This window comes from Nuphar pumila, chromosome 1 (genome assembly GCF_984573655.1).
Source record: "Nuphar pumila chromosome 1, dmNupPumi1.hap1.1, whole genome shotgun sequence".
Classification (NCBI taxonomy): domain Eukaryota; kingdom Viridiplantae; phylum Streptophyta; class Magnoliopsida; order Nymphaeales; family Nymphaeaceae; genus Nuphar; species Nuphar pumila.
This window is the reverse complement of record NC_143249.1, coordinates 17,169,308-17,241,396: the sequence shown is the minus strand read 5'-3', so window position 1 is coordinate 17,241,396 and position 72,089 is coordinate 17,169,308. Positions and strand designations below refer to the sequence as shown.

General features: G+C 36.3%; 2 protein-coding genes and 1 pseudogene across 2 annotated transcripts; all 3 read left to right on the top strand.

Annotated features, from left to right (window-relative positions):
• The first annotated feature begins 17,471 nt into the window (after nucleotides 1-17,471).
• Nucleotides 17,472-20,758, top strand: LOC149848170 (uncharacterized). The gene is made up of 2 exons (XM_090003538.1): nucleotides 17,472-17,843; nucleotides 20,588-20,758. Exons 1-2 carry the CDS (start codon nucleotides 17,472-17,474, stop codon nucleotides 20,756-20,758), a joined length of 543 nt encoding a protein of 180 aa, XP_089859664.1.
• Nucleotides 20,759-27,745: 6,987 nt separating this feature from the next.
• LOC149848169 (uncharacterized) lies at nucleotides 27,746-28,763 on the top strand. Its single transcript, XM_090010612.1, has 2 exons — nucleotides 27,746-28,186; nucleotides 28,415-28,763. The coding sequence occupies exons 1-2, from the start codon at nucleotides 27,758-27,760 to the stop codon at nucleotides 28,583-28,585; spliced, it is 600 nt and encodes a 199-aa protein (XP_089866738.1). The 5' UTR covers nucleotides 27,746-27,757; the 3' UTR covers nucleotides 28,586-28,763.
• A 2,918-nt stretch (nucleotides 28,764-31,681) lies between these two features.
• On the top strand, nucleotides 31,682-62,257 carry LOC149848168 (E3 ubiquitin-protein ligase COP1-like; annotated as a pseudogene).
• The last annotated feature ends 9,832 nt before the right edge of the window (nucleotides 62,258-72,089 follow it).

The window sequence follows — 72,089 nt, the reverse complement described above, 5'->3', positions numbered from 1 at the left end:
ATATGACTATGTATGGACGCATGCTATTAATCATATTAAATGCCTATCAATGAATGCATAAGTGAAAGTGAATGTGTTACAATTATCATACATGACATGAAAGCATTGTTGGCAGTGAATCATGCATCTATGTGCCTAAATTGGAGGCACAAATCTTAATGATACATTCATTATGTATATGTACATAAAAGCAATAGATTTAATGTAAATGAAAGATTATATTACGAACATTAATTCTATTGAGGCTTAAAATGAGAGAGTAAGCGATATTCCAGACTCCATGAAACTAAGCTTTTGAGCACGAAAGGTTGCTCATTCCCAACAACGAAGATAGGGGAAGCCTCCACATTAGTTGCGAGATAGTAGGTTAAAGAACTCATGAGTGAGGTCTGATACATCAGGATGGAGGTATTGGGAGAACTCTCTCTCGATTAGGTCGTCCATCACCCAAGACTGGTGAAAGGTGTTTGCCTAGAGTTAAGCAACAACTTGTTTGACTATATCCCTCCTGAATTGTGGTCCTGATCTAGGTTAATTCTATATAGTACTCACGGGGCTAAGAAGTGAAACCTTAAATGTTTGTGCATTTATTTAATCATAGCATGCATAACGTAAAAAAAAAAACTTAAATAAAGGCAATTAAAGTCAGTCATACATGAAAGATCTCTTATTCTACAATGTTAAGTGCATGCATTATCTATCTGCTTATGCATAAAGTTGGTATTTGTCAATGAGCTGATCTATGCTATGCAACTATGATCATGCATCAATTTAGAGTTCATTTATGAATCAATTCAAGATATGTAATAGGTATTGAAAGCATGTGTAAAATGATTTTTTGCTTAAATGATTAGTTGTAAAGCGAATAAAGCATATTCATGTATATTTATTTGGTTTACCTGTATTGGTATTTTCTATCAGGCTTTCATGAGTCTGATCTATTTTATGGGTTTTCAAGTGAAGTATGATGTATAGCTGCAGAGTGGATGCAGGATGCTGGGTGTCGTCAAGAGCCAGTCTTTTCCTTTCTCAGGGATAGTTTTGGAAAAAAGATCTATTGTTATTTTATACTGAAAATATTCTGATATGATCTTTAAATTATTGAGACTGAATTAAATTTTAATAGCGAATGCTATTTGCATTTTAATTCAGTTATGATGATTGTTCATTTTGTAACCCACCTAGAATATTTAACCCCAAGAAAAAAGTTGTTTCGGTTGATTTTAAAAGAAAAAAAATTATAATTTTTTTTATTTAAAATTTTGGGGTGTTACAATGAGTATCAGAGCGGGATAAAAATATTGGCTTATGACATGTCCAATAGTCTGGCATCGCTCGATGAATAAGTTTAAATTTATTTATTTGATTTAATTATGGTGTTTTTGTTTTAATAGAAAATTTTATTTGCATATTTGAAAACCTAAAAAAATGTTAGGGACATCAAATGACTGACTTGACTTTAGAGCCTAAGAATTTATATAATTTTTTTTTATCTTTGAGGTTAAATTAATTGATTAATCTACATAGTAGAAGTGTGATGATCTATTTCTTTTGTAATTATCAGGTTCAATGATTTGATATCGAATTTTGAGGATAATTTTTTTGGGAGAGAAATAATGTAATAACCATAATTATTTTCAATTATTAAACAAATAAAGAATAAAAGCAATATATACCCAGAATTTATTCAATAAGTAACCCTAGTTAAATTCCATAGACAAAATTTTTCTTTGAAGGGAAGGATGTAAAACCAGTGAATTTTGATATTTTTATGAGGAATAAAGGAAAATTTAATGTTAAAATATTATTTGAACTTAAGATGAGATTTAATTATAATTTAAGCTATAATGTAGATTTGAAATGAATCTCAAACTGAGAATTTATTTTGAATTGAGTTTTAATTTTTAATCAGATTTAATTTGGATTTAAGTTGGACTTAAATAGAATTTAATTTGAGTTTCAATTTAGTCAAGATTTAAATTGAGTGTATATTAGAAATCAGAGTGTTATTTGGATTTTAATTTGAAATTTTCAATTCAGGTTCAAATTTGATTCAAATTTTCATCTAAATTAGGATTTAATGGAATATCAATTTGTATTTGAATTAGACGTTAATATGAATCTTATTTAAATTTGAAATAGAACTTGAATTTAAATTTGAATTTAATACCTATAATTTTTATAATAAATAATTAATTATTTAAAAATAAATTTTTAATATTTAATTTGAGTAAAATCAGGATTTTATTTAATGTTGATCTAAAATATATTTTTATGTTAAATTAAATTATTTGCGAATTTGGGTTTAAAATTCAATTTATATTCAAAATTTATTCTGGCATTAGATTACACTTAAAATTTTTAAATATAATTTAGCGTTAATTTGAAGTTTGGATAGTTATGGGATTGATCCGAGGTTTCTTAAATGTGTTTGGATCCTAGTTGGATTTGAAACCCAAGAGAGAAATCCATATGAAAATTCATTCTAAATTAATTTATGGAATAAAAAAGTTAGAATTAACTATAAATTATAAAATTGTAAAGGTTCAGTAGGTTGAACTTTCTCTATGTGGGCCCAACCTAATGGATATCCTATATTGTTAAAATTAATAATAAAATCTGAAAATTTTATTATGTAACCTCTCTAAAACCTAAAGTCAATGAATTTAAAAGTTTCGTATTTGGAACTTAGGAAAAACTATCCATATCATCAAGACTTAGATATTTTTTCTAAGTTTTATATTTTTAGGAAGTGAGCCCTCTTTATGTGGCTGGAGCTCCAACAAGAAAGTAAGATAAACAAAGTAAAAAAAAACTAAATCTCTAAATAAAAATCAAAGAGCTACCTTGTTTCCTAATGTAGAACATAGGTTAATTATGAACATGGAAAGTGAAGTTTAATCAACTAAGGGAAAGAGGCTCCATGAGTGGCACGTCTCCTCCATGTAGGCCTTCCTTGATGGTTGGACCCTTAACATGAGGCAAGCCAATGCTAAATCAAGGATTTTCCTAAAACTTTTAACAAGGACTTTCAGCTAGTAAAGTGAAATTTCCTAAATCCACTAAAAAAATAAGTAAATTTAGGATTTTAGGAAAGTGTAGAAGGAAAGTTTGGGCTGAAAAAGATTTAAGAAAAGAAAGTTCTTAAAATCTTATTTAAAAGAATCTATAAAATAGGAGAGGGCTCACACGCCCTCCCTATTTGGCTTTCTTATTCTTCTCTCTTCCTTGTTATTCTCTCTCTCTCTCTCTCTCTCTCTCTCTCTCTCTCTCTCTCTCTCTCTCTCTCTATCTATCTATATATATATATATCTATATATATATATATATATATATATATATATATATATATATATATATATCCTTTCTTCCTCCACACATTTTTGGAGGATCAGTTTGAAGGAGGTGACGTTGTGTATGTAGCTCGGTGTTCGTAGTTTTCAGTTCTGATTTCTTTTTCGGTGTTTGCAAGGTAGGGTTTCTAATCTAATGCATGTCAACTAAGATCTGTATTCTTGAGCATACTTGGAGTGCAAATTAGTTTAAACTCGTATATCAGTCTTATTATAGCTGAGACTGATATCGGTTCAAATTTGTTGAGCCCCGAAATCAGTTTTGAGAAAAATCATGATTTCAGTGCAAAAACGAGTTTTTTCCAAAAACAGTTTGGGTAAAATCAATATCAGACTTAATCCAGTTCAGCCAAGAATTAGCTTGGTCTGCAAAACAAAAATATTTTAGCTTTTTGTATGTTTAATTGGGTATGAATGTGTTGCTACATACGCGTGCAAAACCGCTTTGAGGCACTGATCCACACGTGGATTAGTGTTGGTCGAAATTTGAAGTGACCCATCTTTTTTTTAGTCTAAAAATCAGAGTCCAACCCGACCCAGCTTGATTCAGGTCTAAATCTGCATGTGACGGAACTGATAGACCCCCTATGCATTAACGGGTTAAACTATAAGCATGTGAATAGAACCATCTTTTTTGTGAGGACTAAACTTTAGACCCAAACCAAATCAATCTGATTTAGCTTTAGGTTTGGGTATGACTGAGAGTGTAGTCCCTACTGGTTAATGGGTCAGGTATAAACGATGCTGGGTATTAAATGTGAAAAGATCAAACGTTATCCTTTAGTAGGATTATATAGTAACAAACTCTACTATAAACATTTGTAGACCTTTTAGTAGGATTATAAATAAACTATATCGTGCCCTTTTAATTGTGTCTTTGTGATGTAGGTTAGAGCTATATCAAACTATTAATAATAAAACCACAAAAAAAAAAAAGAGAGAAGGTTTCTTATGAAGCCCAGCATCATCACCTGATTCAACAAGAAGTTTCGTGCATCTAACAAATACTAAATCCTAGCCCACAAGGGCTTCACTCATCCGGTAGGGGCGACTTGTGAATGTTACCAAATTGACGGGATGTCACAAGTTTGAAACCCATGGTTTGGTTGGTATCCCTTGCAGCAAGGTCATCAAAGCTGGGACTGATCGTTCACAGTAGAATTTAAAAAAAATATATAACCAATCTCAAATAGGAGAGTTACGGGTACAGGAACCGGGTATGAGCAATAGTTGGTTTCTTGAACTTGGTTTTTAGAGGAATCAAAGAACTAATCCACTAGTGTAATCCGTTCTAAACATGCTTAGAAATGAACCAGACCAGCCTTTTGTGGGCTGGGTCTGTTCAGTTCCAAGAAAAAAAAAACACTTAAACTAAGCCCAAGTCTAAATTTCAGCTTATAAAGGACTTGGTATGCTCGTTCAGTGGTATCTGGCACTGAATGTATACATTTTATATACCTAATACAAAAGAAAAAGAAAAAGGGGGTACACTGGATAATCTGTGTGGCTTACAATCAGTATGGATCCATGCATGTTTAAATTGTTCAAGCTAGCTCTTCTTGGCTTTGTGTCGGCCTTGGAATTAGTTATGTACCCCATAAGAGGGTGGTGTTCTCTCCAGTATGACTTTGTTGATTTCATGTCATCCAGAGGAGTCGATTTGACCTATTTTTTGTTGATTTCATTTTATAATCCAGTGTCTTGGATAGAATGCCCATGTTTCTGTTATTCCAACCTTGTGAAAAATGGATTTCAGAAAAAAGATTTCAAGCTTAGAGGCACGTTCTTAAGATCGCTACTTTTAGAACTTCAATCGCCCCACTCCGAGAATTTAAAAGATGCGAAAAAGGGTTTTGTTACGACTGAGTTCCCAGGATACAACTAAGGTTGAACCTCAAGAGAGTCACTGCTTCACAAGAACATATGACATCTGATCATGCATATATTTTAGGGATTTTTCATATAAAAATATGCATGATTTCATGAGAAAATGATTTAAAAACCCAATTTTATGTTAGTTTCGAGTAAATGTGCTAAAATGATTTAAAAATAGAAAATGCATGAAAAATAGTTTTATTGTACATTTTAATGCCTATTTTAGTGTTTGACATAATTGTAGTAGTTTAGTTTTTGAAAATCATAAAAAAAAATTAGAGTTAAAATAGACTTAGTTTTGTATTTTCTAAAACATAGTCATTTTGAAGTATTTTGTAAATAACTTTTTGAAGAGAGGTTTTTGAAATGAAATTTTACAAAGAAAAGGGACTTATGGAGAAAAGTTCAAAATTATAAATATGATACGTAGGGGGAAGAGAGGCTTGTCTTCTCTCTTTTGCCTAAGCCCTCTCTTCTTCCCCTTCCTCTCCACCTCTTCTTACCTATTCTTCTTCTTTTCCCTATTTTCCCCTCTTTTTCTCATCCTCTTTCCGGTGGAGAATTCCGGCAATGGCTGAAGCAAGATAGAGGATTCCAACCTCTCTTCTAACCCTTCAAGTTCGGTAAGTGCTTCTTCTTCTTCTTCTTTTTCTTCTTCTTCATCTTCTTCTTCTTCTTCTTCTTCTCCTTTTCCTCTGATTTTCTTCTTCTTTTTCTGTTTTTTGTTATCTGAATTTTTGTAATGAGTAGATGTAATGTTTGATTTCAACTCCATTATGCATTTTGAATTCATCGTATTAGCATTAGCATCTGAATTTTTCTGCAAACTTTCTTTTCAATTCAAATTGTGTTTTCAATTTCATTTCAATAGCTATATAGTTTCATAGATTCAGTTTATACGTAGGTTCTGTTTCATTTCTATTTGATTTTCTGTATTTCGATTTTTTTTTTACAAAATAAAATAATAAAAATAAAGAAAACAAAACATTGCCGCTGTGCTTGTACAAAAGAAAACTTAGAAATCCGGTAGCCGTGAAATCTGTTTCCGGTTTGCTTGGATCTGAAGTTCTGAAAAAAAAAATTAGATTTGAATCATCAAATTTGTTTGTGCAATCGTTGGATTTCAATAATTCTACAGGAACTTGATCTGAAATCTATCACCGGATTTCAACACATTTCTACAGAATTTGATCGATCATTTGGATCGATTTCCATTAATTTTTTTTTCCGGCGATTATTATTTTTCAAAGATTATTTCTGGTACCGATCAGAGCTCTGGATTGCCTTAAAGAACCTGCTGGAATGAGGATACAATGCTCAGTCACCTGAAATCTTTGGATCTGTTGGAGATGCTGATCGGAATCCCTGCTTTAGCCGGAATAACTTCACGATTATCGTGAAGATGTGAATCCGGTGGTTTCATTCTTAATCCACCGTGAAATTCATTTCACGATTGTTATTTTCAATTGATGCTATTGATAATTCTGCTAAATATCAGTTGATTCCCAATCGATTCAAGCTTGCATGAGTATCTTGATCGAATGAAATTGATGAGTTTTGTGTCCAATCTTTGATCACCGGAATAATTTTTCATCACCGTGAAATTTTGTTTCACGGTGAAGGGCATTTGTTACTGTTGAAACTCCGGTGATTGTCTGATTGTTGATTTCTTGTGAGAATTAACACTGATCAAAGTTCTGAATTGATCTTATTTTACCAGAATTCTGTTGATCATCTACCTCTGTTCTCCAACGAGTATTTGGTTCAAAACTAATAGAGAAGATTTTTTTTATCAGATTTTTGAACCAAAGTCGATATATCAAAGTCATGTAATATTTTGAGATGATTAAAGATCTGATCTTCGAGTATTAGAACCGGATAACCTTTGATGGATCATCCAGTTACTAAGCTTTTACAGTTGCTGCCAAAATTTTCAGTAATTACTGATTAAATGATCTCAAGATTTTTAAGGGTAGATGCATGAACTGTTTGATGTTTAAATTCTGGATCCGGTTTGAGTAATATCAGACTTCTGAACACTATCCGGTTTCTGATAATTGGATGTTATCTTCTGTTTTTTTTTTTTTTTTAGCTAGAAGGTAGTTACTTCATTTTCTAGTTTTAGTTACTTCCTGTTTTACATGTGTTGTATTTTTCCTGTCTTAGTTACTTCATTTTCTAGTTTTTTTGGAAATCGATTTCCTGTTTTCACTTCCTGTTTTGTATTTTCTTGTGTTTGTTTTTAATCATTCCATTTCTTGTTTTGAAAATTCCTTGTTTTGTTTCTGTTTTTCAATTAAGTAATTTCCAGCTCTTTGTGCAATTCTAAGTTCTTGTTTACTTTTACATTACGGTTTGTTCATGTGTTAAACTTCTTGTTTTTTTTTTCATTTAGTGATTGCATGTATTTTTCAGTCTTTGTCCTTCATTGATTTTCTGTTTTGCTTGCACATGCTTTCATAATTAGCATTTAGCTAGCTTAGTATAATTTTCATTTCTATCTCTTGTACTGCTCGTGTTCCTTTGAATTGTGCAGGATAGCATAGGAGCGGAAACGATTACGTGACACGAAGCACATAAAGATAGAAGATTTCTTTTCTTTTCTTTTCTTTTAGAATGTAGGCAATTTAATTGGGTTTGTAAATATTGCACTTTACGCCCTCTGCGAAGGGTATTCATTTGTTGTAATAGTTAGTTGTTTTTAATTTTCTCGTACATTTTACATTTCAAATAATTCAGCAATAAAGAATAGTTTAGATTTGTGTGCTTGAATACAAAATATTCCCGTTCCCTGAGTTCGACCCGGTCTCATCCACTAGTGAGAACCGGTTTTTATTATTTGATGTCTGGTTTTCACATGTTTTTCATATAAAAATCTTTTCAAAATTTACAACGATTACAAAAAGACATCAAATTTTTGGCGTCGTTGCCGGGGAACGGCGTAATATTAGTATTCACTTTATTGCCTAGTGTTTGTGTGCATTTAGGTTTAGAACCACGTATGTGCATATCTTAGAGACGAGCTTACTTTTCTGCACAGCCCACCTATTAGGATCCCCTTAGAGTTGACTGTGTACGATTGGTACCGTACACATAGATTTTATATTTCTGTGCATAATCTCTTTTATGTGTAACTGCGTGGTGTTTGTTTAGTTTTTGTTGTTTTTAGTTCACTCGCTTTGTGGTTTGCGTGGTTTGGCCGCTTAGTGCGTTAGTTAGGTAGAAAACCCAAAGTTAGGCCGTGTGCTACACCGGTCTACTCCAAGGTGTACGCAATGGCTGACGATCATCAATTAATCCGTCCTTTGAGGGAGTACTTCATGCCAAATACGTATACTCCCACCTCTTGCATCACGAGACCTGATGTAGGAGCGAGCCATTTTGAGATTAAGGCCAATGTGATTCAAATGTTACCTTCGTTTTATGGCCTTAGCAATGAAGACCCATATCATCATCTCGACGAATTCTTTGAGATCTGCTCGACTGTGCGAATCAATAATTTTGGAGACGACGCTATGAAGTTAACTTTGTTTCCGTTCTCTCTCAAAGATAAAGCCAAGCACTGGTTAAAATCTCTTGAGACGGTTCGTATTACTACTTGGGAAGGAATGCAAAAAGAATTTTTAAAAAAATATTTCCCAATTAGTAAAACGAATCAGTTTCGTAAAGCTATAAACAGTTTTTCTCAAATTGAGGGAGAACAATTTCACGAGTCTTGGGAGAGATTGAAAGATCTTCTCTGTAAGTGTCCCCATCACCAGGTGCCTCGTTGGCAGTTGGTGCAATATTTTTATGACGGGCTTACTGAAAAGCACTGTCAAATGGTTGATTCGTCTTGTGGGGGCACTTTTATGCTCAAAAGTGAGGACGAGGCGTGGTCTCTACTCGAGACCTTGAGTGAAAACACGATGCATCATAACTTGTCTTTACGGCTCGATAGGACTACATCTCTGTCTAGTGGTCCTAGGAAGGTTGGGATTTCTGAAGTTGGGTCCGAATTAGAATTGCGTACCAAGGTTGACCAATTGACTAGGAAGTTAGATCAATTCCTAGCCAATTCTTCGAGAGATCCAGTAGAAAGAGTGTGCGAGCTATGTGCTAGCCCTGCACACTGTGTTTCAGATTGTCCGGCAACACCATTATATCCTGAATTCGTTCAAGAGCAGGTGAATGCTGCCCAAGGTTTCGCTAAACCCATGCCCGATTCATTTTGGCGAAACCAGTCTATTTTTCCATCCCATCAGCCCTCCCAGACACAATATAGACCCAGTAACCCTTCACAAGGTTACTCGCATCCTATTTTTCCACAGGTTCATCCCCCAGCCCAACATGCTTATACTCAATCCCATCCTCATGAGCCTTCATTTAGTCAATCCTTCCAAGATAGGATATTACAAGTTTTGAGCTCCCATACGCAGTCAATAGCCAAGCTAGAGACTCAAATGGGACAATTGGTTCAGACTTTCAGTAGGCAAAGCGAGGGGAACCCATCTAGTCATTCTGTTGTCACATCCAAGGGAGAGGATTCCATGTCATTTGACTTGCAACCCACTGCTTCACATCATGAGCAAGTCAAATCTATTACACCCCTTCAGTATGGGAAGGCGTGTCACTCCACTCAGGAATCGACTCATGAACCTCATATCATTTCTACTGACGAGTCGATCTCCATGATACCTCAGCAGAAGGGGCCTTACTCACAGCATACATGTTCATCATATAAAGCCCCATTTTCTCAGCCTTTAGGATCACCAATCGTTTTGAGTAAGCAAGAGGTGCAAATGCAGAAGGTGCTTGACCAAGTCAAGCCTGATCATATTCACCACTTGTCTGAAGTAGCATTCATTGATACTCGGTCGGTCCTAGACTCTCGATTCTTGACCAGTCTCTCAGATGAGACTAATCTTTGTTCTTCATGTCAAAAGAGTCATGGTACTACATTTGGAGGTAGAAGGGATGGAAACACAGTGCGTAGTGTCACAGATGACACTCTTTTCTTCATAGAGCCCGGTTGAGTCTGACTTCATGTCCATTGATCTCATGGACGATGAAGGTTTTTTCCAGGGATCCGTCTGGCTGGGGACGTGAAACTTAGCGCTTTATGGGAGGCAACCCATATCTTGTATATTATTAGATTTGCTTAGAATTTATAGATTTTATTTTGCTTGAACTTTTTCATGAGTTTTTCATGTTCTTTTTGTTTCTTTCATGAGTTTTGTGTTTTGTCATGTATACATTGCATTTATTACATTCATAGAACGTGCATTTTTAATTCATGTCAGGTCATTCTACTCTTTTCCCTCATTTATTTCTCTCATGTGCATTCACTTAGTTTCATTCAAGCATGGGGGAGTGCCACTGGGACAGTGTCATTCAAGCATGGGGGCGGGTGTAGAATGCACACCTTGATATTTCTGTTTACGTTCTTGCACATGTTTACACATCTCTCATGAAAAGTAGATTTTTAAAGAAAGAGTTTGAACTTATATGAATGTTATTTCAAATCTAATGTTTTTAGAGGATTTTTAAGCCCCACGAAATTTTTTTTCTGACATAGATCTAAAAATTATGGTTGTTTATGCGGATTTCAAAGAAATGATGATAGATACATGTTAGAATTTATTTTGAATCATAAATATGAATATGCACAGTTCTATTTTTGAAAAACTAAGCAAATGAACAAAAGTGTAAAAAATGAGCTCAAAAGAAAAAAATATAGCATGTGTTAGGTTGTTTGGATAATTCCACAATCCTGAGTAGATGGAAATTAGATGTAAGTTGAAACTTTTAATTCCATTTCGGAAAAGGAGAGTGGAAAACTTTGTGATCCTACGTAACTGAGAACAGATACAAGTTGAAATATTTGACTCTCAAGTTATAAAGGTGAATGAAGGAAGTCACTTTTATGTCTTAGTTGATATCTTTTGATATATATTGAAAAAGTATAGAAGATATTGACATTGCACAAGGCATAAAAGCAGACCACACGCAAGCTACATGAGAAAAATAAGTGCGCAAAAAGAAAAAAACGTGAAAAGAAAAAAAAGAGGAAAGAGCTTAAAAAGAAAGAAAAGTTTAATGCTTAGAAGTATGATTGAGAAAACCTGTGTAGAAAACATATGAGTGAGGATAAGTAAATAATAATATGTTTTTATTGGATTTTCTAAGAATAAAACATAAATAACTGTGATATTTAGAAAAGTGAAAGAAATTCTTTTTCTGTGGTAGTGCATAAAAGACTCTAATTATATTTCAATTTTGAAATAATAGGAAATATTTGTGAAAACAAAGTCTTTAATTACTTACTAATTGTGAGGATGTGTAATATTATGCATACATGACAGAGATGTTTGTGGGTAGCATCACTGCAAACCCTCACGAGACCTTACTCGTCCACTGGGGTAACCCAGGGGTTGAAAGGGCCTGTTGCATGAGCTAAATGCAACTGTGATTCCTACGAAAGTGAGTTAGGTGATAGTTTGATTTCTTGCATTTTTCTAGTTTGCTCGAGGACTAGCAAAACATAAGCATGGGGGTATTTGATCATGCATATATTTTAGGGATTTTTCATATAAAAATATGCATGATTTCATGAGAAAATGATTTAAAAACCCAATTTTATGTTAGTTTCGAGTAAATGTGCTAAAATGATTTAAAAATAGAAAATGCATGAAAAATAGTTTTATTGTACATTTTAATGCCTATTTTAGTGTTTGACATAATTGTAGTAGTTTAGTTTTTGAAAATCATAAAAAAAAATTAGAGTTAAAATAGACTTAGTTTTGTATTTTCTAAAACATAGTCATTTTGAAGTATTTTGTAAATAACTTTTTGAAGAGAGGTTTTTGAAATGAAATTTTACAAAGAAAAGGGACTTATGGAGAAAAGTTCAAAATTATAAATATGATACGTAGGGGGAAGAGAGGCTTGTCTTCTCTCTTTTGCCTAAGCCCTCTCTTCTTCCCCTTCCTCTCCACCTCTTCTTACCTATTCTTCTTCTTCTCCCTATTTTCCCCTCTTTTTCTCATCCTCTTTCCGGTGGAGAATTCCGGCAATGGCTGAAGCAAGATAGAGGATTCCAACCTCTCTTCTAACCCTTCAAGTTCGGTAAGTGCTTCTTCTTCTTTTTCTTCTTCTTCATCTTCTTCTTCTTCGTCTTCTTCTCCTTTTCCTCTGATTTTCTTCTTCTTTTTCTGTTTTTTGTTATCTGAATTTTTGTAATGAGTAGATGTAATGTTTGATTTCAACTCCATTATGCATTTTGAATTCATCGTATTAGCATTAGCATCTGAATTTTTCTGCAAACTTTCTTTTCAATTCAAATTGTGTTTTCAATTTCATTTCAATAGCTATATAGTTTCATAGATTCAGTTTATACGTAGGTTCTGTTTCATTTCTATTTGATTTTCTGTATTTCGATTTTTTTTTTACAAAAAAAAATAATAAAAATAAAGAAAACAAAACATTGCCGCTGTGCTTGTACAAAAGAAAACTTAGAAATCCGGTAGCCGTGAAATCTGTTTCCGGTTTGCTTGGATCTAAAGTTCTGAAAAAAAAAATTAGATTCGAATCATCAAATTTGTTTGTGCAATCGTTGGATTTCAATAATTCTACAGGAACTTGATCTGAAATCTGTCACCGGATTTCAACACATTTCTACAGAATTTGATCGATCATTTGGATCGATTTCCATTAATTTTTTTTTCCGGCGATTATTATTTTTCAAAGCTTATTTCTGGTACCGATCAGAGCTCTGGATTGCCTTAAAGAACCTGCTGGAATGAGGATACAATGCTCAGTCACCTGAAATCTCTGGATCTGTTGGAGATGCTGATCGGAATCCCTGCTTTAGCCGGAATAACTTCACGATTATCGTGAAGATGTGAATCCGGTGGTTTCATTCTTGATCCACCGTGAAATTCATTTCACGATTGTTATTTTCAATTGATGCTATTGATAATTCTGCTAAATATCAGTTGATTCCCAATCGATTCAAGCTTGCATGAGTATCTTGATCGAATGAAATTGATGAGTTTTGTGTCCAATCTTTGATCACCGGAATAATTTTTCATCACCGTGAAATTCTGTTTCACGGTGAAGGGCATTTGTTACTGTTGAAACTCCGGTGATTGTCTGATTGTTGATTTCTTGTGAGAATTAACACTGATCAAAGTTCTGAATTGATCTTATTTTACCAGAATTCTATTGATCATCTACCTCTGTTCTCCAACGAGTATTTGGTTCAAAACTAATAGAGAAGATTTTTTTTTATCAGATTTTTGAACCAAAGTCGATATATCAAAGTCATGTAATATTTTGAGATGATTAAAGATCTGATCTTCGAGTATTAGAACCGGATAACCTTTGATGGATCATCCAGTTACTAAGCTTTTACAGTTGCTGCCAAAATTTCCAGTAATTACTGATTAAATGATCTCAAGATTTTTAAGGGTAGATGCATGAACTGTTTGATGTTTAAATTCTGGATCCGGTTTGAGTAATATCAGACTTCTGAACACTATCCGGTTTCTGATAATTGGATGTTATCTTCTGTTTTTTTTTTATTTTAGCTAGAAGGTAGTTACTTCATTTTCTAGTTTTAGTTACTTCCTGTTTTACATGTGCTGTATTTTTCCTGTCTTAGTTACTTCATTTTCTAGTTTTTTTGGAAATCGATTTCCTGTTTTCACTTCCTGTTTTGTATTTTCTTGTGTTTGTTTTTAATCATTCCATTTCTTGTTTTGAAAATTCCTTGTTTTGTTTCTGTTTTTCAATTAAGTAATTTCCAGCTCTTTGTGCAATTCTAAGTTCTTGTTTACTTTTACATTACGGTTTGTTCATGTGTTAAACTTCTTGTTTTTTTTTTCATTTAGTGATTGCATGTATTTTTCAGTCTTTGTCCTTCATTGATTTTCTGTTTTGCTTGCACATGCTTTCATAATTAGCATTTAGCTAGCTTAGTATAATTTTCATTTCTATCTCTTGTACTGCTCGTGTTCCTTTGAATTGTGCAGGATAGCATAGGAGCGGAAGCGATTACGTGACACGAAGCACATAAAGATAGAAGATTTCTTTTCTTTTCTTTTCTTTTAGAATGTAGGCAATTTAATTGGGTTTGTAAATATTGCACTTTACGCCCTCTGCGAAGGGTATTCATTTGTTGTAATAGTTAGTTGTTTTTAATTTTCTCGTACATTTTACATTTCAAATAATTCGGCAATAAAGAACAGTTTAGATTTGTGTGCTTGAATACAAAATATTCCCGTTCCCTGAGTTCGACCCGGTCTCATCCACTAGTGAGAACCGTTTTTTATTATTTGATGTCTGGTTTTCACATGTTTTTCATATAAAAATCTTTTCAAAATTTACAACGATTACAAAAAGACATCAACATCTCCCACACATGAACTCTGCAAGCCAAACCGAGAAGAAAGAAAGGAGAAAACTGGAGAGTCAGAAATTCTAATGATTCAAAAGACGGAAAAAGAAGAGATTTATAGACTTGTGAGAAAGGCCAAAACGTTTTGAGATAAATGAGATTAATGGCCATAATTCAGACTGTTTGAAAATAGGATGAAAAGGTCCTTGAATGGTCACCCACATTTGACTGTCAATCAAAGGCCTTCAAAACCGTCCAACAGTCACAATGCAACATACACTCAATATAAATGCTATTAAAACCTTTCAAATGACCAAATATCTCAAAACCAAAAATCCAAAACGGACATTTGCACCTCACACCGCTACGAGCGTGCGAAGTGCAAAGTGCGCCATCAAAACGCCACATTGCGCCTCAAGTGCCCCTGCGCGCGCACGTGCCCGTGTACGTGTGCGCGAACGATAAATCCGTTGTCCGCAATCCACCTAAAAACTCAAGGCTTACCAAAGTAAAGAATAGATAACAAACTCTCTATTTAAACCTCTTGAAAAACTTTTCTCTCTTAGATATGAGACTAAACTTTTTCAAAACACTTTTGGTAGTAAACAAAATCATCAAGATTTAATATTTTTTAAACTTTTTTAACAATCCCCCACTAGTTTTAAAATATATTTGGCTTGCATAAAAACTTATGCATCAGTGAGAGTGTCTGCATGACTTGAACCCCCACTATTTGAAAGAAAACCTAAATTAACCAAGGTGCTAAGTGAACTTACCTTGAACTTAGCTCTTTATATTGTTAACGGAGTTTTCAATCATACATAGGTTTCCAAAAGTTCGATTGTGATGATTTCATGTTGTCACATTTAGAGCCTTGTGCTTTCCTGGATTCAGGAGTGCTCTAGAGAATTGCCAATTCTCATAAGAAACAACACATATTTCTACACTCATATAGGTGAGTTTGTCTATGTGTACTGTGACACACACCCTAGCCTTAAGGCCTACAAACTCATTAAGAGCTATTAGCTCAACCCTCATATTAGTTACAACTCATGAGCACACATCAGTAATGGGCTTACATAAATATGCTCAATATCTGTCATTCACCAATTCATTTCCCATTCAACCTATGCATGTGGGATATATTCATAAAATATATCATGATGGTCTAAGATACAGGTAAACTTGCATAATCACATTGGATTGTTTTACAAATAATCTCGAAAGAAAGTAAAAAAAAAAAAACAAAATCATAGGAGAATGGAAAAGAATGATTGACCGTTATGTTTTTAGAGTCTGTTTGTTGATCCCAAGGCATTCTTGGGTGTAGGAACTTTTCCATGTCCCAATATTAATTGGTTTGCCCTGTTCATTTAGTGTTCCTCAAGTGAAGTTGATGGCTATGATTGCAATTGATTATAATTGTGAAATCTGATTTTTGTATTCTTAGTTGGAGATTGTTGTTTATTCATTACTTATGCTTGTTTTCCTTTTGATTTATACACGAATTGGACCTGGAGCTAGTTCTTGCTTATGATAGTACTAGATGGTTTTGGAGGGCAAGCCTTGCCCTTTGTCTCTTTATTGATGATATTGCAGCTTGTTTTGTAAATGCAATTGCGGCTTGGATTACGCACACCAAGGCTTGATGGATTTCTATGGCAAAGGATTGTACTATTCATTGTAAACCTCATGCTGATACCATTAGCCTTCAATTTTTTGAAGGCCTCATTACCACAACAAATGTCATTCAAATTTAGTTTTTTAGAGAAATTTAATATCTGCCTCAACAACTTCAAAAGAAAATAATGTCATTTTTATTTACTTCCGAGTGTAAGCTCTGAAAATGGAGGTCATGTGCACTAAGGGCTCCCACCGTAGATAATTCTATATGGTTGGAGAGTCAAAAGAACTTTTTAGTCCTTGTTGCATCAAGTTTCAATAATGAGGTAAATGTTTGCCATCCTAGCTTGTGTTATTATAGTAGAGCCTCTGATGACGATATGTGATAAGGGTTCATTTTCAATCTTTTATAAACTGTTAAAACATTTATGTTATGGGCATCAAGTTGGAAAATATGTTAATTTTCTCTTTCATAGCAATAAGTGCTCCTTCCATTTGTGAAATAATTCTTACTAACGTTGGTTCCTTGCTCATGTTCCTTCTTCTGCACCTCATTATTATGTGGTGTTTTCAGTTGATTTCTCCATATTTTCTTGGTTGTTTTTTCCTTAAAAATATATCTCAAGTATTATAAGTAGTACTAGGTTCTGATTAAGAACTGGAACTGGACTTGGTATAGAATTTTGGCATCCAAATTCTGGATTAAATATGTGTAGAATGACAAATTTTACGCTAGATGGAACTATAGACTTGGTTCTAGCTGTTTCAATCCACTCTGGATCTGATTCGGTCGGATATGGTAATGTCTAGATCAGACCCGAATCTGACTTGTTCACATTCTAAATTTTTGGTATAAAAAATATAAATCTGAGCCTGTTTGCACTCGGCCATTGTTATGCCTACTGAACAATTTTATGTAAATTTTATCTAAATTAATCTGATTTTGAACCCAGTTTATATACCCAAACTTATCTTATACCGAGCTGGAACTTAGATCTGTCCAAGCCCAAACGAAACCATAATCGAAGCCGATCCAAATCCGAGTTGTGGCACCCAGCTTCAACTTTGTAGCAAAGGGGGCCACCTATGGGTTTTCAACTCGGACTTAGACCTATCCAAGCCCAAGCCTTTACTAGCCCAGGACCCATCTTAGACTCGGATCCGAACACGAAGCCAAGAAAATTATACTCCATATTTGTGTGAGTCTACGGGGGCTTTGACAGACGGACAAAGGTGCAAGGATGGTTGCTGCTGCGTTTCGTTCCCTAACCCCTGTAACTCAAGCTCGGTGGTGGAGCTTGAGGGTGGTCGGCCTCCGTCATCGGCATAATATAGTGGAGCAACATGAGCAGAAGCATGAGTTCTCGGAGGCGTTCGCGTACTTAGGCAGTTGGAAGGCGATGCTCGAGGAGGCAGAGGCGAAGTTGGGCCTCCTCCGCCGCGACTACGCGAAGAAGGTGAAGAAGCAGTATGGAGGCGCAACGGTAGGAGCAGGTGCGCAAGGAGGAGGAGTGGCGGGAGAGCGTCCGCCGCGCCTCGCCGCCAAGGCCAAGATCGTCGAGGGCCACGCCGCCGAGCGCAAGCTCATCGATCAGGAGTTCTGCGAAACCCTGGTACCTCTGCTCCTTTCCCTCTTCTTTTGCAATTGTTTTGAATGCTCTAGAACGAATTATGCGCTGCTGGATTTGTATTTTTAGGGCTTTCACTTTCATCCCCCAATGTTTTCGTTGTTCTCTTTCAACGCTACCGATACAAACCGAGAGGCTAAATCTGACGAGTGGAATTGCTTCCTCTTGTTGAGAATGATCCCTTACTCTTTCATTTTTTTATCTATGTGTGTGTGGATGCGCTTTTTGAGAAACTTGTTCAATTAGGCAAACATGTCACAAAAAATCCCTTAGAAGAACATGGATCGACTTGGCTTTGTTTTTTTTCTTTTTCTTTCTTTGAGGTCATTTAAATAACATAGCTAGGGCTTAATTTCGACAGTTCAAAACCGCATCTTTGTCATACTCTGTTTGATCTTGCTAGGCTTCCAGTTTATCCTTTCGATTCTCTTTTGTCGAATACGTATCGGTTGATTTTGTAATCTTCATCTTGTGCATGAGTTGTACTATGCAGGCGGAAATTGAATGAGACCCTTCAGAAAGCCGGTTTGATCTGCAGTTTTTCCTTAGGATTCAGGAATGAGCCGCTCAATGTTCGGTGTTGATTCATGAGATTCAAAGCTTGAGTCATTGATAGGAATAGAGGAATAAAAGATCGTTGCGATCTGTTTCCGTTATATGGGAAGAACCGATCTGCTTTGGTAGTCATATTAATTTAGCAGTCAGTCAATTGTTTGCTGCTTTTTATTGTTAGCATGTGTGATACCTTACCGATTCAAAACGTGAACAAGATCAGCTTGGCAACAAGCAGACTGTACTCCCTAACTCATCTAATTCGTAGTTGAATCAGGGTTGTTGGCCTTAACTACTTAATCAGAACTGCAACTGGATGAGGCTCAACTTAGGCAGTGGACTTCTCAACCCTGGAGGGAGCTGGAGGTTCATCCATGCCTCTGCCCATATCCGCCCCTAAACACAATGTGGGGTTGGGCAAGCGGCAAACAAAACATTCTTGGTGAATGGTAGACGCCAAGAGAGCACCAGTCCACTGGTACATGGAACAGGTTTTTCTCTTCCCATTTTACTCTCCGCTTTCTCACGGCAAACCTCAAAAAGTTTGAACTCAAAGCCAATGACCACAAAGGAAAACCTGATTTATTGTTCCCTTGGTAATGCACTTGGTGGTTTGGGAAACTAAGTGCATTTGATATCTCAGTATTTCTAATTAGCATCTTAACAAGCCATTGGGGGGCTCTCTTCTGTCCAAATATTGGTGAAGAAAAATGACATGAAAATTACCAGTGTGAAGATGATATTCATAAAATATATCATGATGTCTAAGATATATGTAAACTTGCATAATCACATTGGATTGTTTTACAAATAATCTCGAAAGAAAGTAAAAAAGAAAAAAACAAAATCATAGAAGAATGGAAAAGAATGACTGACCGTTATGTTTCTAGAGTTTGTTTGTTGATCCGAAGGCATTCTTGGGTGTAGCAACTTTTCCATGTCTCAATATTAATTGGTTTGCCTTGTTCATTTAGTGTTCTTCAAGTGAAGTTGGTGGCTATGATTGTGAAATCTGATTTATGTATTCTTAGTTGGAGATTGTTGTTTATTCATTACTTATGCTTGTTTTCCTTTTGATTTATACACGAATTGGACCTGGAGCTAGTTTTTGCTTATGATAGTACTAGATGGTTCTGGAGGGCAAGCCTTGCCCTTTATCTCTTTGTTGGTGATATTGCAGCTTGTTATGTAAATGCAATTGCGGCTTGGATTGCGCACACCAAGGCTTGATGGATTTCTATGGCAAGGGATAGTACTATTCATTGTAAACCTCATGCAGATACCATTAGCCTTCAATTTTTTGAAGGCCTCATTACCATAACAAATGTCATTCAAATTTAGTTTTTTAGAGAAATTTAATATCTGCCTCAACAACTTCAAAAGAAAACAATGTCATTTTTATTTACTTCCGAGTGTAAGCTCTGAAAATGGAGGTCATGTGCACTAAGGGCTCCCATCGTAGATAATTCTATATGGTTGGAGAGTCAAAAGAACTTGTTAGTCCTTGTTGCATCAAGTTTCAATAATGAGGTAAATGTTTCGCATCCTAGCTTGTGTCATTATAGTAGAGCCTTTGATGACGATATGTGATAAGGGTTCATTTTCAATCTTTTATAATATGTTGAAACATTTATGTTATGGGCATCAAGTTGGAAAATATGTCAAATTTCGCTTTCATAGCAATAAGTGGTCCTTCCATTTATGAGATAATTCTTACTAACGTTGGTTCTTTCCTCATGTTCCTTCTTCTGCACCTCATTTTTATGTGGTGTTTTCAGTTGATTTCTCCATATTTTCTTGGTTGTTTTTTCCTGAAAAATATATCTCAAGTATTATAAGTAAGAGTACATTGAAAAGTATGGACTGTAGGTTTCTCACTATTAAAACTTTTTGTTTTTTTATTAATCCACCAGTAGCTTGTGTGGAACAATGATTCTAAGATTGGACGACACACACACACACACATATATATATAGCATAAAGTTGTTCTGTGTTAACTTAAATCAAGCCTTTGATGATAGAACACCGTGACTTGTGTGTATATATCTGCCTTATGGGATTGTTTGATTTGTTGTTTAATGCAAAATGTTGTGTATTGTACGTTGATCAACATTATTTTGTTCTGTTCAAATTCATTCTCATGAAATTTTCTCATTTTCCATCAAATGTGATTACAGTTGAAGGAGAGAGCAGAGAAATTAGAATTATGGAGGACTAGAGAACGACAGAGAGGGGACAGGAATCATGAAAAGCAGGAACTCCTTAGGCGGCAAAGCTCTGTTTGGGTTGATGAAAGTGAACTAGACAAGAAAATATTGGAAGCTATTGTTGATACCACCCCCTTGTAGTGAAAATACTGATGTGCAGAGGACACCATGCATCAGTTCAGTTCAACACCCAGTGTGTTCTGTTGGGGTGTAAAATTCCTTGTTTTAGCTTTTTCTGGAACTCAAAGATGTCCCTTGATGTGCTTTCCACGGATTCTTGTATGCATTTTAATGCAGAATGTTTTTCTTTTATGCCGTATCTTGTGTGGTCTGAAGTGTAGAATTTAGTTGTAGAAATGGCCTGTTTTGAGATCAGTTGAACCAGGTTTAGGCCTTGATTTTGATATGTACTAGAGAAAGTATGATCTTGCTTCTTTCTTTCTTCTGTGGTAGTCTAAGTACTCATGTTGCTGAAATAATTCCAACCAGTGCTGGGATTGTTGTCCTTGCCTATGAAGCAAGATCAGACCATTCTTTCTGAATATAAAATTCAGAGGGGCACCAGTGGGAAGGAAGTATTTTGTTTAACCTTTTGTTTTGGGGTCTGGTGTGTTGGTGCCATCCATAGATCACTGTAGCATCACTGCATTCGAATGTCGACTTTTTGTTAACGATTTCCAAATTACATGAATATAGGAGAGTAATGGGTAAGCTCCAGACCATTTATCTTCCATACTATTTTGGATCCTTTTAAAAAACATATTTACATGTGTTTTTACTTAATCTAAATGGATAGATGTGATCTTTATGTCTTATTTAGTATAAAACATGCATTGGTTTAACCATTTTTTCATGTTTAGATGTATTTTTAGCTAAACAAAAAAATCCAATGGTTCATGTTAAACCAAAAACTTGTTTAACTAAAAATGAATTTTTTTTGTTAAATTGTTTTGATTCAAAATATGGTTCTTAGTGAATAAATAATAACCACATCTACAGGTTTGGATTAATCATTAAAAACATGCAAGGATGTTTTTTAATCAGAAAATGATTGTACTGTAAGATAAAAATGACATGTTTTTCAAAACAACTTACAATTTTTCAAAATTCACTCAATGACCAAAACAACAAATGTTGGGCGTTAAAATGACCGTTTAACCTTCTCATGTGCGGACCTTATGAGGATATGCAAATTTCTTCTACGACAGACTTTACTACTAATTTTTTATCCAAAAATTTAAGGATTTCAGAGAAATACATAAAGTAACAAAGAAACTAGATAAAAATGCATTGTCAAAAACATCTGAATCATCAGAAAACGATGAACGGACGTTGAGATATAACCCTAACAATGTTTCAAAATAAGGAGATAAGGAAACGAACCATCACATTTGTGCCTAGCTTGATTATTTTATGTTGTTTTTAGGTCACTTATGTCAAAAATTAAGAAAACTAATAAAAATGACAGTTAGATCGGTGTGTTAGCTTTTCAACGTCACTAAGATCGCTTTGATTTGATGAGCCATTTAGGAGAAATGTCTTTGAAAAAATAACTTTTTGGATGAATCATACTTTCTTGCTAAAAAGTAGATGCACATGATAGTTTTTTGTTAACCTCACAAAGTTTTCAAAAAATATAAGTGAAAAATGACTAATATTTATGAGGACGAGGAAGTTCCGTAAAATATAGACGATGATGAGAAAGTTTGCATAAAATATAGGCAGTAATGAGAAAATTCACATATATTATAGGCAGTGATGAAGAAGTTCATATATATTTTATACAGACTTCATGATGTTTACTTCATCCTCGCAAAAAATGTGGACTTTCTTGTCCTTGTAAAAAATATATGTAGACTTATTTATCCTCACATAAAATATATGTAGGCTTCTTCATCCTTATACAAAATATATGCAAACGTCCTCATCCTCGTACAAAATATATACAATTTTTTTCATTCTTACCTATATTTTATGCGAACTTCGTGAGGTCGGCAAAAAAAATCATGTGATTTTTTTTTTTAGTTAGAGGGTGAAATACATCCGAAAAATCTATATTCAAAGGATGTTTCTCTTAAATTGCTCATCATATCAATGTACTCGTGATGGCATTGAAAAGTTAACATGCCGATCTCTTTTTTATTGTTTTCCCTAATTTTCTATCATCAAAAGTGGTTTACCCTTTTTTGGAGGGTGGGGTGGAGATGAAGGAATTGGGTTCGGATCAGGTTATCTAGCCAGCTGGATGGACCTGTCCTGTAAACAAGTGGTCACCCAAACATACATGGACATTATTTTAATATTTTTAATAATGCTTAGTACATTTTAAAAATATTTGAGTAAAGATGTATATTTATACATTCAATTATAAAAAAAAAGTTTTTATTAGTTAAAAATTTAAAAATCTAAATCCCTTCCAAACAGGTGTTTCCACTATATAAGAAAACAATGAAACTTGAATGTTGTTGTGGGTTTACACCGTCGGGACAACGACCGAAAGTATAGAAGGCTTAGCCCATGTGATTAGGTCTCTGATTTTGAGGGTGGTTTTCTTATCCTTCATGAAAAAAAACTTAACTCGTATGTCAAACTTGAGATGTGTGCTTGGGTATAATGTATTGTTGTGACCATGGTTGCTAGAACGACAATCCAAAACAGGAAGGGGGTATGGGAATCAAATTTGAGAAGCAATCAATCCAAATTTTTGGATGATTCATAAAGTAGTAAGCAAAATAGAAAGCATTAGGAAGAATAGTTCAAGAAGCGATATAAGAAATTATGAGAAATAATGATAAAATAATTTATGTAAGAAAACAACTTTTAAAGATTGTTTTTTGAACAAAAAAAAATATATAAAAATGAATAATTAATAAATGATATCTACCATTCACAATTATATCATCTTATTAGAAAAACTACTTAAAGGATCAATCAATATGATAACTAAATAACACATACAATTAATGACAATACCAATCCTTTAAAAACTGCATATTCATAAGTTTGAATACAAAACATTGATATAATAAAAAATTTGTGGAGCAATTGACGTGCAATTCATCATACATAATTCTAGGAAACTTCAACTAAGCCTAACAATATAATTAACTATTATATGGCACCTTTAAACAACAAGAAATGAATAAGAGTGCACAATCTTATATATATATATGTGTGTGTGTGTGTGTGTGTGTGTGTTAACAAAATGAATATCTAACATTTAACTAATTATGTATTACTAATGATTTCATATGTGCAAAAAGTAATACAAATTAGGTTGATGGGCTATTTATCCTCTGTTCCAAAATTCACCAATTTGAATTTTTGAACATATTTAGCTACATTATGAAACAAAGAATAAACAATTGAAATTAAGAAAGAGAACGACAGTCTAACATGTACATAGAAAAACATATCAAACTAGATATGGTAATTCAAAAAAATAAAAGAAACTTTTTTTTTTGTAATCAAAACAATAAAACTCAAATCAAGTCATGTTCATTTATATTCTATATTCTATGTAAATTCATGCATTTATTTGAGTTGAACAATAGAAAAAGAGGGCATGTGGATGAACTAGACAAAATCACACTATAAATAACGAAAAACTAAAATTCATATATGCGAGAAATTAAATTTCTCAACTTGAGAATTATAATTCCAATAAAAATAAAAACTCAGTTATGGGAATCAAAATTCTCTTGTTGGGGAATTATGATTCCCATTCATAGGAAACATGATTCCACACCACTTCTAGTTCTCGCTTCCTGAAAATCGTGATTCCTGCCTTATGGTAGCGCTTCCAGTTAAGCTGGCTTTTTCCGAGCATGAAACTTTAATAGTGTGCTTAAGAAAGTAACACCTAAACCAGATCAGCCTTTTCCATCTCCCCACCGATTTTAAGCAACAAAAAAGGCCTGACCTAACCCCTTCGTCCCTCTTTATGGCCATCATGCCTTCACTGCTATCTCTCTATATCCATTATCATGATGCCCTAGGGATGATCACACCTCAACAAAGCATATGGGTCAATATATGCATGATTGGAAATGAAATAGCTATGATGCGCTGACCTAGAATTTATGACAATGAGTGATGAGGATGTGGGTGCCTATGTAGTTGTGGCTAATTATGTAGAGTTGGATAGGGTGCCCTCTATGCTTTATTAAATAGTAAAAGTGCTTTTTTTTTAGAGAGTACTAGTTAGACTCCCTCAAGTCCGAATATATCTTATGTGAACTTCTTCATCTTCGCTTATGTTTGTTGTTTGTATGTTTAGGAGGAATAATATATCTTTTAAATGATGTTTCTTCTCAATTGCTCATCAGATCAAGGCTATAGGCGATCTTGGTGGCAGTGTAAAGCTAATATCTTGATCTATCTCTTTCTATTTTTTTAGATTTTTTGCGTAGGTAGCCAAAAAATAACATAAAATATACAAAAAAGGCTGATCCACTCTTGTTCATCTCCTGTTTTAAGAATGTTATTATGTTGTATATCAATGCTCCTTCATTGTTTTTCAGCAAATTAGGTATCGTTAAAAATATATTTTTGTCTAGTTTCATTGTTCTTTTATGTATTTTTTCAAAACCCTTTATTTTCTAGCTCAAAACTTTCTCTAAAAAATAGATTATTGGATTATTCAAGTGTGCAAAGCATGTTTTTATTATGGTTTTACAACTCAGAAACGAGAACCCTAAAGGGATTTTCGGTTCTGACTCAAAACACGAAAGTTATAGATTTGTATCTTAGCTTTTCAATGACTATAAAACACAAGCTTTCGATGTCAGATCGACGAATATGAAAAAAGAAACTGTTTTACAAAAATAGTTACATATTTGAGAGAAAGTTTGCATCTGTGAAAGATAAAATGGTGCTTTTAAATCCAAATATTTGTTATTTTGGACATGAAAATAGTATCAAAATTTGTAAAAGCACATCAAATTAACTGTACAATATGATCATTTTTAGTTTTAATTGTGCACCATTTTGCTTATTGTGCATCAGCCGGTTCACCTTTGGTGGTAGTTTTTATGCCTAGGTTATTGCTTATAGACATTTTTATTGGTCCATACAAGAATGCAAAAGCCAATTAAAGTGTCAGAATTTTGACAAATTATAATGCAGATATTTTGCAGCATTTTCTGATAAATTGCTTAAATGGAGAAATGTGATACGTGGGCCTGCATAGCTGCATTATAGGTTACTAAATTTATTTACAATCATGCATGGGTTTTAAGCCTAATGAGAAAATACATTGGTGGTGCTGAGTTGATTCGTAGTGAAGTTACTAAATTTGCTATGAATTTTTTTATAGTGCAAAATCTAATAAAAAATAGAGTTGCACTAAAAAAATGTTTTCATCATACGAGTGAAATACATATCCCCATGCACAAAAAAGAAAGTCAAGCGAAATTGTAGATATTGTATTCAAAAGTCAATTTTGTCATTCATGCTTGAAGTTTTTAAGAATAACTATACCTTTGGTGAAAGTGCTTCGATTGTTTGACAGTAAAGACAAACCAACTATGAGTTATCTCTATGAGGCCATGGATAAGGCAAAGAGGCCACTAGAGATAATTTGAAGGAAAAGAAAAAATTATACATAGCTATATGAAACATTATTGATCATAAGTGGACTAAGCAACTTCATCAACATCTTCATGTTGTAGTATATTATTTAAATGTTGCGTTTAGATACCCCCTACATTTAAAATGGACAAGGAAGTTAATTGTTAAAACGTAAAATGTAATATATCTAATATATATATAATAACATAATATTATATTATTATTATATATATTTTTATTTTTTTTCTTTTTATTTTTTTTATTTTACTTATTGTCTACATTTTTAAAATAACCCTACTCTAGAAGGGGATTAGGGGGTTTTGAGAGAAATCCCTTCCCGAGCGCCGCTCCCCGCCTACGAAATCGGGCGGATTACCGCCTACGACCCCCCCCCCCCCCCCCGTGCTGACTTCCTCCTTCTCTGCGCACTCCTCCAGCGCCACCAACGCCGCCGACGCCGGCCACCGCCTCCCAGGTACGTCGTTCTCCTCCCTCTTCTCTTCCTTAAACCCCCCCCCCTGTGGGTAATAGGGAAACCGACGGGAGGTCGGTTGCCCTCCCTGTCACCCCGCCCCGGTCTCTCTTTCTGGCAGGGGTCAGTCCCCCTGCCACCTCTCGATCACCTGTAGGCAGGGGCAATGCCCCTGCCGCTTCATGTTTCCCGGCAGGCAGGGGCTCGCCCCGCTGCCTCTAGGGTTTTGGCGCGCAGGGGTAGTGCCCCTGCCGCCTTCCTGTCTCGGCTGGCAGGGGCAATGCCCCTGTCGCCCTTTGTTTTGTTGGGCTGGCAGGGGCTCACCCCCTGTCGCCTCTTGGTTCTCAGCACGCAGGGGCTTGTCCCCCTGTCACCCCCCCCCTCCCCCCGTCCCGAGCTCTCTCCCTCTCTCTGTCGGCAGGGGCTGGCCCCTGCCTCCTTTGCTGTCGGCAGGGGCTAGCCCTGCCGTCTCTTGGCTGTCGGCAGGGACTCAGCCCCTGCCGTTTCATGGTTATCGGCAGGGGCTGCCTCCCTGCCACATCAATGCTGCCGGCAGGGCCGTCTCGTGTTGTCGGCAGGGGCTGGCCCTCTGCCGCCTCGCTGTTTTTCGACAGGAGCTCATCCCCTGTCGCCCCGCTGTTGTCGGCAGGCAGGGGCTCGCTCCCCTGTCACTTGTCTGTTTTCGGCCAGCAGGGGCCTCTCTCTTTTCCAATCGACAAGACTATTTTTCTATTTGTCCGCATGATAAATAGAGTAGCGCTGAATTCTCATACTTTTGCCGACATCGTATTGGAACGGGAGGGGCCGAGCGCGCACCCCCCCCCCCCACACACACACACACACACACCCACACACACACACTTTCCTAATTTCGGAACGGGAGGGGCCAAGCCCCCCACCCCCTCTTTCCTGATTTCGCCCTGCCGCACCCCTGCACCCTAGGTTTTTGAATGTGCCGCACACCCGCACCCATGTGACTTAGGACCTATCCAAGCCCAAGCCTTTGCTAGCCCAGGACCCATCTTAAACCCGGATCCGAACATGAAGCCGAGAAAATTATACTCCATATTTGTGTGATTCTACAGGGGCTTTGACAGATGGACAGAGGAGCAAGGATGGCTGCTGCTGCGTTTGCGTTTCGTTCCCTAACCCCCGTAACTCAAGCTCGGTGGTGGAGCTTGAGGTTGGGCGGCCTCTGTCACCGACATAATATCGTGGAGCAACACGAGCAGAAGCACGAGTTCTCGGAGGCGTGCTCTTACCTGGGAAGCTGGAAAGCGGCGCCCAAGGAGGCAGAGGCGAAGCTGGGCCTCCTCCGCCGCGACTACGCAAAGAAGGTGAAGGAGCTGAGGAAGCAGTACATCTCGGAGATGGAGGCGCAACGGCTGGAGCAGCTGCGCAAGGAGGAGGCGAGGCGGGAGAGCGTCCGTCGCGCCAAGGACGAGCGCCTCGCCGCCAAGGCCAAGATAGCCGAGGGCCGCGCCGCCGAGCGCAAGCTCATCGATCAGGAGTTCTGCGAAACCCTGGTACCTCTGCTCCTTTTCCTCTTCTTCTGCAATTGTTTTGAATGCCCTAGAACGAATTATGCGCTGCTTATAGAACATCATGACTTGTGTGTATATATCTGCCTTATGGGATTGTTTGATTTGCTGTTTAATGCAAAATGTTGTGTATTGTACGTTAATCAACATTATTTTGTTCTGTTCAAATTCATTCTCATGAAATTTTCTTATTTCCATTAAATGTGATTACAGTTGAAGGAGAGAGCAGAGAAATTAGAATTATGGAGGACTAGAGAACAACAGAGAGGGGACAGGAATCATGAAAAGCAGGAACTCCTTAGGCGACAGAGCTCTGTTTGGGTTGATGAAAGTGAACTAGACAAGAAAATACTGGAAGCTATTGTTGATACCACCCCCTTGTAGTGAAAATACTGATGTGCAGAGGACACCATGCATCAGTTCAGTTCAACACCCAGTGTGTTCTGTTGGGGTGTAAAATTCCTTGTTTTAGCTTTTCCTGGAACTCAAAGTTGTCCCTTGATGTGCTTTCCACAGATTCTTGGATGCATTTTAATGCAGAATGTTTTTCTTTTATGCCGTATCTTGTGTGGTTTGAAGTGTAGAATTTAGTTGTAAGAATGACCTGTTTTGAGATCTGTTGAACCAGGTTTAGGCCTTGATTTTGATCTGTACTTGAGTATGTGTGCTTTTTCTTTATTTTCTTTTTCGAATCCTATTTTGGTTAAGGATGGATCAGACCCATTTCAATTATGAGCGACACTTGTTGTGGTCTTGGGACTGGATATGGTTAGAGCAGCATCGTTGAGTGACACATGGTGACCGCTAAATGGCCATCTCACCGGTGGGTCCGGCAAGGACCTCTCTCTCACTCTTTTTGTGTCGATTTTGGTTTTTTGTTTCATGGTTTTTGCGGCTTTTTCTTTTCGCGTTATTTTTGAATTTGGTATTCCGATTGATTTGGAATTTTCATGCTTTTTTTGGTTGTTCCAAGTTTGGAGATGGTTTTAAGGGAGGAAGAGGATATGCGTTTTGATTTGCCCCTGTTTTTTATATTGTACACCTTTCTTTTTGTAAAAGTGTGGTTCGGTCGCAGGAGTCAAACCAATAAAAGATAAAAGAATGAGAAATTATCGTATTGACAAAAATGATACGTCTTTTAAAAGACCTTAAAATTTTAGAAATCTGTGTGCTATCTAAAATTGTAAATACTGTTTTTTTTTAGGATTTTTTTAGCCTCGCATCTATCATTTTTGGTGCAAATTTTCTCTATATGCAAATTTTCTTTGTCTCCATCAGAAACTCTTTAGCCGCCTTCATCATCGGTAGTTGATGCATCAATTGATGCTTAATCTCTATTATACTGTCAAAAACTAGTCTCCGGTGGATCTTCCTAGTAGTACAAGTATGGCGGATTCTGTCGCTACTGGAGTACCACTTGGTGGTAGAGGATGGCTTGGGTTTTCTGATTAAAACACTAGTCTTGAAACTTCGTAAATACTTGAATTACCTAAGTGCGAACGAACTTTCTTTTAAACTTGAACTGACAAATATTGCAAATACTCAAGTTATCTTGCATAAAAAATATAATATCATAGAAAAAATTTGCAAATTTTTTTAACTCGAACCTATAAACCTCGCAAATACTCAAGTTACCTCACATAAAAAATGTGATAACATCATATAAATTTTTTTTTAACTCGAACCGACAAACCTCGTATAAAAAATGAAATAATGCCGCATAAAAAACTTGTGATTTTTTTTAATTCGAACAGACAAACCTCGCAAATACTTGAGTTATCTCTCATAAAAAATGAAATAACGTTGTATTAAAAATTTATAATTTTTTTTTTAACTTGAACCGACAAATCTTGCAAATACTCAGGTCATTCTCTAATGCCAAGTGATGGATCGTCCAGTCGCGGTGGAATTTGTTATACCCGCACCACCAGGGGATCCATTGGAGACTGGCTTTTGACAGGGTGATGGAGATTAAATGGTGGTTGAGGCGACGACGGTCGGTGATGGAGGCGGCTAAGGCATTTTCGGTAGAGACGAAGAAAATTCGCATATGGAAAAAATTTACACCGAAAAATATAGGTACAAAGGCTAAAAATGTCATAAAAATATCAGTATTTGTGATTTTGGACAACAAATAGATTTCTGAAAAAACGTGTCATTCTTGTCATACTGTATAATCATTTTTCAATAAAATAAATAAACATCCTTTAAGATAGTTTGGAATTAATATGATATAAGTAAAAATAAATAAATAAAAATAAAAATCACAAGACTTGAAAAGAAGCAGTTAGAGGTGACATGAAGGATTGTAAAGTTATCAAAGTTGTGGCTTCAAATAGATAAGAATTAAGAGGACTCTTAAAGTCTACTTTGTAGAACTGAGATAAGGCTTGATAATGATGATGAGTGGCTGGCCTAGCCCAAGTTGGGCTTAAGCATAACATGTGAAAGTGGCAAGCTGAGCTTGACCAGACCCATGCCCCATCGAAAATATGGTCTTGGCCAGCCCTAATGACTCAGACATGTTTTTTCCATGGGTCTACTTGTCCAGCTTGAGCCCCAAAATATCTGCCACCCTTACTCGCTTGCTAGAGAAATCTTGGTTAGAATAAGGGCCTTCAAGTTGTTTCACAAATCGATATTGGGATTTTCCTAGAGAGGGAAATTTTCATGAAAATTGAAAGATCTCAAAAAAATATAAACAAAAAATTTTAAACTTTAAAAATAATATTGAAGAGAATGATTTCTTTTTTTTTTTTGAAAGGCAAGCTGGGGTTAGGCAAACCCTACCAGATATCTCTTAAGCACCCGTGATAAAGGAATTCAAACATGGGCCTTCAACTTGGCACAAGACCCTGCTTACCACATGGGATACCACTTCGGTGGTGAGTATTGAATTTTACAACTAGGGTTTAGGAGTAAATATTGTATTAATAGTGACATTTTTCATTATAAGTGTCATTTTCAAGACTATGCAATATTTTCAAGGCTATATCAGTGTATATTTGAACACCTTCTAGTCTCAATTATTTTTAGGCGAATTCCTTGACAAATCTTAGGTTACATTTTTTTTAAGAGCAAGCTGGGGTTAGGCAGACCCCACCAGTTATACAAAGTACCACTGGGGTTTATATAAGCCCCAACCCTAGGCCACCCATTAAGGCCATAAAGGATTTTTAAGAGGTCAAAACAATCAACTTAATGGGTCATGGCTGGCCAAAATGCCCAATCATAAAATCCAAAAACAGATGGCCATTGAGGGGTGTCAAATATAAACAGAAATAACCCTAGCAAGGTTGATATCAACGTTGACTGAGTCAAAAGTCAATGGTCAAACAAGCCAAGGATAAGGGGCGGCTTGTACCGTTTTGAACCTATAATGCCTATATAAAACTGTTGGGCAAGGTTCAAACAGATCCGAATAAGATCTAGAAAGATTCGAAAGAATTAAAAGATGGCTTATTCTGCACCAATTTGCGCAAAAACAATTTGGGATTTCTTTAATTGATATGCTTTACCTCAACATAATGTGAGGTATTCATGTTTTATGGCATCAATAATTTTAGCTTGAGTTTTTGAATGCTTTCAAAAATCACAAGTTTGTATGATCTTAGACAGGGTGATGACGTGTCAGTCAAGGAGCTTGATGGTCTCTTATCACTTCTTGTGGAGAAGAAGAAAAAGATGGAGCAAGAAGAAGCTGAAACAAACATGCAAATATTGTTTGATTTTTTGCAGTGTCTTAGGAAGCAAAAGCTTGAGGCGCTGAATGAGGTTTTTTTTTTTTGTATTTCTGTTTTGATGTAGCAGCTTATTTGATTAAACCAATGCTGTTCCTTTTATCAAGTATTCCTCCTCATTGCTTAGTTACTGCTGAATTATTGGTTTCTTCTTCAGAGGGATGTATATGGATTTCTTTTCTTAGTTTAGTAAAACAAGAAATAGATTTTAGCTTACACCTGAGCAACGGACATCTTATTCAGCCTTCAAACTGTATGATGCCATGTATACTACTGAATTTCAATCTTCATGATTTGCAAACCATTGCTGGGATGTTACTTCAATTCCTTATTGCACTGGAAACGTTCAAGATGTGGCTGTTCTGTTGTTGTTTTATGATGAGGAACCCTCACTGAGAACCAGGTCACTTAATGGGCCTCCCCCCCCCCCCCCCCCAAGGTGGGAAGTTAGTAGGGAGTTTGGTTTACTTAACCATCACCAGGCCTAATATTACCTTTGTTGTGCATGCAGTGAGCCAGTTTATGAGTGCACCTAAATCAACTCACTTGGCAGTTGTACTGAGAATGATTAGATATATTAAGAGCACAATGTGTTATGCACTATTTTTTCCTGCTCCATTTACATTAGAGGTGATAGTATATTGTGAGGGAAGTCAGTAGGGAGTTTGATTTACTTAACCATCTCCAGGCCTAATATTACCTTTGTTGTGCATGCTGTGAGCCAGTTTATGAGTGCACCTAAATCAACTCATTTGGCAGTTGTACTGAGAATGATTAAATATATAAAGAGCACAATGCGTTATGCACTATTTTTTTCTGCTTCATTTGCATTAGAGCTGAAAGTATATTGTAATGCCAACTTTGAAGGAGTTATCCCATGATCGCCATTCTACTACTAGATTTTGTATATTCTTTGGAGACTCCTTAATATATTGGAAGAGTAAAAGACAACAAAGAGTTGCTTTGTCCACAACGGAACCCGAGTATTGCGCTATGACCCAAGTCACAAGAGACATTACATCGTTAAGATGGTTATTGCAGGATATGGGAGTTGTTGTGGAGAAATCTTCTACTTTGTATTGTGACAATCAAAGAGTTATTCATATTGCAAAAAATCTGGAATTTCATGAGAGAACCAAACACATTGAGATAGATTTTTCATTTCACCAGTAGAGCCTATTTGGAAGGAATCATATCGTTGTCATACATTGGAATCACTAGTTAGATAGCGGATTGCTTCACTAAATTTTTTCCCTTAAGGACATTCCAACCATTTCTTTTCAAACTTGAGATGATTATGTTCTCATCACCTCAAGCTTGAGGGGGAGTGTTAAGGAATGTAATATCTAATATGTATCTTACCAATGTGTATGCTACCTTCTCTATGTTGTACATATGTTTATTGTAGAGGGGTATTTTTGTAACATAGCATTGTAGTCAACCATTTTCGTCTTCTTATGTAACCCTAAGGGGACATCCCCTTTTATGTTGTAGCCTCTCATTCTTTTGAATACAATGAAGTAATAGTGTTCATCTTCCCTTTTGTGTTTCTTCTTGAAGCCGTTGCACTCCCATTGCTGCTAAAATGTATGATGCCACAAATAAACAGTCTAAGGTCTAGTTATTTCCAGAATGTGCTTTTGTCTTATCGGTTTTTAATGCTAATCATTATCTTACACCACTTATTTTTTTACTTCACAGGTACAAACTGATCTCCAATACATTAAGGAGGATATAAATGCTGTGGAGCACCATCGGATGGAATTATACTGAGCCAGGGAGCACATGCTTGATGATCCCATGTCTAGAACAAATTGGCCATCTTCTGTAAGAAAGCCTGGAAGTATTGCTACCATCAATGCACGAAGTTGCCAAGATGGATCAGGCTCTGCAAGTTTTCACAACAAGAAAGTTGATTCAAAGTTTCAAGGAATTTCTCAAGTACTTCAGAAAAAGGTTTCTTTTAATGGATCAGATTCCCAAAATGTTGCCCAATCTGGACTTTCAGTTGCTAGGAGAAGGCGAGTTAATGCACTGGTTGGTTATCAAAGTTGTTTCACTTCTCTTTGCCTTTAAAAGGGAAGAGAATTCCAGTTAGAAGTGTTGGTTGTCCAGGTCATACCAATCATATATACTGAAGTGATGTTTGGGATTGTAATGTCCTTAACATTTCATAGTAGAGAAAATTCAATCTTGCTGCTATTTAATGCCTTTATCTTCTATGGTGTGTGAAAGAATGAAAGTGTCACCATATAGATGGTTTAAACAATCATCTGATTCTGTTGAATCAAATTGCAGGCATGATTTAACATAAAGAAACAAGTTAATTGTATCCACGTAAGGAAACAAAAGAATTCTAGTTATGAAGGTCTCTGAATCGAAAAATTTACAATAGGCTGAATAGATGAATTTCACTAATGGGAGGCTGTGAATCAGATAAACTCAGGCTGTTGCCTATGTAGTCAAAAGTCCCGACTAGGCATCAACTAGTCGGTCTAGGCATAAGTAAAACACCCAGCTTTGCAATTACTAGGTGGGCACTTTAAAAGGTATCAATTTTCCCGACTAGGCACTGACTAAGGCGCCTAGTCGGCGACTAAGCTGCCCCTGCCTAGGCACGAGGACATTTTAGTCATTTCTTATTCTTATATATATATATATATATATATGTGTGTGTGTGTGTGTGTGTGTGATTTGTTCTATGAAATGATGAAAACATGCTTAGTTATTATCTATGTGACACAGACTCGGCTGGGGAGGCGACGCACCCGCGTCGACACGCCCCGACACGGGTGCGGCTTCGGACACGGGGCGGACTCGGTCAACGCACCTGGGCCGAGTCCGTCCATTTTATAGACTCGGTCAACTTTGACCGAGTCTATTTTGGTCTATTTTTAGGACAAAAAACTAAAAAAATTATATTTTATAGTCATTTGGGCATTGACATTAATGGACGGACATTCTGGTGCATATTTTAAAAAAATATATAGCCAGACTGTGCAAATGCAGTTGCACAGTCACAGACTACAGTGACCCCCTTTTAAACTGCTGATGGTAATGAGATTGCTGGTGCATATTTAAAAAATATATATATAGCCAGACTGTGCAATGCAGTTGCACAGTCTGCAACTGCACAGTCACAGATTGCATTGCACAGTCTGTGCAACTATTAACGTATACAACAAGAAATTAATATACAGTCTGTCCCCTAATGGGTTATAGCCGACTTATTATTGTTATATATATATATATATATGAGAACTGGAAATATGTACATTTCTAACACTTTTTTTTGCAAATCCAACCATGTGGATGTGCTTAGCTTGGTAAATTTGTTAGGAATCAGCCATTGGATCATGTATTTTTAATGAAAAAATGTGATTTTTGAATGTTTGAATATTTATGAAGATTTTGAGCCATTGATTTTAAAACCTTAAAAAAATCACAATTATGCATCAAAATTGGATGATTCAAGAGCGGGTTCTTATAAAACCAAGCATGTGGATCACATCCGTATGGTTAGATTTAAGAGAAAAGAACAAAAAATCCATGAAAATAGTGGTTCACACATTAGTTCTCATATTTCCGGTTCTTATATATATATATGTGTGTGTGTGTGTGTGTGTGTTACTTTGCTTTTGGGATTTTTTTTGTAAAACATTGAAAGCATGCACAGTTAATTTTAATTGATTATGTTTCTTATATATGTGTTACTTTGTTTATGATGTATATATGTTATTTATATATGTATGTGTTATTGTGCTTCTGTGAAAGGCTGAAAGCATATATATGTGTGTGTACAATTATATATATGTATATTCTAGTTATGTATATTAATATATTTTGTGAAAGCATGTGTAATTTTGTACTTGTGTAATGAAAACATCTTATTAATAAAAGAATTAAACATATTTTAATGTATATTTTGTATACTTTTTTATATTTTAATCAGGGTACCGACTAGTCCTCGACTAATCTTTTTAGGGGCCTACCGACTAGGCACTGCCTAGCGCTTTTGACTACATAGATGCCAACTTCTGCCCATTTTTCAAATTAACATAGATTAGGTATATTCTTCAGAATTCATTAAGCAAACCTTCATGCAGATACACAATTTTGTGCTTAAAATATGCCTTAAAGGTCAACCCAATTTTTACCCATGTACAGCAAATTAGTCAGATCATCGCCAATTTTGGAAATATTTTTAGTATTTTGGTTAAGTAAGGCTGTTTAAGTGATTTCATACATATTTATCTTTGGAAACTATATTTTTTTCTTTTTCTTTGTACAAGTATACAATATTTGTTCATCAGTTTAAAGCTAGGGGCCAAGTGAATGCCGTGTAAAATAGTTTTGATCTCCACTTTGTGATATATAGCAGGTAAAATTATTTTTTATCTTCACTTTGGTAGCTTCATTTTTGGTTTCATTCTGGGCTTTTTGTGATGCCTTCCTTCAGTTGGTAGCTTCATTTCGATTTATTTCTTATGATGTCTTTACACTTTCTTTATTTTAAAGCAACCTTTTTCATCTTTTCTATAAGGCTCTTCCCTCGTTTTTTCCTTTTGGTCCAGTAACATGTCCACAAACTCATGAGCGTTGCCTCCTTAGTGCCTAACACCTAATCCACATAATTTTAAGAAATTATTATGGCTTATAGTCACTTCAAGCTCAGCAACAAGCTTATGTGGAAGAAAACTGAAGAACTCAGCATAAAGAATAATTTTGACCTTTGTTAGAATATGTTGAATTGTATGTGTATTTGTACATATACATATATATACATATGTTTATGTATATATTTCTGTTCATGTAAACTGAAATACCCATTAAGGGTATTTCGGTCATTTCACATATGTAATAGGTGTCAGTCTAGTAGAGGCTGATTGTCCTTTTATTTATTTCTTTTTTATTGTTTACATAATATAGCTGTTGGGGCAGCAGCCAACTGGTCGTTGGGCTGCCCCCACTACCTCTCCATTGTACTATGTCACATAGGTGTGGGTACGGGTGCGGCACTCTCTCTCTCTCTATAAATTTTTTAATATCTATATATATATATATATATATAACTTGGTGGGGGGGTGGGCTGGCTGGCACCCAGGGTCATTTTGACTGCACCGGGTGCCACACCCACACCCTATTGGGCGAATCCCTGTGACATAGCCATTGTATTATAAATAGGGGTTCTCCCCTTTGTATTTCTTAGTGCTTTCTTAAGCATTTTATAATCAAGTTTTATATTTTTATCTTTTGTGTTGGCCCTTAGTGGCTACTGTGTGCATGTGTTGTGCTATTGAGTTCATTCTCACTTTGTGATTGTATTATCCCTTTGTGGATTAGTGCATGAGCACTTATTTTGTATTCTCGTTGACCCTTATTGGGTTCTCTATTGTATTTCCACTTGTTTCATTAAAGAATGTTCATAAGTGCATAGACTAATCATATATATGTTTGTATTAAGAACAATTTAGTTGTATCATGTATGTATTGCATCTTTTAAATTTGTTTTTAGCCAGCAGACATTGGGATCTGTGTACACCTGTTTGAATATTTAAGTTGGAAGGAACAAGTTTCTTTTATTTCTTTTTCTTTTTCCCTCCATTTTGGAGGGAACAATATTTGTTAAGGTAACAAGCAACATGAACAATATGGAAAAACAAATATAATGAGCTGATGAGACATCACATGCTTCCAAAGAAAAAGATGAATCGAGGTACAAAGCATAAATGACGACATTATGAAGGGGCTTCCAAACTAAAACCAAGCCAAGGAGACCGAATCCACCAGGAACCTTCCCAAATTCAACACTTGTGTGCACATAACAAGTTTTAGAATAGTTGTCATTGCATGACAAAACTAAACATATAGAAATCAAAATAATAAACTATTGATCACAATATTGGTAAGTTCATGCTTTTTCAGAAAAGAAGATAAAAGAAAATGAAAAGCATTGGTTAGACTATGATTACAGTCTTCCAAATCACATATGTTGTCACAACATAGTCATTGTCTCCTACTTTGTGTTTGTTTGATGAATACTGTTTCTCTCTTTATTTCTGTCTAAAACTAAGACAAATTGGTTGTGAAACAAACCAAGGTACTTGCTGCTTGGCTTGGTTTGGCTTGCATTAAGCTCATTTGGGCTTGTCAATTGGTCTGCACGAGCTTAGCCTCAAGAAACTTATTTAGTATAAATCAGCCAAGCATGAGCATTGGCTTTTCTGCAAAGTGTGGCTCATGTTGGCTTGTTGAAACAAATATCTATATTCTTTTATGTATCTTTATGTCAAAAACCATGTGGTAGTTCAGTTGGTTGAGCTTTCAGGAAGTATGCAACATTGACTTTGTTGTGATGCTTTCTCCGTCCTTCAACTGGTTTTTGTGCCATCTTATTGATGGCAGTAGATTCTTCTTCTATGTTACCGCTGTAAGAAAATGACCTTGAATGCAATAGGTTAAAAAATGAACCGATAAACACGCACATAAAGTGTGAATACACAAACCCACTAAGGGGTAATCAAATGCACACAAAGTGCAAACCCATAAACCCACAAAGGGGTGAAGTCAAAAGGGCTAAAAAGAATGAATCTTTATTAAGGGAGAGGGTAAAAACACTTATGTTACAAGAGGGAGAGCCCTCTATTTATAGAGGATGAAAAACCAAAAGAAGAGGGACCACATGGGGCTCCCTTCTAGTCGTTGGGAGCCCCAACATTCATATTAATGACCGTTGCGGCCCCAACGACTAGATGGGTGGGGCCCCATGCAGTCCTTTTACATGATGTAATAAAAGGAAATAGTAAAAAGTAAAAAGAATAAAAAAGAAATAAAAGAAAATCCTAACAAAAGGTACAGGAAAATTATCAAAATACCCATATTGGGTTTTTGGATGTGCAATAAAGAAAAGAGAGATCTTGATGATATATATATATATATATATATATATATATATATATATATATATATATATATATATTAACAACCGCGGCATGGCATTTAGGGTGCCGTACCTGTGTCGACATGGGTACTGGTACCTAACGGTGGCAAAATCTGACACGACCCGCCAACCCGCTTCTTAGCCGGGTTCGGGTTTGGCTTAAACGGGTTCTTGTCGTAAACGGGTCGACCCACCTAACCTGTTTATTAAACGGGTCGGGTTCGTGTTAGGGGTATGCCAACCCGTCTGACCTGTTTAATAAACGGGTTAGGCGGGCGGGTCAACCCGTTTACACTCACCCGTCAACCCGCAATCGGATCCGGGCCTGACCTAGACCCGCGACTTGAGTTCTGGAACGTTCGGGGGCAAAGGGCAAAAGCCCTCACCCTTTTCTCTCATTTCTCCGACTTTCGTCTTCCTCCTCTTCCTCTTTCTCTCTCTCTCACTCTCACTCTCACTCTCCCTCCACTGGAAGAACCAGTTTGCAGGAGACTCGTTTCTTGGTTATTCTCCGTCGTGGTTCTGCTACTTGGTGTGTTGGCGAAAAGACTGAGTTTTTTGGTGGTTTTTGGAAACCCTAGGCGGCTTTCCGATGGAGAATTGGGTTTGCTCGCTGGCTTTTTGGACCCCCCTGTTAACATCATCATTCGAGGTACTGTATGTAGATTTTGCTTGTTATTTTTTTATATTGGGGTGGTGTGTTTGCTGGAGTGTGAATTTGTTTTTTTTTTTTGCTTTTTTGTGAGTTGTTTTTGGGTTCCCGAGGTTTCTTACTTCTGTGCTTGTCTGCTGTGGTGATCTTGTTGATGTTTATTTGGTTTTTGTGCTTTGGTTTGGTTTTTTTTTCTAGTGGTGGAATTCTGTGTATTTGTGCGTAGTTGGAGGAGACGTTCGGTTCGTTCTGCCTCTGCGCTTGAGAAGCGACAACTTTAGCATGGCGATGAAGGCCGGGATTTTGATTGAGGGTTATTTAGCTTCTATGGGTGTTGGTTTTTGGTTTTTGTGGTGAAGTTCGTTGGTTTTTACTCGTTCTTGAAGTAAATTCGAGTTCTAGGGTTTTTGATTTGTTGGTGGAGGAGGAAGTGGGCAACCGTTTTTCTCGAAAATTTTTGGGTTTCTGATGCAGGAGCGGAGCAAAGCGAACCAGGTCTAGTAGGGTCGAAAATTGTAGTTTTGGCGCCCGCCAATCCGTTTACCCGACGCCGACTAGGGGTGGCAATCGGGTCGGGATGGCGGGTGGGCGTGTCAGCATACCTCAACCCGAACCCGACCCGTTTATTAAACGGGTCAGCTGTGGCAAACACGAAGCCGACCCGTTTAATAAACGGGTAACCTGACACGACCCGCCAACCCATTTAATAAATGGGTTGGGTTGGGTAAACGGGTTTTCAGGTTCGCGGGTCGGGTTGGCGGGTTGACGGATCGGGTTGGCAGGTAGTCAGGTTGGCGGGTCGGGTTGACGGGTCGGGTTGGCGGGTTGGCAGACGGGTTGACCCACCCGCCTAACCCGTTTATTAAACGGGTCAGCCGGGTTGGCGGGTTGGCATACCCCCAACCCGAACCCGACCTGTTTAATAAACGGGTCAGCCTGGTTGGCGGGTTGGCATACCCCCAACCCGAACCCGACCTGTTTAATAAACGGGTTACGCGGGTCGACCCGTTTATTAAACGGGTTGGCTTAAGCCCAACCCGAACCCGCCTAAGAGGCGGGTTGGCGGGTCGTGTCAGAAATTGCCACCCCTAACGCCGACCCGGCCGCCAACCCGTTTACCTGTTTACTCATTTACCCGAACCCGACTCGCCAACGCGTTTACCCGACCCGTTTATTAAACGGGTTAACCGTGTCGTGTCGAGTTACCCGTTTAATAAATGGGTCGTTTTCGTGTTTGCCACAGCCGACCCGTTTAATAAACGGGTCGGGTTCGTGTTGAGGTATTCTGACCCGCTGACATGACCCGATTACCACGTACCTGGACATGGCATTTGCCATGCCCTATATTATATATTATATTTTCAATATATAATATATATTTTCAGTATATATTTTAGATATATAATATATATTTAGCCGTGTCCCCATACCCACATTTTTTGGAATTGCCGTGTCGTACCCTCCATACCCGTACCTGTACCCACCCACACCCATACCCAGGTGACAGTTCTTCTTTTGTTTCATTTTTATATCATTTTTCTTTTGTAGATAGTAGCTAGAAGAATTTATGTCATACCAAGACTTCCATCAACTTGGCATGGTAAGTTTGTTTATATTATTTCTAAATATACTTATGCATTTTCTTAAGCTTTTTTGCATGAAGCATATTTTTTTAATTTGCACCCAAAAGAAGCACTTTATTGTGTCTGTGTCCATCTGTTCTATTGTTACGGAATTGGTTTGGGAAAATGTGGCATTCAACTTGAAAGTGTATCCAACTTTTCATCTTTTTCTGCTCATTGTGTTTGTGTTTTGTATAGTTCAACGATTTGCAAGAGTGTTACCTTCAAAAGAGGCGCACAACATCTAACCAATCTGTTAAACAAGAAAGGGATTGTAATAGCATAAACAGAGAAGGGTATCATGCAGGTCTTGAAGATTTCCAATCTGTACTTACAACCTTTACTCGATACAAGTGATGATTATCACAATATATTAATGATTTTTGTACCTTTGAGTTTCATTGTTACTGTATAGTTTAAACAATTTTATGTTCAATTATCGTACTTCTTTTATTGCTAATTGTGTTATCTACATTTTTTAGCCGCCTGCGGGTCCTTGCAGAACTTAGGCATGGAGATCTATTTCATTCTGCAAATATTGTGTCAAGGTGTGCTTCTTGCAAGATGAATTCATTCTCTTTTTGTGCATTAGACCTATACATGAGTGTCAATACACTAAAAGTTCATAATACATTCATGTGCTTGTTTTGGATATGTTTGTTTATCTTTCAAAAAGTCAAAAAGTTTTGCACAAATAAACATAGGAAATGAAACAGCGTTCTCTACTCATGGATTCTATCTGAAACTTAAAAAAACTCAGGATGAATTACATGAAGAAACCCCCAGGGAAAGGCAAGTTGATAAATCTAACTTGCATATGACTGCTGAATGCAGGAACAATGCAATAAGAAAGAAATGGATGTCGTGGGCAAGACATAGAGTTATAGGACTCCAAAGTTAAAATCTGTGAGATGCAGAGTCAACACAAAGTGTATTAAACTATTGATGCTTTGAATAGCAATTGGCGAATTGCAGGATTCCACTACCACTGATGATATCTGAGGGTGCTGCCACCACAAGTGAGAGCAATGTTGTTTGATCTATCAAGCATCTTTCTTTTGAAGTGCTTCAATGTGGCAATGTTGAACACCTGGACGAATCTTGAGGACTATAACCCTATAACCATGAGATTAGTGAAAGTGGTTCAATGTTCACCTTCTTTCTATGTCACACAGACTCGCCTAATAGGCTGCCGCACCCCGTCGACGTGACGCAGGGGCAATCAATAACCCTAGGCACACCTAGGGTTATTTTTGTCCAAAATTGATTCAGTCAACTTTGATCGAGTCCATTTTGGTCCACTAAGAAAATTTAAGTCACGGGGGGGGGGGGTAGGGCACGACTCATCCCCTTCCTCCTTTACTCCGACTCCTCTCCTTCTTTTCTGATGGCAGCGATGACGACAACATCCTCCTCTTTTGACAACGACGAAGGTACATCTCTCTCTGGTCCTCCTCTCTTTCTTCTTCTTCCTTCTCCTATTTTTGTCTTTCTTCTCCCCCTCCTCATCCTCTCTTTCTTCTTCCTTCTCCTCCTCCTTATTTCTTCTCCTTCCCTCTCCTCCTCCCTCTGTCGCCTCATCCTCTCTTTCTCCTCTTTCCTTCTCCTCCCCTCGTTGGCGCAAGGGCCGAACCCAGGCCTGCTGGGTTTGGCTCTGGTGAACCACTGAACCCAGGCCTGCTGGGTTCAGCAGAATCGAACCCCTGTCTGCTCCAAAAGAGGCTTTGTTGAACCCAAGCCATAACCGAACTCAAGCTTGGGTTGGGTTCTGAGTTTGACCAGTTTTTTTTATGAATTTTATTTTAATAAAAAAATTATTATATATACCCCCGCACCCAAGTTTTTTTAAAGTGCCGTATCGCCGCACCATCACCTGCACCTATGTGACATAGCCTTCTTTTGTTTTTGTTTACATACTTGAATTTAGCTTCATTCATGTCAGACCTGGCCTGCCCTATTCTTAGTTGTGGGTACGACACAATTGTAATGAAAAGAGGCGGAAGCACCAATAGGGAAAAAGTCACTCTTTAAGAGTGACTACAAGAGCCAAGAACACAAATACCAAATGTGCATACACAAAACTCAAGAATATAGAAAATGACTTAAAGTCATAAGTTGGATTTATTGAAGAAAGGAAGAGAGGGGTTTGAAAAACCCATGCTATTACAAGGGGGAACCTCCTCCTTTTATAGAGGAGGAGAGCACTTTAGAGGGGCCATAAAGGGGGCTCCCTTCTAGTCGTTGGGAGCCCCAACGGTCATAAATATGACTGTTGGGGCCCCAACGACTAGATGGGTGGGGCCCCTTTATGGTTCCAAAAAGCAAAAAACAGAAATAAAAAAAGGAAAAGAAAAAGGGGAAAAAAAGAAAGAAAAGTAAAAAACAAAAATTACATATGGAATTACCAAAACACCCCTATCGGGTGTTTGGTTTATACAAAACAGGAAAAAGCTAAATGATTATGTATATATACATATATACGTATATATACTTATATATACTAATGTATATATATAAGTATATGTATATATATATATATATTTATATATACATAATTTAACATGCCCCCTCAAACTTTACGGGGAAAAGACCGAAAGTTTGCCAAGAAGAAACATGAATCGTGGAGTTGGGAGCGCCTTGGTGAAGAAGTCACCTAGTTGATACTCTGAAGTGACATATGGCAATGTAATGGTCCCTTTGAGATATTCATCTCGAACATAATGGCAATCCATTTCGATATGCTTGGTTCGCTCATGAAAGGTGTGATTGCTGACAATGTATATCGCACTCTTGTTATCACAACAGAGCTTGGTGGGAGTGGAAATGGGAACGCCCATGTCACCAAGAAGACTTCTGAGCCACACAATCTCCATAGTTGTCATCGCCATAGCCCGATATTCAGCTTCAGTAGATGATAAGGAGACCTTCTGCTGCTTCTTGCATCTCCACGAGATGAGAGATTCACCTAAAAAAATGCAAAGACCCGTAATTGAGATCCGATCATTGGGATTTCCTCCCCAGTCAGCATCAGTAAAAGCAGTCAATTCAAGAGATGAGGAAGAGGATAGGAAGAGTCCCTTGGAGATGGTATTTTTGATATATCGCACAATTCTCATTACGGCCGCCATATGAACTGTAGTAGGGGCGTGCTGAAATTGGCTTGCTGCATGAACCGCATGAGCTATGTCTGGACGTGTGATGGATAGATAGGTGAGAGATCCAATTAATTGACGGTAAGGTGTTGGATCTTCAAGAAGAACACCATCTTCAAGTCTTAGTTTCACATTGATAACTTCAGGAGTCTCCACTTTCTTTTCATCAGATATTCCTGATTTGGTACAAATTTCGGCAGCTAACTTCATTTGAGATAAGATGTACCCACACGCTGAATAAGCCACTTCAATTCCTAAAAAATATCTCAAATAACCAAGGTCAGACATATCAAAAGTATCTTTTAACATAGACTTAACATCATTTACTCACTTTTTGTCATTCCCAGTGATGATCATATCATCAACATACAGCAGAAGCATAATAATGGAGTCACCTTTCCTGACAAAAAGAGCAGTGTCAGTATAACAAGAAGAAAAACCTAAATTGATTAATACATTACTAAACCTGTCATACCAAGCTTTAGGAGCTTGCTTAAGTCCATATAAAGCCTTTTTTAATTTTAAAACTTTTCCATTTAAATTCATACCTGGAGGTGGTTCCATATAAACTTCTTCATTTAAATTACCATTCAAAAAGGCATTTTTAACATCAAGTTGAAAGATGGGCCATTTTTTAACAGAAGCTATAGCAATAAGGGCTCGAACACTAGTCATTCGAGCAACTGGGGCAAAAGTTTCATCATAGTCTACCCCATACTCTTGGGCATAACCTTTGGCTACCAACCTAGCCTTATATCTTTCCAATGAACCATCACTCTTAGTTTTTACTTTAAACACCCATCTACATCCAATGGGTTTCTTGCCATTGGGAGGATCAATGATTTCCCAAGTTTGTGCATTTTTAAGGGCATTAAGTTCAAGCTCCATAGCTTCATTCCAATGAGCATATTGTTTAGCATCATTGTAATGAGATGGTTCATGAAAGGAGTGAAGAGCAAGAAGACATGCTCGATAATTTGGGGAAAAAGAGTCATAAGAAACAAATCTATTTGGAATCTTAGGAACGCGATTGGATCTTCTTTGAGAGGTTTCTTCTATCGACTCACTTTGAGAAAATCTTTCAAGGGCACAAGGAGGATTTCTTTCATTCCTTCTAGAGTAGACTTGTATTTGTCTTGAAGCATTTTCTTCTAAGTTTTGGTCATTATTTGGATGTTCAACAAGATCTTCATTAAGATGTTCATTAGGATCGATATGATCATCTATGATGTTTTCTTGAGGTAACAAGTCAAATAAAAAGGAATAGTCAATATTTTCATTTGGTTGATGCGAAAAACCATTTTCTTCTTCGAGGAATGTGACATCTTTTGAGATATAAAGTTTATTCTTAATTATGTCAAAACATCGATATCCTTTTTGTTTTTCGCCCTATCCCAAAAAAATGCATTCAATAGCCCTAGGAGAAAGTTTATCATTTTTGCGAGTTAAGACAAAACATTTACATCCAAAAATTCTTAATCTTTTATAATCAGGAGACATATTGTAAAGTTTTTCAAATGGAGAAAGATTTTTCAAAGAGGATGAAGGGATTCTATTGATGAGATATGTTGAAGTTAGAACCGCTTCGGCCCAAAAGGATTTTGGGATATTTTTTGAAATCAATAATGTTCTTGTAGTTTCTATTATGTGCCTATGCTTTCTTTCCGCAAGACCATTTTGTTGCGGAGTGTTGGGACAAGAACGTTGATGGCAAATTCCATTTTCTTTTAAGTAATTTTGAAAATCATTAGACATATATTCACTTCCCGAATCTGTCCTAAGAATAGATAGATTTCCCAAAAATTGATTTTTAACCATTGCATGAAATTCTTTAAAGAAAGAGAAAACTTCAGATTTGCGACTTAGGAAGTATATCCACGTAAATCTAGTGAAGTCATCAATAAAGACCACATAATACGAAAAACCTCCTTTAGATAAAATTGGGGAAGGTCCCCACACATCGGAATATACAAGTTCAAATGGCCGAGTGGTAAAATAACTTCTTTGAGGAAACAGAGTAGCTTTAGATTTCCCAAAAATGCAATCTTTACAAGTCATGTGATTGTCTTTACAAGTATTGTTCAAAAAAGGGAAGAGAGTCATTTTTACAAAATTTGGATGACAAAGTCTCTCATGCCAAATTCCAATACTTTTGTCTTTAACAAGATTGCAAGATGACTTAGATGGAAGCGTCAAAAAGTCCATAAAATAGAGATCACCCCTTCTATGGCCTTGCCCAATCAGCTTCCCTGACTGGAGATCCTGCACGATGCAATCTTTAGGTGAGAAAGAGACTTGGCATCCATGGTCGGTGATTTGGGAAACGGAAAAGAGATTTAAATTAATTTTTGGAACAACTCTTACTTTAGGAACAAAAAATTTTTGAGAATTTTTGAAGTCAAGCGTTCCAATACTTTCAATTTTTAATGACGTTTCATCGGCCGTTGAAACATAGGAGGACATGGGTTCGGAAAAAACATTTGAAAGAGAGGTTTTATGAGATGTCATATGAAAAGAAGCACCAGAATCTAGTATCCACATACCTGGAGGAGATGAAGAGTAGGCGATGGCGGCTCCGGATGTTGAAGGAGAAGACTTGAGAAGGTGTTGGAGCACTTCGGAGATATGATTAAGAGTTTCTTTGATATCTCCTTCTTTGGTACTTTCTTTCTTCTTTGGAGAATTTTCTCCAACCGCGGCAACCTTTCCTTTAAGCTTTGGACACACCGGTCTAATGTGCTCCGGTTCATTACAATAGTGGCATATGATTCCCTTTCTAGGCCCATTGATATTTTTGTTAAAGTGGGGAGGTCTATATGCTTTAACATTTGATCCGGGCCTATTAACGGCCAAAACCTCATCATTCCTAATGCTCAAGCCAAGTCGAGTTTCTTCTTGACATACCTCGGCAAGAGCATCTTCAATAGGTAGGGCTTTGCTTCTATGGAGAAGAGATGCCCTCACTTGTTCAAATTCCGGGCGAAGTCCATGAAGGAATTGAAAAAAAAACTCCTTTTTAATTTGTTCCCTTCTAAGCTCAATATCTTGTGGAGCAACCCATTTGGGCTCAAGAAGGGCAAGCTTATCCCAAAGAGGGGTTAGAGAGCTAAAATAGTCCCGGACACTCATATCCACTTGTTTGGTGGAACGAATTTTTTCTTGACAAAAGAATTGCCGAGCAAGATCCTTTTGGGTATACATACCCTTAAGGAAAAACCAAGCCTCATTGGCCCTTCTAAACTTGGCAATATTAGCACAATTTTTAAGATCTACATTGTTCATAAACCATGCCAAAATTTTGGCATGGTTACTTTCCCAATCTTCGATTTTGGATTGATGTTCATTAATGGCTTTGATGCGCTCATCGCCATCTAAAGCCTTTTCAACATCATTTTCAATTTTGGTAAGAACAAGAGAGGGTTCGGGAGTAGTTCCCATAACAAAGCCCCAAAGTTTCTTACCTCTTAGATGATTTTCCATAGCGGAGGCCCACATGAGATAGTTGGACCCATTTAGCTTGAAAGAGAGCTCCACTTTAGAGTCACGTTCCATCGGCACCAAATATATTTCCTTTCTTCAAAACTTTGAGAGGCACGCTTTCCAAGATGACAAAAGAGAAGCCCAATCACCAACCGAGCTCTGATACCATGTAATGAAAAGAGGCGGAAGCACCAATAGGGCAAAAGTCACTCTTTAAGAGTGACTACAAGAGCCAAGAACACAAATACCAAATGTGCATACACAAAACTCAAGAATATAGAAAATGACTTAAAGTCATAAGTTGGATTTATTGAAGAAAGGAAGAGAGGGGTTTGAAAAACCCATGCTATTACAAGGGGGAACCTCCTCCTTTTATAGAGGAGGAGAGCACTTTAGAGGGGCCATAAAGGGGGCTCCCTTCTAGTCGTTGGGAGCCCCAACGGTCATAAATATGACTGTTGGGGCCCCAACGACTAGATGGGTGGGGCCCCTTTATGGTTCCAAAAAGCAAAAAACAGAAATAAAAAAAGGAAAAGAAAAAGGGGAAAAAAAGAAAGAAAAGTAAAAAACAAAAATTACATATGGAATTACCAAAACACCCCTATCGGGTGTTTGGTTTATACAAAACAGGAAAAAGCTAAATGATTATGTATATATACATATATACGTATATATACTTATATATATATACTAATGTATATATATATAAGTATATGTATATATATATATAAGTATATGTATATATATATATATATTTATATATACATAATTTAACAACAATAACCTAAAATGGATATATAATTCTGCCACTAGAACTGTAAAATGTTGCTAGAGAGCTAAGAACTTTTATTCCATTGCCACCCAGAAAGGAAATGGTACCAAGTGTTTGTTTTGCAGTTTAGAACTGACTGTGTGGATAAACAATGTGCTTGATGTATTATGTTACTGGATGATATCCTTTGCCATGAAGTATGTGTAGTATGATGTTCCCATTTGCCCCTTATCCTTTTACTTTGTGATTAATTCTGATTGTTTGCTAAATAATACACCAAGGATGCTAATTTCTAGTGGAATAGCTTAGTATTGTGACTTCCTACTTTTAGTTAGTTCTTTTTGTCCTTGTTTTGTTAAATTGATGGTTTCCAGCTTTTCTTCAATTGTAAGGCTATATTTTTTCTGGTTATCTGCTCATTAAAACTTCCTTCTGCCATTTAATTTGTTTCAACACTGCCTTTGTTTCTCATATTATCGGTCTGTTTTTTCAAAGTTTATGGTTTATTTATCATTCCTTTGTATTTTCATAGTAGCATGGATAGACCTCTCCCTGACTTCCTATCAATTGTAAATACAGCATTGAATTTGATAGAGATGATTTGTTGTTTGCTACTGCTGGAGTCTCTAGACGTATCAAAGTTTTTGAATTTTCTACAGTGAGTACTCAGGATTCATTGATCAGTATTGCTGGAAAATAGATCAACTGTGTCTAATGTTTAGTGCACATTGTCTCCTTTTTAGATTGTAAGTCAGCCTGCTGAAGTACACTGCCCAGTCGTCGAGATGTCCACTCGGTCGAAGCTTAGTTGTCTGAGTTGGAATAAATACGTTAAAAACCAGATTGCAAGCAGTGATTATGAAGGCATTGTAACTGTTTGGGATGTAAACACCCGCCAGGTAAACAGGCTACCTCCTATTGGAAATGATTTTATAAAATATATATGAACAATAATCAACTTTTGGTTTTTGGACTTTCAGAGTATTTTGGAATATGAAGAGCATGGGAAGAGAGTCTGAAGTGTTGATTTTTCAAGGACGGAGCCGTCAATGCTTGTATCTGGTAGTGATGATTTTAAGGTACAAAAAGTTTCATCTTCATGATTCTTAGATGCAGCATAGTGTTGACATGATGACTGTTGATTTTGAGAACATTAGAGGTTTATTTTTTGGTCAAGTGTGTTTAGTTGATGTACAATGATGATCAGTTTGTTCATTTGGAAAACATAACTGGAACCGAAAAAAATTGCAAACGTTGAATTCAAGTATTCTAGAGAACAAGCATCATACAGTATGTTCCCTTGAGGATCTAACTAAGCTCTCTCATCAACTTCTTTATGGTTTCTCATCTTTGTTGGACACTTCCTTGTCTTACCCGATCTATCTTCCTTTGTATATCCTCCCTTATATGGTTTTATCTATAATATGAGCAGTTGTCTTCAATTGTAAAGGGTGTACCATGTGTCCTTCCTTAAGTAATGAACTCTGAAGACCATAGCATGATCCATGGTGACACATTGGGAGTGAGATTCGGAATCAGGGGTCAACCTGGAGGGAAGAGTTCTGCAATTAACTTTTTGATGATGGAGTTATAATGATTATGTTTGATGTGCACATTTGCAATACCATGTGATTCTTTGATTTTTCTCAGTTTCCTGTAATTGCAAATCACAATCACAGAACTTTCTCAAGTTTAGTGAAACACGAGAAAGTTCTGTCTTTGATTGTGATTCTTGCTTGAGAATGCTCCTCGATTCCTGTGAAAGTTGGTAACAAGGCCGACCTTGTGACCAACAATCAGAGCTCCTGGATTCTCAGCCTTGATTCCTCATCCCACCTGTGACCAAAGCAAACATGTTCTAAGCATTTATGTTCTTATTATGAACCTAACTGGAGAACGTGGTTAGGGGTGGCCATCTATAACCTTATCTCCTTTTCGTCCAATATATGTGCACAACAGTCGTGACCACAGTTCCAGACATGCATGACGTCAAGTCAAGATGAACATATTTACCCTTGGGTGTCCAAAAGTTGAACCCAGAAGCAGTTGGAGTGAGCGGGGGTGGAGGGGTTTAAGCTTGAAGGGGTTGAAAAGGTAGAACACGACAAACCAGGTTTTGAAATGAAAACCTGCTCTAGATTTTTGAAACCAAGGTTTTGTTCAAAACCTAGTATATGAAACTATGTTCTGATGTCATGCAAACGAATTCCAGATCCAGTTTAGGCCAAATGACCAGACATTCTTCGAAAACACCATTGAATTATGTGGCTTTTTTTATGTCGATAGGAAAATCTTTGTCATAGTATTGTAAATAGATGCAGTTAAATATGAAATGGCAAGAGGCTAGGGAATTGCATGTAGCTTACCATGACTCTTTATTTATGTAACCTCTGTCAGAGGGGATTGAATGAGATAGTTGGATGGTTAGGTCACACCAGAGTTACCGGAAGCGCCTAGGTAAGTGGGGAAACACGTTTTGGAAGCGCGAAACGTCGCGCTTCCGAAATGCGCGGGGAAGCACCGCTTTTTAATGGGAAGCATGCTTCCCTTTCCATCTCGCTTCCCCCATTTTTTCAATTTTTTTTTGTATTTTTTTTTCGCTTCCCCCCCCGCTTCCGGTTCGCTTCCTAGGTCGCTTTTGAGACGATTCCCGATTCGTTCTTAAGTGATTCCACGCTTCCCGCTTCCTAAAATTTTGAAAGTACCTCACTTCCCGCTCCCGCTCCCACTTCCCGTATCGCTTCCTGCTCTTGCTTCCTCAACTGGCAACCATGGGTCACACTATCATTAGGTTTGAATCACACAGGGTTATCTTGCAGTTGTTCTATCCAAAAAAGAAAAAAAAGAGATGATCTTTTTTTTTAATTCCATTGTTATTCAAAAAGTCTGTGTGGTTAGTTTATAAAAACCCAATGAAGAGAGCAGTCTACTGGGGGATGGGGTGGGGTGTGGGAAGGAGAACAGTCATAACTACTATAATGCAATATAGATGCTTTTTGTTTTTTCCTTAGACGAAATCATACAAAGATACATATGTACTGTGTGTTCTCATTAGTGTTCTTTCATATTTCACATTTAGATGGCATTAATTACCATGAGACTGAAAGTCTGAAAGTAGAATCTGAAATTTTATCTGTGCTGTAACTTGTGCATTCTTTCAATATCAAATCCTGCTTTCTCAATTTCTTCTGTTGCTTTTCCTCATGTATTCAGTTCTCTTCTCACTAAGCCGTCATGCTTTTTGCATTCCAATCTTTTTAACTTCATTTTGCCATTGCTCTTAGCTTGTAGCAATAATTCTGCTTTAAGGACACATGATGTTTCATGGTTTCATAGTCTTGCAAATTTAGACTCGCATTGATGTGATATAGGATTTCAGAATGTATTTTTTGTTTTTTTTCTTATGGAAAATATTTGATAAAATTCTTATTAGCCATCCAGAAATTGAAGAAAGTACTGGGTGCCATCCCTTTTTCTATCTAAAGAATCTCTTATTTGTTTGATATAGGTTAAGGTCTGGTGCACCAGGCAAGAAGCAAGCGTGCTAAACATTGATATGAAGGCAAATATTTGCTCTGTCAAATACAATCCAGGTTCAAGCAGATATATAGCAGTATGTATTTACCTGATTTCCCACCATTTTTCTTACTCTTGATGTTATTACATGGTGTTTGTTCTGTTTTTGGTACAGGTTGGTTCTACTGACCATCACGTTCATTATTATGACTTGAGAAATATCAATGCACCATTGCATGTTTTCAGTGGACACAGAAAAGCAGTTTCATATGTGAAGTTTCTATCCAACAATGAGCTGGCATCAGCATCAACAGACGGTACATTACGGCTGTGGGATGTAAAGGAAAACTCTCTTGTATGTTTTATTACTTTTCTCATGTCTTAACTTGATCTTTTCCTACGTCATTAATATCTTGTACCAAGTCCTTTCTTTGGTATAGGGAATCAGAGTTATGCAGACATGAAGCATATCGTATTCATCACTATGACATTGTAGTTTGAGATTTATGTTGAAGCTACACATTTGTGTGCATATCTATTTGTTTATAGGGGTATTTTGGTGATTTTTGTCTGTTTGTATGGGTACTGCAATTTTAGTTTTTTCAGCATAAACATAAAAATGTGATTCTACAAATATGTCTCATTCCTAAGAAGCTCAAAACAACGATACAGATTTTGCATTTTCTGGATCTGTTCTTTTTGCATCATTTGAGTGGAAAGATAAAGTTTGCATTTTCTAGATCTTTTCTTTATACTTCAGTGACTTTATGTTCACAATACTGTTTGAGATACTTTCGTGGCTCATAGTTGTTCAAAAGATCTAATTTTTTTATGGAGTCTAGCCGTTGCTTTTCTGGCTTCTTCTAGGCCATTTTGCTTCAACATGAGTTCCCCCAACATTGTGTAGTCACCACCTCCTGTAGATGTTTTTTTATGGTACTGTTAGCAAGTTGCCTGCTATTGCTCCTTGTATAACAGAAATGCATTTTGCTGATCACCAGTTCATCTCTCTGCAATTTCTTGATGAAAGTTAGATAGCATGAAGCTTTGAGGAAAAATATGCGATTGACAGTTGTGTTATTTGTTTTTGTATGGATCAGATGCGAGTATTTAAAGGGCACACCAATGAAAAGAACTTTGTTGGACTCACAGTAAGCAACGAATATATTGCATGTGGCAGTGAAACTAATGATGTATTTATCTACCACAAGGTTGGGAATGCAGATACGAACTTATGTTATGCCACCTGGAATCACCTTCATTTTCCACCTGCCTAACATGTACTTTGACGGTTTTAATTTGTTCAGGCAATTTCGAAGCCTGCAGCATGGCATAGATTTGGATCTTTATGATGTAATGAAATGGTGGTCTTCAACAAATGCACAAATAACTCACAAACAAGTGTCTATTGGAGACACTACAAGCATGACCCTTGAAAGGGTATAAAAGGAAGAACACTTGAAAAATAAATAATACTTTATTCATGAACAAAATGCTTAAGAAGCATAGTAGTTTACATTGAAGGGGTTCACCCCTATATATACAAAAAAGTGGAAGAGAGAGGAGAGCTCATTTTGAGCTCTCCAAAAGAGACGTTGGAAGTCCAACATCTCTTAATATAGCTGTTGGACTACAGTCCAACAATATTTATTATTATAGCTGTTGGACTATAATCCAACAACATTTATTATAGCTGTTGGACTACAGTCCAACAACTATTTGCACAGTCAAGTTCCAACAGAAACTTGACTGGATCAAATATCTAGTTTCTATTGAACTAGATGCTAAAAAAGAAAATAAAGAAAAATAGAAAAAGAAAATAATAAAAGAAAATATAATAATATTAAATAATATATATAGGTTAGCCAAGACCATAAAATTAGTCCAAGACCATAAAATTAGGACTAACTTCTTTGACGGGTGGGGGTAAAGAAGTTAGTCCAAGACCATAAAATTAGGTTAGCCACTTGGAACATAGGGTCTTTAACTGGTAAGTTGGTAGAGTTAGTAGATGTTATGTGTAGGAGAAAGATTGATATTTTATGTCTTCAAGAGACCAAATGGGTAGGTGAGAAAGCTAAAGTGATAGAACCTTGGGGATATAAGATTTGGTATACAGGAATAAATAGGAATAGGAATGGAGTAGGGATTGTTATGAGTCGTCAGTTTATAGATAATGTAGTTGAGGTCCGTAGGAAGGGTGATAGAATTTTACTTATTAAATTAGTATTAGGTACGGATATTATTAATATTATTAGTGTTTATGCACCTCAAGTAGGTTTAGATTATTCTATTAAGCATCAATTTTGGGAAGATTTAGATGGAGTAGTACAAGAGACATCTTATGGAGAAAAGCTTTTCATCGGCGGTGACCTTAATGGACATGTAGGCATTAGTAGGGATGGATTTGAGAATATCCATGGAGGCTATGGTATAGGAGAAAGAAATGAAAGTGGAGAAAGGATTTTAGATTTTTGTTTGTCCTATGATATGATCTTAGTAAACACCTGGTTTAGGAAGAGGGAGTCTCACCTAGTAACATTTAAAAGTGGGGTTAATACGAGTCAGATAGATTTTTTCCTACTTAGAAAGAGAGATAGGGGTTGTTGCATCGATTGTAAGGTTATACCAGGAGAAAGTGTAGCTACACAACATAGAGTCTTAATTTTAGATCTTAGAATTAGACAATGCCGCAAAAGGGATAGACATATGATAGATCCTAGAATTAAGTGCTGGGCACTGAAAGGAGCTAAACAAGGAATGTTTGTAGAGCAGGTAGTTAAGGAAGTTGATTGGTGTCTCGAGGAGGATTCAAAATCAATGTGGAATAAGATAGCGGGTGGTATGAGAAAGGTAGCTAAGGAGGTATTGGGTGAGTCTAAAGGCGGTGCACCACTAGGTAAGGATACATCATGGTGGAATGAGGATGTCAAATTAGCTATTAAGGTTAAAAGAGAGTGTTATAGAAATCTAAGTAAGAGTCGTGATAATGAGAATTTGGAGAAGTATATGATAGCAAAGAAGAAAGCTAAAAAAGTTGTTCGAAACGCGAGGGCTAAGGTATATAAGGAGGTTTATGACAAGTTGGATACCAAAGAAGGCGAGAAGGATATTTATAGGCTTGCAAAGATGAGAGATAGGAAATCGAAGGATTTGGGTATGGTTAGATGTATCAAAGATGAAACGCAAAGGGTTTTAGTCAAAGATGAGGAGATTAAGGAGAGATGGAAAGATTATTTTGATAAGCTATTTAATGATAGTCATGCTCAAGATCTTGGAGACTTCTCCATTCCTTTTCATGAGATAAATCGTGACTTCATGCGCAAGATTCAAAAGAAAGAAATTGCAGAGGCTTTGAAGAAAATGAAATCAAGAAGGGCAGTTGGCCCAGATGGTATACCTATCGAGGCTTGGAAATGCTTGGGAGAGAAAGGTTTAGAATGGTTGACAAATCTTTTTAACTTGATTTGGCGAACAAATAAGATGCCTAATGAGTGGAGGAAGAGTACTTTGGTGCCTTTATATAAGAATAAGGGTGATATACAAGATTGCACAAACTATCGTGGTATAAAACTCATGAGTCATACTATGAAACTTTGGGAGAGGGTGATTGAGTCTAGGTTGAGGAAGGTTGTCATGATATCGGAGAATCAATTTGGTTTTATGCCTGGAAGATCAACTATGGAAGCTATACATCTTCTTAGACAACTTATTGAAAGATATAGAGAGAGGAACAAAGATTTGCATATGGTTTTTATTGATTTAGAGAAGGCATACGATAGAGTACCTAGGGACGTTCTCTGGTGGACAATGATGAAGAAAGGTGTTTCTCTCAAGTACATTAGTATAATTAAAGATATGTACGAAGGAGTAGTAACCAATGTCCGCACTTGTGGAGGGGTGTCAACCAATTTTCCGATAACGGTTGGGTTACATTAAGGATCTGCTTTAAGCCCTTTCCTATTTGCGATAGTGATGGATGAGCTTACGAGATCAATTCAAGAAAATGTACCGTGGTGTATGTTGTTTGCTGATGATATTGTTTTGATTGATGAGTCTAGAGCTGGGGTTAATGCTAAGTTAGAATTATGGAGACAGACATTGGAAGCTAGAGGTTTTAAGTTGAGTAAGAGTAAGACTGAATATATGGAATGTCGGTTTAGTAAGCAACGAAGTAGTGATGGGAGTGTAGTGAAGCTTGGTGAGCAAGATATACCGGTGAATGATTATTTCAAATATTTGGGATCCATCATTCAAAAGTATGGAGAAATTGATGGAGATGTAAATCATAGGATAAAGGTTGGGTGGATGAAATGGAAAAGTGCTACTGGAGTGCTGTGCGATCGTAGAATGCCATTGCGGTTGAAGGGAAAGTTTTATAGGACGACTATTAGACCCGCTTTACTATATGGTACGGAATGTTGGGCTGCCAAGAGACATCATATTCAAAAAATGAGTGTAGCTGAGATGCGGATGCTTAGATGGATGTGTGGTAATACAATAAAAGATAAGATTCGGAACGAAGAGATACGTAAGAAGGTAGGTGTTGCACCCATTGAAAATAAGATGCGAGAGAATCGTTTACGGTGGTTTGGACATATTCGGCGAAGGCCTAATGATGCTCCAGTTAGAAGGTTGGAGAAATGGGAAAATATATTAGTTAAAAGAGGTCGGGGTAGGCCTAGGAAGACTTGGATGGAGATGATAGGAAAGGATATGAATGCTTTGAACCTCACCGAGGACATGGCGTTGGATAGAAATGATTGGAGGAAAAGGATTCATGTGGAAGACCCAAAATGAATTTCTTTTTTGGTTCATATCGCTGACCCCAATTGTTTTGGGATGAAGGCGTAGTTGTTGTTGTTGTTGTATATATATATATATATATATATATATATATATATATATATATATATATATATATATATATATATATATATATATATATATATATTGCAGTTTACATTTTAACACTCCCTCTCAAACTTACGGTACAATGAGCGAAAGTTTGTCTAAGAGGAAGTGAAATCTGGGAGCAGCGAGAGGCTTGGTGAAGAAGTATGCTAATTGATATTCTGATGTAACATATGGCAGATCAATGGTTCCATGTAAGTATTCCTCTCTGACATAGTGACAGTCTATCTCAATGTGTTTAGTGGGCTCATGGAATGTCTGGTTGCTTGCAATGTAGATCGCACTTTTGTTGTCACAACACATCTTTGAAGCTTGCGTTGTTTTAGCTCTCATATCCGCTAGCAATCGTCTGAGCCAAACAACCTCCATAGTGGTGGTTGCCATGACTCTGTATTCAGCTTCGGTGGAGGAAAGAGAGACTTTCTGCTGCTTCTTGCACCTCCACGAAATTAAGGTTTCACCTAAGAACACACAAAAACCAGTAGTTGAGTGTCTATTATTGGGATCACCTCTCCAGTCAACATCAGTATATGCAATTAAATTTAATGAAGATGAAGCAGACAAGAAGTGTCCTCGTGAAAGAGAGGATTTTAAGTATCTAATAATACACAAAATTGCTCCCATGTGCACGGAGGTGGGAGCATGCTGAAACTGACTGGCTGTATGAACCACATGAGTTATATCTGGCCTAGTAATGGAAAGATAAGAAAGAACTCCAACAAGCTGTCTATAAGGAGTAGGATCATCAAGAAGTTCTCCATCATCAATTTTCATTTTAACATTGACAACTTCTGGAGTGTCTACTTTCTTATCATCTGTAATTCCAGACCTGAAAACGATATCAAGAGCAAATTTAGATTGAGTTATCAAATACCCCCGAGGGGAATAAGCAACTTCAATGCCTAAAAAATATCTTAATAAACCTAAGTCAGTCATTTCAAAGTGAGTTTTAAGAAGATATTTGATATTTGCAACTCCTTGTTTGTCGCCTCCGGTGATGATCATATCGTCCACATAGAGAAGAAGAATAATGATGCCTGCATCAGATTTCTTAACAAACAAAGCAGTGTCAGTTAAACAAGGTTGAAAACCAATATCAAGCATAACATGACTAAATCGGTCATACCAGGCTTTTGGAGCCTGTTTAAGACCATAAAGAGCTTTTTCTAGACGAAGAGCTTTATCCTTAGGGATATTCATACCAGGTGGGACTTCCATGTATACTTCTTCAACGAGATTCCCATTCAGGAAAGCATTTTTGACATCTAATTGAAAGATAGGCCATGTTCTAATGGAGGCCAAGGCTATTAAAGTTCTAACAGTAGTCATACGAGCCATAGGAGCAAATGTTTCTTCATAATCGATGCCATACTCTTGGGCATATCCTTTTGCTACTAAACGGGCCTTATATCTTTCCAGGGTCCCATCACTTTTGGTTTTGACTTTGTATACCCACCTACAACCTATAGGTTTCTTACCCGGAGGGATATCTTGTATCGTCCAAGTATTGGTCTTTTCTAGTGCATCCAATTCTATTTTCATGACTTCTATCCATTCTATATGATTTTTGGCTTGAGAATAGGTTGATGGTTCAACATATGATTGTATTAATGTAATGGCGGCCCTATACGTGGGTGAAAAAGATTCATAACACACAAATTTTTCTGGAGGTTTAGAGATTCTAGATGTTCTTCTAGGTGAGACTTCAGAGTATTTTTGTAATGCATATGGAAAATTTTGCTCTCTACGTCTTGAATATTGTAGACTAACATCCCTATGGATTTGCTCTTCATTATCATCATTTTCAACAATAATAGGACTTTGATCATTGTCAAGGTCACATCCAACATCACATTCATTGGATTTTGAAGTTGGATCAATTAAAAACGAGTATTCAGTGACATCCTTTGATTTTTTAAATTCGAAGAAGCTTTCTTTTTCCAAAAAAGATACATTTCTTGACACATATAATTTGTCATTTTGAAAATCGAAACACCTGTAGCCTTTTTGATTATCAGCATATCCTAAAAAGGCACATGAGATTGCACGAAGAGAGAGTTTGTCATTTCTGTTAGTGAAAACAAAACATTTGCATCCAAAGACTCTTAATCTAGAATAATCTGGAGTTAAATTAACAAGCTTTTCTATTGGAGTTATATTCTTTAATGAGGAAGATGACATCCTATTAATGAGGTAGGTGGCAGTTAGGACCGCTTCAGCCCAAAAACTTTTTGGAACTTGATTTGCAATTAACAATGTCCTAGTAGTTTCCATAATGTGCCGATGTTTGCGTTCGGCTAGGCCATTCTGTTGTGGAGTGTGTGAACATGATCTTTGATGTGTAATACCATGTAAATTGAGATAGTCTTTGAATTCGTTGGACATAAATTCTCCCTCTGAATCAGTGCGAAAAACAGAAATATCATTTTGAAACTTATTTTTAACCATTTTATGAAATATTTGGAAGTTAGCAAAGACATCAGATTTATGTTTAAGAAAATAAATCCAAGTATGTCTAGAAAAGTCATCAACAAAAATGACATAATATGTATAACCACCTTTGGAAATAACTGGTGCGGGGCCTCAAACATCCGAATGTATTAACTCAAGTGGTCGTGAGGAAACAAAAGTTCTACTAAGAAATGGTAACCTTTTCATTTTGCCAAGAATGCAGTCTTTACAAGAAAAATTTTCAGAATTACAAAATTTTTCCAAATTTGGAAAATATTGAATTTTAGACATATGAGGATGGCCAAGCCTTTTGTGCCGTAAATCCAATTCTAATTTCTGAATATTATAACAAAATGCATTCTTGGGTAATTCCAAAAAGTCCATGTAATAAAGTCCTTCTCTATGGCCTTCCCCAATCAGCTTCCCTGACTGGCGATCCTGTACCCAACAACCATGAGAAGAGAAGGAGATATTACATCCATAATCAGATATTTGCGAGACAGATAAGAGATTCAAATTATGTTTAGGGATATATCTAACTTCTGGGATAAAAAATCTTTTGGATTTTTGAAGATTTTCAAAACATCTTATTCCTTTTACTTCAAGAGATGTGCCATCGGCTGTAAAAACCTTTGACACACTTGAGTTATTTTTAAGACATTCGTATAGACTATTAACATCTGGGGTCATATGAAAAGAAGCACCAGAATCTAAAAGCCAAGGAAAATTACCTGGACCGGAGAAAGATGCAACTGCCGCTCCAGTTGAGGCTTCGGTTGAGGAGGATACCCCTTTGAAAAGAGGTTGAAGGATTTCCATCAGTTGAGCCATAGACACAGGTGCATCTTGATCTTTTGACTCGGATTCAACACATGCAACTCTTTTTTCTTTTATTCTTTTTAACTTTGAACATTAAGGCCTATAGTGCCCCGGTTCATGACAATGATGACAAATAACTTTTCTTTTATCAAAGTCGCCGTTTTGCCTTTCAAAATGAGGCGACTTGTAAGTACGAGTATGATTCCTCGGTCTAGATACAACTAAAACGAAGTCATCATCAACTTTTGGAGTACTTTTTCCAAGTCTATTTTCCTCCATAGTGAGCTCTTCTATAGTATCAACAATAGAAGGAATTTTTCCACGATGTAAAAGGGCCGATTTGGTGGATTCAAACTCCGGCCTTAGAGCATTCACAAATTGATAGAAATGTTCCATATCGAGTTGCTTTTGGCGAAGCTCGATATCTTCGGCACAATGCCATTTGGGCTCAAAAAGAACCAACTCTTCCCAAAGTTCGGACAACTCATTATAATATTCTCGAATAGTTTTATCTTTTTGAGTCATTGTCCGAACTTTATCTTGTAAATTGCATACATGTGCAATATCTTTAAGGGAATACATGTTTTTGAGGTATTCTCAAGCCTTATCGGCATGCTCAAACTTATCTAGACTAGAGCATTTTTTAATGTTTATGCTATTGATGAGCCATGACATAATTTTTGCATGCCCTATCTTCCATTCTTTCCATTTCTTTTCATAAGTGGCTAACGCCTTACTCTTCTCTTCTTCTGTTAGAGGAACCTCTTTATCACCCTCTTTCTTGGTAAGAGATAGTTTAGGTTCCAAATCGAAACCATCCACTATACCCCATAAACCTTTTCCCCAAATGTGGTGCTTTATAATCGAAGCCCACATTACATAGTTAGTATCATTTAGCTTCATAGGAATGATGGTGATCTTATCATTGTCATCCATCTTTTACAAGGGTAAGAGAGGAATAAATAGGAGGAGAGAGAGAGAAAAATAAAAAGAGTAGATAAAGGAATAAGAGATGATACAAAACCAAATTTTTTTTGTAGCACAAGTTTGCCTTTCTTCAAACAAATCTTCTTGAGCCAAAAACAGGGTGATGAAACACCTTTTGTAAATGTGGCACGGAAATCAAGGCGAAAGCACTTCAAGATCTAAGGATTTCGTAGCTTTGATACCATGTAATGAAATGGTGGTCTTCAACAAATGCACTAATAACTCACAAACAAGTGTCTATTGGAGACACTATAAGCATGACCCTTGAAAGGGTATAAAAGGAAGAACACTTGAAAAATAAATAATACTTTATTCATGAACAAAATGCTTAAGAAGCATAGTAGTTTACATTGAAGGGGTTCACCCCTATATATACAAAAAAGTGGAAGAGAGAGGAGAGCTCATTTTGAGCTCTCCAAAAGAGACGTTGGAAGTCCAATGTCTCTTAATATAGCTGTTGGACTACAGTCAGTCCAACAACATTTATTATTATAGCTGTTGGACTATAGTCCAACAACATTTATTAAAGCTGTTGGACTACAGTCCAACAACTATTTGCACAGTCAAGTTCCAACAGGAACTTGACTGGATCAAATATCTAGTTTTTATTGAACTAGATGCTAAAAAAGAAAATAAAGGAAAATAGAAAAAAAATATAATAATATTAAATAATATATATATATATATATATATATATATATATATATATATATATATATATATATATTACAGTTTACATTTTAACAGATGATGCAACATCATACTTCATCAGTGCTGTTTGTTGGAAGAGTGATAGTCCAACAATGTTGGCGGCCAACAGCCAGGGAGCAATCAAAGTTCTTGTGCTTGCACCTTGAAGAAGAATGCGGTACTGTATATGCGTTCTGTAATATAGCTTCTTTTAGGAATGGGAAAGTATGTTTTAATCAAAAGCCAGCATCTTCTACACTTGCAATGTCAGAAAGTATGATCTTGCTTCTTTCTTTCTTCTGTGGTAGTCTAATTACTCATGTTGCTGAAATAATTTCAGCCAATGCTGGGATTGCTGTCCTTGCCTATGAAGCAAGATCAGGCCGTTCTTCCTGAATATAAAATTCAGAGGGGCACCAGTGGAAAGGAGGTATTTTGTTTAACCTTTTGTTTTGGGGTCTGGTGTGTTGGTGCCATCCATAGATCACTGTAGCATCACTGCATGCGGATGCCGACTTTTTGTTAACGATTTCCAAATTACATGAATATAGGAGAGTAATGGGTAAGCTCCGGACCATTTATCTTCCATACTATTTTGGATCCTTTTAAAAAACATATTTACATGTGTTTTTACTTAATCTAAATGGATAGATGTGATCTTTATGTCTTATTTAGTATAAAACATGCATTGGTTTAACCATTTTTTCATGTTTAAATGTATTTTTAGTTGAACAAAAAAATCCAATGGTTCATGTTAAACCAAAAACTTGTTTAACTAAAAATGAATTTTTTTTGTTAAATTGTTTCGATTCAAAATATGGTTCTTAGTGAATAAATAATAACCACATCTACAGGTTTGGATTAATCATTAAAAACATGCAAGGATGTTTTAAGATAAAAATGACGTGTTTTTCAAAACAACTTACAATTTTTCAAAATTCACCCGATGACCAAAACGGCAAATGTTGGGCGTTAAAATGACCATTTAACCTTCTCATGTGCGGACCTTATGAGGATATGCAAATTTCTTCTACGACAGTCTTTACTACTGATTTTTAAGGATTTCAGAGAAATACATGAAGTAACAAAGAAACTAGATAAAAATGCATTGTCAAAAACATCTGAATCATCAGAAAACGATGAACGAACGTTGAGATATAACCCTAACAATGTTTCAAAATAAGGAGATAAGGAGACGAACCATCACATTTGTGCCTAGCTTGATTATTTTATGTTGTTTTTCGGTCACTTATGTCAAAAATTAAGAAAACTAATAAAAATGACAGTCAGATCGGTGTGTTAGCTTTTCAACGTCACTAAGATCGCTTTGATTTGATGAGCCATTTAGGAGAAATGTCTTTGAAAAAATAACTTTTTGGATGAATCATACTTTCCTACTAAAAAGTAGATACACATGATAGTTTTTTGTTAACCTCACAAAGTTTTCATAAAATATAAGCGAAAAATGACTAATATTTATGAGGATGAGGAAGTTCCATAAAATATAGACGATGATAAGAAAGTTTGCATAAAATATAGGCAGAAATGAGAAAATTCACATATATTATAGGCAGTGATGAAGAAGTTCATATATATTTTATACGAACTTCATGAAGTTTACTTCATCCTCGCAAAAAAATATATGTGGACTTTCTCGTCCTCGCAAAAAATATATGTAGACTTATTTATCCTCACATAAAATATATGTAGGCTTCTTCATCCTTATACAAAATATATGCAAACGTCCTCATCCTCGTACAAAATATATACAAATTTTTTCATTCTTACCTATATTTTATGTGAACTTCGTGAGGTCGGCAAAAGAAATCACAAAAAATCATGTGATTTTTTTTTTAGTTAGAGTGTATTTCAAATTTCTCTTTTTATAAAACCTTGAGTTACTAAAACTGTTTTAGTAAACTTCTTCTTGGTTTCAACAAACAAATTCTAAATCATTGAAATTGCATTTTAAAACCCTTTGATTTAAATAGTTTTGCGAAATTCGGTAAAGGAAAGTTTACGCTGTAATGCGCTCAAGGTCCATCGACTTGTTTTAAAAATATCATTTTCCGCTGAAGTACTATTTAGACTCTGATAATTATATGATTTCAAAGCTTTCTAAACTATTCTAAAAGTTACAAGTCCTGGATTTTTGGGGCGTTACAACTTGGTATCAGTGCGACAGGGAAAATAGTGATTCTTAACCATCCGACATTTGCATCGCACGGTAAGTACTATTGATTTTGTTGTTTTGTACTTAATTTGATTAAAATATTTTGCTTCGATTTAGTTGTCGTATAATGAGATGAGTGAGACAATAAATGTTTTGACCGGAGCCGTTATTCATCTCCAATCTATGGTCCAGAGCCTGAGTCATAGTGTGGCTTGCGAGAACACCTTCCAGGGTCAGTGCGATAATCAGATGGATAACCATAAAGTTCCCCGGAATCTATTGTACCCCCAAAATTCTATTGTTTGCTTTTTCTGTGGTAAGGTGGACCATTCAGTGAAAGAATATCGCCATAAGCGAAAGTACGATGGGTGACAACTGACCACACAAGGCTTGGAGCAAGGGAAGCAAGTTAAAGATATTCAGAACAAAAAGTCAGTTGGTAGTAAGGAAGTTAGCAAATACCGACTTGCCAATGATAGAATGCAGGGATCCCCATCTAAGAAACAAAAGGCAAAGGAATCAAGCTACATCGATCGTCTAGTCGAAAATGCTCGAAGTGTAATTATAGTCATCTTGAACAACCATGCCCTCGAGACACTGGAGGTTGTTTCTATTGTGGAAAGATGGGGCATTTCACCAGAGTTTGTCGCAAGAAGGAAGCAGATCTGAAGAAGCGAACCGCGAAGGAAAGTCAGCAACAACAACCCAAGTTGCCTCACTAGTAGCAATAAAAGTAGTGAACCGTGTTTATTTTCATCATGACGGGTTAGGTAAGGAATTAGTGAATAAACACTTTAATAAGTTTGGGTAAGACTTTTTATTTTCCAGTACGGATCTTGTCAAGTAAAAGTTTATTAATGAAATTACGTATGAATTTTGTTCAACCTAGACCCTTATGATTATGATGCTTATGCAGGTAAATGACATGTCACGCCTACAACTGATTAGTTTTTGGGTAGTTAACTTGTTACGCCTATAAATGATTAACTTCTAGGTGGTTGACTTATACGCCTACAAATTATTAGTTTAGATTATTTAGAGGAACGTCACCTTACGACTACAAACACTTAGTTTTTGATGATAAATCACGCCTACGTAGTTGTATTGCAGAGGATTGCATTGTGATTGTCTGAGTAAGTATATTGAAGAGACATGAATGTCTAACTAAATTACTTAGGAGGTTTGTGCGTGTGTTTCATGTTGAATATAGTCGAATGTGATTTGATGTAAAAATTGTGAATGCTTATGAAGATGATGTAATTATCTGAATGTCTTAGATGCATATATGATTTGAATCTTGTGTGCATAACTCGAACTGTGTAGAAATTACGTATCTTGAGGTTTAGTTGATTCTTGATATATACCATGATCACATTGTATAGAACTCATGCTTTGAGGTTAGATTTTGAAAATGCAATGCTCTTGGTGACAATGATATAATGCATAGGATAATATGCTTTTGTATGATATGATTGAAATGCATGTGACCTCAAATTTTGAAAGTATACGATATATGTTTAAGTTCAATAGTGAACTATGATTCTTGGAACCTTATTGGTGAAATGGGTGATTTTATGAATTGAATACCATATGAAGTGATGTGATGCTCATTGATGATATATATATACTTTTGCCCATTATTGGTGGCTATCGACCCTGAGAGTCGTCGTTTGTTTTGATGCATGTATCATTGATTTCAGTACCTGTTGAGGACCTTGTCCGCAAAGGATTCTCTGCGTGGGCATGTATGATCAAGATCAGGTAATCCGACTAGAGTGGTGAATCTCTGTGAGGAAGTACACTGTTCAAGATCGGGTAGCCGCAAGGACGGCGAATTCCTGTGAGGAAGTATATTTGTCAAAGACCAGGTAAACCATCTAGGGCGGTAATTCCTTGTGAGGTCGTACATTTCTCAGACCAGGAAGTTTCTTTTAAATTGCTCATCATATCAATGTACTCGTGATGGCATTGAAAAGTTAACATGCCGATCTCTTTTTTATTGTTTTCCCTAATTTTCTATCATCAAAAGTGGTTTACCCTTTTTTGGAGGGTGGGGTGGAGATGGGGGAATTGGGTTTGGATCAGGTTATCTAGCCAGCTGGATGGACCTGTCATGTAAACAAGTGGTCACCCAAACATACATGGACATTATTTTAATATTTTTAATAATGCTTAGTACATTTTAAAAATATTTGAGTAAAGATGTATATTTATACATTCAATTATAAAAAAAAAGTTTTTATTAGTTAAAAATTAAAAAATCTAAATCCCTTCCAAAACAGGTGTTTCCACTATATAAGAAAACACTGAAACTTGAATGTTGTTGTGGGTTTACACCGTCGGGACAACGACCATAAGTATAGAAGGCTTAGCCCGTGTGATTAGGTCTCTGATTTTGAGGGTGGTTTTCTTATCCTTCATGAAAAAAAAACTTAACTCGTATGTCAAACTTGAGATGTGTGCTTGGGTATAATGTATTGTTGTGACCATGGTTGCTAGAACGACAATCCAAAACAGGAAGGGGGTATGGGAAGCAATCAATCCAAATTTTTGGATGATTCATAAAGTAGTAAGCAAAATAGAAAGCATTAGGAAGAATTGTTCAAGAAGCGATATAAGAAGTTATGAGAAATAATGATAAAATAATTTATGTAAGAAAACAACTTTTAAAGATTGTTTTTTGAACAAAAAAGAAATATATCAAAATGAATAATTAATAAATGATATCTATCATTGACAATTATATCATCTTATTAGAAAAACTACTTAAAGGATCAATCAATATGATAACTAAATAACACATACAATTAATGACAATACCAATCCTTTAAAAACTGCATGTTCATAAGTTTGAATACAAAACATTGATATAATAAAAAAATTGTGGAGCAATTGACGTGCAATTCATCATACATAATTCTAGGAAACTTCAACTAAGCCTAACAATATAATTAACTGTTATATGGCACCTTTAAACAACAAGAAATGAATAAGAGTGCACAATCTTATATATATATATATATATATATATGTGTGTGTGTGTGTGTGTGTGTGTGTGTGTGTGTGTGTTAACAAAATGAATATTTAACACGTAACTAATTATGTATTACTAATGATTTCATATGTGCAAAAAGTAATACAAATTAGGTTGATGAGCTATTTATCCTCTGTTCCAAAATTCACCAATTTGAAGTTTTGAACATATTTAGCTATATTATGAAACAAACAATAAACAACTGAAATTAAGAAAGAGAACGACAGTCTAACATGTACATGAAAAACATATCAAACTAGATATGGTAATTCAAAAAAATAAAAGAAACTTTTTTTTTTGCAATCAAAACAATAAAACTCAAATCAAGTCATGTGCATTTATATTCTATATGCTATGTAAATTCATGCATTTATTTGAGTTGAACAATAGAAAAAGAGGGCATGTGGATGAACTAGACAAAATCACACTATAAATAACGAAAACTAAAATTCATATATGCGAGAAATTAAATTTCTCAACTTGAGAATTATAATTCCAATAAAAATAAAAACTCAGTTATGGGAATCAAAATTCTCTTGTTGGGGAATTATGATTCCCATGCATAGGAAGCACGATTCCACACCACTTCTAGTTCTCGCTTCCTGAAAATCGTGATTCCCGCCTTATGGTAGCGCTTCCAGTTAGGCTGGCTTTTTCCGAGCATGAAACTTTAATAGTGTGCTTAAGAAAGTAACACCTAAACCAGACCAGCCTTTTCCATCTCCCCACCGGTTTTAAGCAACAAAAAAGGCCTGACCTAACCCCTTCATCCCTCTTTATGGCCATCATGCCTTCACTGCTATCTCTCTATATCCATTATCATGATGCCCTAGGGATGATCACACCTCAACAAAGCATATGGGTCAATATATGCATGATTGGAAATGAAATAGCTAAGATGCGCTGACCTAGAATTTATGACAACAAGTGATGAGGATGTGGGTGCCTATGTAGTTGTGGCTAATTATGTAGAGTTGGATAGGGTGCCCTCTATGCTTTATTAAATAGTAAAAGTGTTTTTTTTTTTTAGAGTACTAGTTAGACTCCCTCAAGTCCGAATATATCTTATGTGAACTTCTTCATCTTCGCTTATGTTTGTTGTTCCTATGTTTAGGAGGAATAATATATCTTTTAAATGATGTTTCTTCTCAATTGCTCATCAGATCAAGGCGATAGGCGATCTTGGTGGCAATGTAAAGCTAATATCTTGATCTATCTCTTTCTATTTTTTTAGATTTTTTGCATAGGTAGCCAAAAAATAACATAAAATATACAAAAAAGGCTGATCCACTCTTGTTCATCTCCTGTTTTAAGAATGTTATTGGGTTGTATATCAATGCTCCTTCATTGTTTTTCAGCAAATTGGGTATCGTTAAAAATATATTTTTGTCTAGTTTCATTGTTCTTTTATGTATTTTTTCAAAATCCTTTATTTTCTAGCTCAAAACTTTCTCTAAAAGATAGATTATTGGATTATTCAAGTGTGCAAAGCATGTTTTTATTATGGTTTTACAACTCAGAAACGAGAACCCTAAAGGGATTTTCGGTTCTGACTCAAAACACGAAAGTTATAGATTTGTATCTTAGCTTTTCAATGACTATAAAACACAAGCTTTCAATGTCAGATCGACGAATCTGAAAAAAGAAACTGTTTTACAAAAATAGTTACATATTTGAGAGAAAGTTTGCATCTGTGAAAGATAAAATGGTGCTTTTAAATCCAAATATTTGTTATTTTGAACATGAAAATAGTATCAAAATTTGTAAAAGCACATCAAATTAACTGTATGTACAATATGATCATTTTTAGTTTTTATTGTGCACCATTTTGCTTATTGTGCATCAGCCGGTTCACCTTTGGTGGTAGTTTTTATGCCTAGGTTATTGCTTATAGACATTTTATTGGTCCATACAAGAATGCAAAAGCCAATTAAAGTGTCAGAATTTTGACAAATTATAATGCAGATATTTTGCAGCATTTTCTGATAAATTGCTTAAATGGAGAAATGTGATACGTGGGCCTGCATAGCTGCATTATATTAGTCAAAGGGTTGCAACGATAGCATAAATCATATTTATGGGATTTTCACGGCATAAGAAAATCCCAGGATATTGTAAAAAAATTGTTTTGATCAAGAAAATCTTGGTTAATTAAAAAATATGATAAACTAGAAATATTATTATATTAAAATTATTTAAACAATATTGGGTATTGGGGTGAGATGAATCAAAGCAAAAATAACTCGCCCTACCTGAGCTTTTTCAAAAACAAATCTCATATGTGGTGGTGGTGTGTGTGTGTGTGGGGGGGGGGGGGGGGGGGGGGGGTGCGTCCCTCTTATATAAAGACGATAATTAAATTTTGTTCGGTTGTTTTGAATGATAAAGAGTAACAGAAATTTTTAGAACTTATAGTAGGCTGAACTCTTGAGGCTTAGAAGAAAGACCATGGGCTTAAAGTTAGCCCCAGGTTAATGTTATGAGGTCGACCGAGTCAAAAGTTCACCAGCCATAGTCGCTCACTAATTTTGCAAAGGCTTCTCTCTCCAGATACTTCTCAACCACTATGCACCAAGAGTTTAAACTATTTCTGCTTTTCTTCTTTTGCCCCTCTGACTATTGATTGAAATAGTTAACCCTCCATATACTTTGTTAATATAAATTCAATCATTCTGTGTCTAGAGTCTGGTTTGAAGTTTGAATGTACAAAGGCAGAAAGCCCCAAGAGTATTTGGGGCATCTCGGTTCGAAACAATTTACAATTTAGATATAAGACCACATTGTTTGTGTGTGTGCATGCAAAAACGTACACACATGCATATGTGTGTGTTTCACAATGAAATCCAACTAATACCTTGCTATTTCAGTACATCAGGGAGATTCTGTACCATCGAACCCAACTTGGATCTCAACTCTTGTAGAACAATATGAGAAGTACCACAAAGGCAACATTGACTTCACGACTGGGCTTTTTTAAATAATCCAACATTCTCTTTTCGTTGAACAAATTACAGCAGTTATGTTCAACACCATCAAAAAATTAATGGGCTCAAATTACTTGAATTGTACAACTTCTAACCATCTCAGAGATGAAGACAATGTCCAAATACAATGGCATCCCAAAGCAAAAAAGTGATGCTGCACTCATTGCTATCCAATATCTTTCCATCTAAAAGAAAAGAAACTGTGAAGGAAAACAACATGAAAGAAAGAAGATTTATGACCAAAAAGAGGAAAAAATTGGAATCCATCAACCAGTACCACCAAAAAATACAGTACATCAAATTTGGACTTCCTCACCCCCAAAACCTGCTGAAGATGCTCCTTCTGTCCTTTACCCTGGTCTCCAGCAAAGGGAAATCGATTGAGTCATAGGCAATGTCCATAACTATAGGGTTGCAAGGGACCGACTGAAAAGCTGGTGGAAACATTAAAATATGTGGGATTCCTTTCAAGTGGGGATCACCAACTGCAGACTCATAGTCGTTGAGCATTTCAAGGAGATATTTTTCTGGCTGCAATAGAAGGTTGATCACATTAACATAAAATAGCAACTCTGGCATTTTAAAGCCTTGCAATGTATTAATTATAATTTTAACATTTATGATGATGATGAAATAACAAGCTTAGTATAACAGGGATGAAAATTTGAAAAAAATATATCAATGTCGAGGGGGGGGGGGGGGGTGTTCAATTAAAAGATGCATTCCTTGACCCAGGGCAACGAACAGAACTTTTACACAAGTGAAATTCATTGTAATGGAATGTTTATTTGGAAAAACCAAGGTTGCCCGTATTGTACTATATTGTACGACACAATATGTACCGTAACTATGAAGGAAAACAATACGATATGCACTTGTATCGCGATACAAGTGTATATCATACGTTACAGACTCGATGCACTTAAAAAGGGCCAAAAAGTAATTTTGTCGTTTTTGGGTTTTAAAGACCTCTTGAGGGCCGACTCACTCATTTGTTTAATGGTCATTAGAGAGGTATCCACAGATGCTAAGACTCATGAGAGCGATTTGGGGGCCAATCTGTGTACAAGAGAGATGGCTTTTACGATTTCATCAAGAGTACATTTACATCATTTTTTTACTCAAGGAAGTGGGTTCAGGTAAAAAAATTTATTCTTTATTTTTTATTGTTTTTTGGGAGAAAATGACATCAAATGTTATGACATGGCAATGGGGCACTCGAATAATTAGTGTAAACCAGTTGAAAATCGAGTACAACTATTGTCATAGTGTTATTTCGAATGGTATCTCTCAGTTGAAGCATCATTTAGCTAGGACACATTTCAATGTTGCAGCCTGCACGTTAAGGAAATTACTGGATATCATGAAATAGCAATGTCAGCAATTACTTAATAGTTTAAGAGAAAAAAAGAAGAAAAAAAACATGAGTGAGGCAGAAATGAGATATGCGAAACCCTGGAAAAATGAAGATGAGCTCCCTACTTTCGATCCTACAGCCTTAGTATAGCACCAGAAGTAAGAAGTTTTGCAGTGAACGTGAAAGGTGTGGTTGATGCTAGTAGTAGTGTTGCAGGCACAAAAAGAAGAAGAGAAGAACAAAGAGTAGGAGGCAGAGCTAAAGGTTTTATTAAGAGTTTTTTCCCTTCTAAGATTGCCCTTAGGCCAACCCAACATTCGTACTGCTATGACTCCTCAACATTTAGTCGAGTAGGCGAATGTTGCGGTTAAAAGATGATGCCAATGAATTGCACATTACCTAGACCTCGTGCTTAAATACATCGACAACATGGATGAGGTACATCAAACAGTTAAATAATGACAAGAAATTACTAAATTTATTTACAATCATGCATGGGTTTTAAGCCTAATGAGAAAATACATTGGTGGTGCTGAGTTGATTCGTAGTGAAGTTACTAGATTTGCTATGAATTTTTTTTATAGTCCAAAATTTAATAAAAAATA

What these genes read in the sequence shown, in the direction of transcription:
- LOC149848169 (XM_090010612.1), top strand. Translation starts at nt 27,758, where the DNA reads ATGGACAGAGGAGCAAGGATGGCTGCTGCTGCGTTTGCGTTTCGTTCC. An exon ending in AGGAGTTCTGCGAAACCCTG is followed by an intron (nt 28,187 to 28,414) that starts GTACCTCTGCTC and finishes ATGTGATTACAG; the next exon opens with TTGAAGGAGAGAGCAGAGAA.
- LOC149848170 (XM_090003538.1), top strand. Translation starts at nt 17,472, where the DNA reads ATGGTTGCTGCTGCGTTTCGTTCCCTAACCCCTGTAACTCAAGCTCGG. An exon ending in AGGAGTTCTGCGAAACCCTG is followed by an intron (nt 17,844 to 20,587) that starts GTACCTCTGCTC and finishes ATGTGATTACAG; the next exon opens with TTGAAGGAGAGAGCAGAGAA.